Source organism: Desmodus rotundus, chromosome 6, assembly GCF_022682495.2.
Source record: "Desmodus rotundus isolate HL8 chromosome 6, HLdesRot8A.1, whole genome shotgun sequence".
NCBI classification, from domain to species: domain Eukaryota; kingdom Metazoa; phylum Chordata; class Mammalia; order Chiroptera; family Phyllostomidae; genus Desmodus; species Desmodus rotundus.
The window spans coordinates 19,614,040-19,686,128 of record NC_071392.1 but is presented as its reverse complement, the minus strand read 5'-3'; the positions used below and the strand labels follow the sequence as shown (position 1 = coordinate 19,686,128).

Here is a 72,089-nt window from a genome sequence, read left to right as displayed (position 1 = left end):
ATCATAATTTTGAATCATAATTCTGAGAAATGCTACAACATGATTGAAAACATTATGCTGATGAAAGAAGTTAATCCAAAAGGCCATGTATCGTATGAGTTCAGAATATGAAACATCCAGAAAAAGATAGTGGTTTTGTAAGAGCTGGTAGGAATGGGAATGGAGAGTGACTGCTAGTGAGCATGGGATTTCCGCTGGGGTGGTGAAAATGTTCTGGACTTGGATAGCATTGATGGTTTTGTAACCCTGCGAGTACACTGAACGCCGCTCAACTGTAGACTTGAAAGTGGTTAACTTTATTTCAAGTCTTTTTAAAGGGCACCTGTTTCATAGGGCTGTTGTGGGACTAAATGAAGATACGTAAAATGCACAGGGCTGTATTCACAAATGCTAATTCTTATTTTGTATAAAAGGATTGACTGGGAAAAAGAGATTTTATTCATTTTTGAAAATTAAAAATAATTGCAGTTTACATAAGCTATGTTGGAAGTATATGCAAATATGTTAAAATGTTTTTTTAATCCATAAACATCTACAGAGGTAATGAATCAAAAGGAAGACAAAGGCCCACTTTATCCACATTTTCCTGATTATTGTGCTTTGTGTTAATAGAAGTGCACCAAGCTATTTGTGCTCAAAAAAAAAAAAAATGACCACAATAACAAACACAGGTCATTGGCCTAGGGACGGACACCACACCCAATCCAAGAAGTGAGTAAGCCGGTTACTGAATTACCACTCTGAATAATATTTCGATTGCTACATCACACGAAATTTGATATATATTTTGGTATATAATATATCAAATTATATATTTTTAAATATAATACAATTGCAATATTATGTCAGAGCTTCATATCATCCATGGAGTCAGTGTCTGTACCAAAAATGTTAAAAATTATTAACTAAATTATGCCAGCCTATACTTTTCATGGGGGCACTATGCAGTGTTGAGCATTTAACTTTAAAGAGCAGCGCAGCACCTGGTAAAATTCACCTGGTGTCATAGAGGCGTATGCAACTAGTTGTTTATGGGTCTGCATTCCTGAAAGATGTGCCTGCTGAGTGAAATGTTTCATGTGTCCTTGCCCCGAGGAGAGTGCTATACTAATTTTGTTTTGATGACAATTGACTCCATATGAAAATTGGGAAGTAACTTAGCTAAGTACAGTAGTTTTAGGAAATCCTGATCCCTAGTTTGTGGGACCTCTAAGGAACTTATCTTTCTCAAGAATGTCATTTCAAAGAACATTTTTGAATTCATCAAAGTTTAATGATGGAGAAATATAGTAAATGTTATTCAATATATTGGAGAGACGAGGGTACTTTGGAAGTGAATGCCAAAGATTAAAATCCAGAGCAGGCCACAGTCATGAAATGGCTTACAAACTTTTAGGTGAATGGAAAAAAATAAAAGCGTATCCAATTTCCGGCAACAACTCATTTCTTCTGAGTTTCAGGTTTAGCTTCAGTTACTCTATGACAGGAAGATCACAAATTTGGGAGAAGAAAGAAAACAAGAAAAGAAAGATTGAAGGGAGAGAGGCGGAGAAGAGAGGGAGAAATGAAAGTAAACAGGAAAGAAATAAAAGAAATAGAAAAAGGAAAGAAAAACCATAGGAAGAAAAACTGAAGGAAATAAACTGATACTTTGTGTAAAAAAGAAAGAAAGAAAGAAAAAACAAAAAACTGTAGAACAGTTCATCACAGTGTGACTTTCTAACCTAATAGCTAATGTCTGCTTTGGCAAGTTTCTTATAAATGATAAAAATGAGAAGAGATGACTCTAATCTCACCCAAACAGAACGGTGTCATGTACACGTGCTTTAGGCTACCGATAAAGTAATTCCTCAATTAATGTTGTCAATAGGTGCTGGAACTTTAATTGAAATGATGTATAACAAAACCAATTTTATTACAGGTTCATTGATATAAACATGAGTCAAGTTCCTGTATCATTTCATCAATGTTATAACGAAATGACATTAAATGAAACAATGTCATTCAAGGACCTGACATATAGTATATAACTTCTTTATTCTCTAAATTACTTTTCTAAAATCAACAAGATCAATTAAGTCTCATGATACATAAAAGCATAGTAGACATTTGTACAAGTATTTTTTGTTCAAACTCAAAATCCCTAAAATGTGAGAAATAAGGTTTACAGGGTCCTGTTGGGTTTCCATCCAGAGCCTCTTTGCCAGCTGCTACACCCAGCTGCACCAACCCCTGGATGCTCTGAGTGTTGGCTGACAGGCTCGCTGCTTCCCCTTCTCCTTCTCCCTATAATGTTCCTGTGCTCTATGGAAGCCGCAGCATCCTGCATCCAGGATAACCTCTCTGTTGTCCTCCCTAATAAGCAGCCAGACTTCTTGCCTGTAGGTGGGACCAACTCTGTGATGCAATTTGTGCTCCACGGTCACACTTAGGACCATGCTGAAGGTGGACTCCAGCTGCAGCCACACTCCTGCTTAGCTCCCTCTCCTGTCCTATCTTGCTTCCCACATCCCCTTCTCCTGAGAGCACTCCCTCTGTAAAATCTCTTAGCAGTGTGACCTAACACAGAAGGAAAATAGATTTTCCCATTGCAAATATTTTAGGAATAATAACAACTTATGAAATATTATTATTGTTCAGTTACATTTGTCCCAATTTTCCCCCATTGCTCTCCCCTGCCCCATCTACCCCTCCCCTGGCTCCCACAGTCAATCCCCACCCCATTGTCCATGCCCATGTCCTTTCTACATGTTCCTTGACTCAGCCCTTTTCCTTCTTTTGCCCATTATCCCCTTCCCCACTCCTCTCTGGTTACTGTCATTTTGTTCTTTATCTCCATGTCTCTGATTCTATTACTTTTAAAATATATTATTCCTAGCATATTCGTTCGGTTTGAGTTAATTTTGTTAGATTTTAAAATATAAACTGGAGTCCTAGAAAATCTGAGTCAGAACTAAACATGCCAGCAGGCAATTTTAAGCAATTAAATTAACTTTCCCTATATCTCTAAACCTTTTGCACGTCAAACAAGACTTTCTTGCACTGCCTTCAGGTCTTGCCCGGGTTTCCTCTGACCTTCTCAAGCCTCATTTACTGGGGTGATGCCTGCTCTTCAGGGGTCACTTCAGCTTGTCGCTTCAGAATCTCTGGGGTTAGATTAGGTGTTCTTTTTATGTGCTTTCAGGGTACCTCGCACTTACCATAATCCTCAAACTCCACACATCGGTGATGATTTCCTACCCACTCTCCTTACTCTGCACGCCCTGTGGGTTTTCTGAACGTGAGACAAGGACCACGTCTCATTCTTTCTGCTGTCGCCATGGCTCGGTGTTTCTTTGTTGCATGAATGCTTCCTGTATGCCTAATCAGATGAGTACTATACTCTGCCATTAGTGAAGTGATCTGGCTTCAGCATATAAACCAAATTACATTGTTCATCTTGAATTACAAATAATATACCAAACTTATTATTATGGACATCTGAACAAAGAGACACTGTAGCTGAGAAAACTTATGAGTAACCGAACCAACAATTAAACATAACATGAGTGTAATTTTTAGGATGTTTAACTCCAACAATAAAATGTTTGGGTTATGTTGAATTAAATATAATATAAATAAATATATATATATATTCAACTCAATTAAACATATATTGATTAAGCACTTAATATTGCACCAGCATCTTCTTCAATTATATTGGAACTATGGCTTATTAATGAAAAAATCATAAATAACACATGACAAAATGTAAGTTAATGTGAAGACACGTGGCATAAGTACCATATGGGATCGATGGGTTCAATTTAATGTAAGTGGAAAGCAGGGTTTTCAACTAAACATGATGAAGAGGAGGGTATGAATTTGACATAGTCAGGAAATCATAAGAAAATTGTTCTCACTGAAGTGGAAGGCATGTGTTAGGGAACAGGGAAGATACACTTAGAAAAGTAAAGTTAGATGAGTTGATGGAGTATCTTAGGTTGGCTATTTAAAACTGATTTAATGGACAGAGCAATTACAGATTTTTGAGAAGGGAAGTGATATGTGTATTCAGAACAAAACTTGTGTTAGCATTTCAGATGGGATGGGGAAATTCAAGGTCAACCTGAAAATTAGGAACTATTATATTAAGGTTTGAATTGCCCTATAAAGAAATGATGGATGAAATTATGAAAGTGGAGTTATATAATAGAATTTTATATATATGCAAGTAAATAAATAAGCTTTTATCCACAGAGCACTAGAAAAGTTAATATATTGAATAGTTTGTTGTTTAATATTTAAATTTAGATAAGAAAATAATGGGAACTCAGTGTAAGTCTCTTGTTTTCTGAATTCTCTTCCTGAGGAGATCTGGAAGGTGTTTATCATAATTGTGGTCGAAATGAATTTACATCCTAAGTCCCAAAACCAGGGGGGGAAAGTCTCCAGGAAAAAAAGCCAGTGGAATGAGTTCTTTTAGGAGAAGTGGAACAGGGCTCATACAAGTCCAAAGTGCATGGAAGAAGACACAAAGAGAGATGGGGACAGTCAGCAGCCTGGCTGAGGCCAGAGGGCAAGGAACCCCGCCAGGAAATCACTGATCTGGTGTTTTAATCAGCGTTGGGTGTGTGGACTGGTTTAGAGGCAAAAAGTCTCTTGGTTCCACAGATTGAAAAACAAATGTTTCTGAAAAAAAAAGATAATTTAAAGAGGATTATTTTATTCCTTTAAAAAGTATGAGGTCACAGAACACAGAGCAACATTCTTCCAAAGCTGCTCCAAATCTTGACAGACATGGAGTCATGTTCATCTGTCCATTTCCACTGATAGAATTAGCCTCAGTGCTTCTAATTATCACCATCCTGAAACTGTGACAAAAATGAGAAAATAGACTGCAACGTAATACAGGGAATTAACAGCTTACAAAAATAATTGGAAAGGCTAGATATTGAGGTCCCAGGGTGGGCATCCAGGAATGTTTCCAGAACCCTGCAGAAATGACCTATTAGGGAACTACTACTTCTGCTTCAGTCAGAAGGTGAGGAATCCGGAAGTCACTTCTACAGAATTTACTGAGTTCAAGACACACCTCTGTCACTGCGGGGGATCAGAAAACCAATAGCCTCTCGAAACCCTTGAATTTGGATGCTGGAACCTATCACACAAAAATCCTATCTTCACAATCGCACTTATGAACAGAAAACAATGTAAACAGCAGGAAGATGACCTCCACTTGACTTCGGCTTTCCAGATCTCAACAAGTTGGCTGAACCTAATTTGCATCTGCAACTTTAATAGCACAGGAATCTGAGAAATGCAGCTTTTAGCTTTCCAGCCTCTACAGTGCAGAAAAACACACTCTATGGAGGAGAATATCTGCTGATTGACCACATCCACCATACCTCCATTCAGAGACTAGACATCCCTTACCCGAGGTCGTAGAACTAGTGAGTGCTGGAGCAACAAACTTGAATTCAAAGATTCTGGCCCCTTGCCCAGTGCTCTTTCCACTACATCAGTCTACAGCACTGATTACTCTCTGAAGACATTTGCCAAAGGAGACATATTTTCAAATCTCGTGCTAATTATATTTTTCACTGAACCATTAATTCAAACATCTGTGAATATCGTTACCTTTTAGTCTTATGTCAATTCTAGTTCTTCTTCCAAACTCAGACTTAATCTCATTTTACAGTACTTACAGTTAAACCAACACTGCAAGGGTTTAATACCTTTCAGTGTTTTTCTCAGCAGGCTTGCTGCTTAATCCATTTAATGTCAGAACAGCACAAACCTTCTTATTCAAATGGGGGAAAGGACGTTATTAGAGACTGCATTAGTGGCTTGCTTTCTGCCAGATAAAAGCTGCCAATGTGGCAATATTTGTACCTTAGCTTCATTTTAATTTGTGTTTTCTGCTAAACACAGAAAAACATTAAAAGGGAAAGAAGTGGGATCTTAAATCCTGCTGAATTTTAGTCATGCATAAAAGAAAAAAGAAGAATGAAAATTCTCTTAGGAAAATCTTCCTAAATTTGTATATTAAATACAAATATTTAATATTAATATTAAAATATATTAATATTAAAAATATGGGATAAGCAAATAAAATATCTGGGTAAATTGAAAATTTTTAATGCATCAGTAATTTCATTAATATCAAGTAAATCAGAACTTTAATTACAAATACTTTTTAAAAGTTTTTTGTGAACACATTGTTATATGCACATTCAATGATGTACATATAAGTACAGAAATTTCTTATCTGTACATTAAAAGAGAGATATAAATTACTGGATACATTTCTGTTTAGACTTACCAACTATACTATGTTACAATTAAAGAAGAAGTTAAATTCATGTTACTACATAAAAAGTTCAGTTCTTACTGAAGTTAACATTTGACTCTGAGCTGAGTTCAAGAATCACTAAATAGAGTTACAGTTTGCCTTTAAATCTTTCATACACTTTCTGTATACAATCTGAAGCACTCTAGCAGGATTCAGAGTGCTGTTTTTCTTAATATAGGTGAATGTTGACTCTTTTTGCTTTGGTGTTGGTGGTGCTGGTGGTAGTGACTTGCTTCAAAGGATCACATGAGAAAGTTGGCATGAATCTCTACAGTGTTCATAAAACCTTAGTTCACGTGAGTGTGAAAAAAATAAAGTAACATATGTTTGAAAACCCAATGTATTCCAAAATAATTACTTGACCTTCATGCTTTTTTTTTTTTTTTCTTCCAGAAACACACTTACTTTATCTGATTCTTTATGTACAGGCTCAGGTAACCAGAATGGATTCAACCCAAAGCAGGGATTGAAAGAATGTGGGAATGGGAATCTTTCTAACCCATTTCCATCAGGACTTCTCCGTAAAGGCAGATGGGAAGTCAATCTATGTTCAGGCAGGAAAGCAGCTCAACTAAAGTTTAAAGTTTTACAGGGGAAATTCTTTCACCCTGCCTAAGGAGGGAAGGGTGGAGACAGGACACCCCACCCTCAGCTACATCCCTTTGATTAATTATGTAACCAGATCTCCCTTATCATTATCAACTTACCGGTCAGGTAATGGCAGGTTTTCCCAAGGCTTAGGAGAGAGGTTAATTACGGAGGATCCCGAGACCCTATACTTGTTTTGCACAGCAGTAATGTGAACAGATTTAACTCGGGGCACAAGTTAACATTTCCCCCCCAAAGATTCTTTAAAAAAGAAAAACTACTATTTTAGCATGTATGCCTTACAGATAAAAATCCTGGTTACTGATGCATTACAAGGTCTTACACAAGTCAAGGAGTCTATACGGGAAGTGGATAAAGAAGAAATTTCAAATTTATAGTGTAAGAATAAGTGAAAACTATTTGTAAGGTTTAGAAACTATTAGCATTTAAGAATATACAACTGACTGGAGAAACAACAAAATGAGTAATTTGTGGTTAGCATAAACCAGCTAAATTCTTGAAATGGACAACTAACTACACATATATTCCTTAGCACACAGTTGCTGCAAAATGGGAGTTTGGGCTTCTAAGTTTGTTTTCAGCCTAGAGGAGTGCAGAAATTTCACTGGAGTCTTTTCACTTATCTTGCATCTGTTTCCTGGAATCTCAAGAGTTAGAGCAAGTTCTAAAGCTTTATCTTATGTAAGAGCTGGCTGATTAATATATCAGTCCTGGCCTCACCTCTCATTGAAACAGTTATTCGGCTTGAGATAATTATTTTGCCTCTGAATTTTAAACTTGAAGGTAAATGGCTATTTGTTTTCAATCTCATATTTTTCTCTTCTTATTGGGAAAATTTTAAGCATATGAGAAATTGAAAGAATAATACAAATACTTGTAAACCCTCACAGCTATATGTCTTTGAAGTCTGTACAGAAAGTATCTAGTCATGTAACATGAAAAATAGAGACATTTATTGAAGAGGATACAAGATACAAGAAACATTGTACTAGGACAATGACACTTCAGTCCCCTTCAAAATAGGCACCTTGGGACCTCACACAGTTCTCCCAGCATCATTAGCAACTGCAGCACGATGGTCCTTCTGCTCTGGTAGCAGAAGCCACGGAACAAATTTTGCCATGACACATTTCATGCCAAGATCCTGCATCAGAATCTCGGACACAGTAGATCTTGGAATCCCCAAGTCAGTTTCTAGTTCTCACACTGTCAGTCGACGATCTTCGTGGATTGCAGCCAGTACCTGCTCAATGTTCTCAGGTGTTCTGCTTGTTGCAGGCCTTCCAGAACGTGTATCGCCTTCCACAGATTCTCAACCATCTTTGAAGCATTTGTGCCACACTTTTATTTGTGCTGCACTCATTCCATCATCCTGAAAGCCTCCTGAATCATCCGAATAGTTTCTGCAGCAATGTTCAAGCTTAATGCAAAATTTAATGCAGATTTGTTGCATCACTCTCTCATTTTGTTGTTGTTTTGATTTAGATTTTATTGTATTTTTTGCATTACCATTTATTTAGTCCCCTTATACCCCCTTCCCCAGCAATCGCCACACTATTGTCCCTGTCCATGAGTCCTCTTTCCTTTTTGCTCAATTCCTCCACCCCTCACCCATGTAAGTCGGTCCGCATTTTTCTTGTTAGTTCAGTTTGTTCATTAGGTTCCACATTTGAGTGAAATCATGGTAGTTGTCTTTTTCTGACTGACTTATTTCGTTTAGCATAATAAGGCATTTTGAATGCAATGGCTACACAGTATAGTACACATGCTCAGTCAACAGTGTCTGCCACCCCCACTGACCAGTACAGTGAAGTCGTCACTGTTCACACATGCACATTCCAGTCCACTCTCCTTGGCTGCCAGGTTACATCAATGTCGTGCAAACAGTTCTTGTTAGATTAATAATGGCTGGATTTTTTCTGGACAGTCCTGGTATGTATAAATATATGTATCTGTATATATATATATTTTTTCTAGATCATTTTTAAATTAAATGTATTGGGGTGACACTGGCCAATAGGGTCATATAGGTTTTATGTGTACATTCTATGATACATCATTTGTTTATTGCATTGTGTGCCGACCACCCAAAGTCAAATCATCTTCCATCGCCATATACTTGGCTCCCTTTACCCTTCATTCTCTCCCTACCCCCTTCCCTCTGGTAACCAGCATACTGTTTATGCCTGTGAGTTTCAGTTTTATATCCCACGTAAGTGATGGTATTTCAATGTTGGCAGCATGCATTTCCTGAAAATAAGGACTTTCCTTTTATATGACCACAATATAATTATTACACCTAAAAATCTTGATACACAGGCCACAACCTTTATCAACTAAATCAAAATTTCTGGAAGGCATCAGTATTTTTTACAGCACCCAGGTGATTACAATGTACAATAAAAGTTGAGAACCACTGTTTACAGATGGATTAAATTTAAGTTAAACATTTTTAAGAAGAATACATTTTTATTTTTTAGTAAGTGTAAGAATGTGCTAGTCTTTTAAAGTTTAACAAATCTAAATCATAGATTTTAAGGTGGTGTCATAATAATTTACATTTCCTTAAGTTTTTCTTATTATGTTAATATAATTTTCTTTTTAAATATTTCTTTAATAAAATGTATTTGATCTTTATTTCAGTTTCTTCTATATCATGATTGAAAATGCATAAAATATGTATTGTTATGTAGATCCCAAATATATATATCTCTCTAAAGCTAAATGAATTTTAACAAAAATTTTATTCATGTATATGTTATTTGATAAAATATTTAACAAATCACTTAATCTTAGCATGTGAAACATAAAGTTTCTTCATAACATTTTCTATAATTACATTTCACATTTATAAGAATAAAAGGTCCAGCAAGCAAAAGTCAAAATCTAAGCCTGATACATGTTGATATTTTGATAGATTAGGTTCTCTCGTGTGTTAAAAAATCTTTGTTTCTTCTAACAAAGCAAAAATAAAAATAATTTTGTCTAATAACAAATTATTCCTACATTTTTATTGTAGTTTCCTTCTTGATGTTAAAATTAGCATTAGCCTAAAATCTTTCCAAAATTCTTCAACACCTATTAATTGCTTTTTTTTTTTGGCTTTTTTTTCTGACTGTAACATTGTTATAGAATATCCAAGAGAGAAGGTATTGATCATTTAGAAATAGCACTTAGATATGTATGTTCTTTAGGATTAGAGTCAAAGCAAGCAATGTGTAAACTGATTAAAGAAATGAATCACACCAGTCAGTGTGAGATAAATTATATATTTTTGACTGGACTGGAAGGCACAAGACCTGAATTCGAGGCTGTGATGAGCAAGCCACCTTATTGCTCTGGGCCCGAGGTGTCCTCTGTTAAATGAAGGGTGTAGCTGCACTTAAGATCCCCAAACTTTTCTAGTTCATGGCACTCTCAGGGTCGCAGTAATTTTTCATGGTGTCACATGCTGAAAGAAAACACCTAACAATTGCACTTATTAACTAGCATGTACAGACTTATTACGTTATGTCTGTATTAACGACTTAGTAGCTATTAAAGAAATAGTACACATACATTTTCTTTAAAAAATTTACTTCCTTCTTAATAGGTTGTGCATGTCTGGTGGGCATTTCATAACTTCTTAGACTCTGGAATTGGATTGGAAAACAATACCCTCATTTCCTGCCGTTGTGTTTTATAGCAGCAACTTACAAAAACCCAGCTTCACAAAGGTATGACGACATCAGAAGGAAGGAGTATGACTTAATGCTGAGGTTCTGACCTACCCAGAGCTAATGGCTGCCACGGAGTCCAACTGAAGTCCTTGGGTTGGCCTTGAAAATTTTAAATATCCCATGATAATGCCCCTATGAGCTTGCTGTGGTGTCCTTGGGGAACCTCAGTACACCGTTTGTAAGCGCTCTACAATATTTACTATGCCCTGGCCTGCTGGCTCATTTGGTTGGAGCATCATTCCGTACCCCAGAAGGTTGCAGGTGCACTCCCTGGTCAGTGCACATGCCTTGGTTGTGAGTTAGATTTCCAGTTGGGGCATGAACAGGAGGCAACCAATCTATGTTTCCCTCTCATATCAATGTCTGTCTGTCTGTCTCTCTCAAATCAATAAAAACATATCCTTATTTGAGGTTTAAAAAAATTACAAAAATAATAAAATATTTGCTGTAACTATAATGTGTGTTCTAAGATGTAAAAGCAGAATATGAGTGAAATAGATCATTCTAAGGGCCTGGGATAAGCAATTGCAAGGTTGAAGAGTAGTTAAAAATTGTGATAAATGTTCTATCTGTATGGAATGACCTTTCCTCCGCGCTTCATCTACAAAATGCCTACCCATGCCTTAGAATTCAACCCAGGCTTATTCAGGACAACCTCCCCTAACCAAGTCAAATTCACCTGTTACGTATGCTCAGAATACTCATTTTCTAGCACTTAGCACAGTTGCAATTATACATTTATTTATATAACTACTTGATTAAGTCTTGTGTCTCCCATTATAATATAAGCTTGAAGAGAGTAGGAGTATGTCTGATACCACCACTGTTCCCACGGTGCCTGGTATATTACAGGAACTAAAACATATTGCTGAGTGGAATGAATGAATGAATGCATGTACTGTGACAGAATAAGTTTAGCATTCATTCTGATTACTTTTCTTTATTCTAGAACAGCCGCTATTTATAATAGCATTCCTAAAACATTTCTTTTTCTCATATATTTAGCAGGGGAAAGGACCCCATAAACAGACATACAGCTGCATCTGAAGCCTCAGAAAGTAATCTTACCTTAACTAAATAAAAGGATGACATTGCTTTCGATAAGGTGGCCAAATATTCATAAATTCTGATAGGAAAATTAATTGTTACAAGAGAAGAACATGTTACCACATAAAAATTGCTAATAGAAAATTTAAATCCTTAGCAGTGACCACAAATCACACTTTGAGAGCCATGCTCTATAATGATGATATTAGGAGTAGAAAGAGATAGTTTCCAGAAAGTGGCAACTCATTCTTTTTTTTCTTCTTCTTGTTAAATGACATTATACTAGAAAGACTGATTTTATTGATGTAGTAAGCAAAAATGTTATGGGAACTTTATGGTGTTACTATTAAAATAAAATGAATTCTAAAAATCTTATTGATATCTATTTTTATCTTGGCTATACAAAGATCCATTACATAACTAAGTCTAGACTATAACTAAGCAGGATATGGCTCCTGAGTAATGAAAATAAACCAAAAGTCAAACAGAAAATAAGGGTATGGAAATAGGACAAAATAAGATAGAAAGTGATTGTACCAAATTACTGATTTAAGGTCGATTCCTGGGATTCAGTACATTTAGTATATCCTTTTCTGAAATGGAAGTTTAAACCACAGAATCAATAAGTTATGTTTTGACATTCATTTTTCACTCCTAAAGTTTCCATGCTAGATGGAAATTATTTGTTCACACTTTATACCTTTTAGGTAGAATGGCTATGGATGTGAATACAGAGTTGAAGAAATGAAAGAGAAGGTAAAATAGAGATGGTTGACTCTATGGCCCTGGAATTGCTAATCCATAAACAGCAAACTCCTCTGCATGCACTGTCTTCGTTGGGAAGTTGCTCTATTCTTTTGCCCTTAACTGAGATCTGGCTGTTTCTGAGGCTCTCATTTTCCTAACATTTGGGAAATTTTCCAAAATGATGCCTAATTATTTTCCCTCATCACACATCGAGGATATAGGGTTATGTCCACCTAGTTCCCTGTTGCCACTTCCCAGATGACTTTTACTTTGTAGTCTTGTAAAGTTGAAATATAAAACAAAACCATCAACCACAAAACACATCTGTTGCTTTGTAGCTCATGCTGTAATAACCTTATCACATTTCTTCATCTTTCTGACCTTGCAGTACCAGCCTGCTCCATTTCACCCACCACCCTCCTTTTCTCCAGCTTTGAAGGGCAGTGCTGCTCCAGCTTCATGTACATTTGAATCTGGGAGAGCTTATTAAAGTTTGACTCAGTGAGTAAGGGCACTGAGAGATCCTTATAATGCCCATGAGAAACTGTGGAGCATTTTGAAGAGCAAGGCAGTAGATGAGCTATTTCTGCTATTCTGTAACCTACTATAATCCTAATCCCCTGTTTGTGCTTTGGCACCTACTGCTTCCTGTTTTTTACTATCGATGGTTCCTTTACTGCTCCTTTTCTTTCTTACACGCAGCCAATCTCAATCTCTCTCAACTGCTAAACTATCATCCATTAAAAAACAAAACAAACAAATTAACTCTTTACGCCCCCTAGCTACCATCCTAGGTCTCTCCCTTTCACAGCCAAACTTCAAAACAAAATGTGTTTGCCAATGTCACTTCTTCTCCCATCTGAATTTCAGGTCCATTAGTCCACTAACATAGTGTTCACAAAAGTCACCAATGACCCCATGCTGAGAAGTCAAAAAAGACATTTTCAGTTCTCGTTTTATTTGAACAGTATTTGTTAACCACGCCTAACATTTCTCTACCTTGTCCTCTGTGACAGATAGTCCCTTTATTCTCCTCTTAGCATTCTAGCAACTCTTTTTTCAGTCGGTTTTGCAGGACCATCATCTCCTATCCAGCTATTGGATGTTACATATTAAAGTTCTTTAGGACCCAGTCCTTTTATTCTAGTCTATATTCACACCCTATAACCTCCACTCCAGTCACCTAAATGCAAATGACTTCTGAATTTGTCTCCAGGTTATACATCTTCTTTGAGATACACACCCAAATATCTTGTGGCTCACTTGACATCTATGAGATGTCTCAAATATACCTTGAACAGAAGAAATCCAAAACTAAGTTAAGAATTTCCCACCAGTACCTGCCAATACCACATAGCCAGATACATAGTCCATGCAACTCTTATGGATTGGCCACATCTTCTTTCCTCACTCTCCTGTGTCCACTCCATCTTCCATTACCTACCAAATATCTTTGAGTCCATTCCATTTTCTTCCTCTCCACAATCCCCTCCACAGTAGTAGCAATAACTGCCATCTCTTGGCTGGACTACTGTGGATGACTTCCTAAGGAGTACTTCCATCCATCCCACTCTGCTCCTGCCTCTTTAATTTGTCCTACACCCAGATATGGTGTTATTTCTAAAACACAGATTTGACCCTTTCTGCCTTTCTCCCCTGATCATACTGAACTAACTGGTTGTAGTCCCTCATACCTGCTAGGATCCTTCCCCTTACAGGGATGTTGCTTGTATTGGCTCATTGGAGTTACCACCCAAAACATCTCTTGATTTAATTAATGTGTAGAGGAGAAAATATCAGTTGAGGAATCCCTAATGGTATGGCATTTAGCTGGACAGGCTGTCTCTGATATTATTAAAGAATAAGGTGGAGGGAGATGAATTGTGAACATTGCAAAGAACAAAATAGTATTTGCTAGAATATTTAGATATAAGTGGTTAGGAGAGTTGAAGAGGGTTCACAGGTTGATCTGGAGAATGGCAGAGCCAATGAAAAAGTTTCAGTTAAGGAAAATGATGTTTAATTTATTGATAAACTGAATTTGAGGTAACAAATTTACTCGGTGGAAATGGCTTCAAGGCATTTTAAAATTTAGAAATGGGCCCTGGCTGGTGTGGCTCTGTTGGAGCATCCTCCATAACCAAAAGGTTGCAGGTTCCATCCCGGTGGGGACACACGCCTTGGTTGCAGGTTTGATCCATGGTCCAGGTGCATTTGGGGGGCGACCAATCATGCTTCTCTTGTATCAATGTTTCTCTCTCTCCCTTCCCCTCTCCCTAAGAGCAATGAAATAAAATAAAAAATTTAAAAAAAGGAATGGATATGGTGGGAGCTGTCACCCAGATATCTTACCCTGCATGCCCTTCTGCTCCTGACAAACATACTCCTCTGTGTTCACTCTCTTGTTTAACTGCACTGAGTCGGGAATTTTGGTGGCATTTAAGATTTCTCTCTTCCTCTATTTCCTCATTCTTTTATATCGTCTATATTTTGCCTTTTGTCCATCCTACTGCCACTTCCCTGGACTTACACCTGAGTTGTTTCAACCCTAACTACTCTCTCTTCAACCAGTCTTGATATCCTGTTATCTATTTTGCACTTTCTTCCATGTAACTTTTCCAAGACACCAGGGTGTCACTTTCTTGCTAAATATCTTTAAAAGGCTTTTGTTGCCTACAAAATTAAATCTAGACCCTTTATCAAGGCTTTATGATTTGATCCTAAAATTCCTGAACGTCACTTCCAGTTCCTCCCGTCGGGCCATATCAGACTATTTATTGGCCCCAAACATCTCCCGCTTCCTTCCTTTCAATCGAATTGAAATCTGACTATAGAATAGCAATAGTTATTCTGCCTGGGGAAAAGATATTATCTAGTATAAAGACAAAAAAAAAAAGCCGAGGAAACTCCTAGCTTTTAAATTCCTACTCACATATGGCTGTCTGAAGCCTTCCCCTCTACGAAAATGTGGGGTCGCTCTGTTAATCAGCCCACTCACTGTATTTTTAGCCAAAACGTGAGTCACTGTCTCATATAGGCGAAGTTAGGCTCCCTGTTTAGCATGTCTAGCCTTTAGATAGTCTAGCTACAAAGAGTTTGGGTACATATAATTTGTTGTCACAACTCCTTCGGGGCTGGAACTGTGGCCACAGAATCCAACCCTTGACCTCAAGAACATGGTTACTGCGGGGCGTTGTTACGTGTTTCGTCATTATGTTCCGGGAAGGTGGGGCCCTCAAGGGAGCCGGTGGGGGCGGGGCCGAGTAGAACGGGGAGGAGCTATAGGGACAGGGCGGGGCCGGAGACGGGGCCGGGCGCTCCGGCAATTCAGCCGGTGCGCGCGGCGGCAAGGGGCATTGCTGTGAGGGTCCAGTTGACGTTTGGTCCGGGAGCGTCCCCTGGACCATCAGCTCAGACCAAGGACAGCTACGTTGTCAAGGGGAAGCCGGTGGCACCGGTAGTGGCAGCCAGAGCCCGAGCTGCGCGGGCGGGAAGCACCCAGGATTGGAGAAACACCGGGAGTCTTGCGGCGGCGCCTCCCTTTCCCAAGGGGACGCGGCGGCGGTCACGGGGCGCGGCACCACCGCGAGCGACCCAGGCCGGGCTTCCAAACGGGCAGCTCAGGCTCCTCCTCCGTCCTGGCCGCCTCACCTGCGGACAGCGCCGCGCCGTCTCCACCGGCGTAGACCGCACCTGCAACGCCTCGCTCCGGGTCTCCGCCCTTCGCCGCCCACCTCCCACCCCGTTCGGCGCCAGGCCCGGGCGGCGCACCTGGAACCGCGGGGCTGTGGGAGCCGAGGGTCAGAGGACCCGGTGTCTTCCCACCTCCCGGGAGGACGCAGGTGGAGCGAGCGCGGCAGCTCCGTGAAATCCGGCGCCCGCCGCCGCCACTGCCGTCCCAGCAGCAGACGAGTCCCGGAGATCGGGCGGACGGTGCCTGCGCTAGGGGAGGAGGCGCCGGCGGCTGGGCACCATGAACGGCGGCAGCGCCAACATCACCTACGCAAGTCGCAAGCGGCGGAAACCCGTGCAGAAAACGTGAGTGTCCGGAGCGAGTCTTCGCGCGGGGGCTGGGCGCTCAGGCTTGCGGGTGCTGAAGGCGACCCCACCGCGTCCCCAGTTCCCCGCGGTCTGGTGATTAGGTCCATTCCCGACACAATGGAATCGAAATTCGGGACTGGGTCGAGACAACCAAGCCTTGGACTTTTCCATTTTTAATCATTGCATTTAAAAAATTGTCACCCCGTGCCCAGCCCACACGCACCGTCTCACACCCCCACCCACTTGCAGATGTTTTCTGTTGTCCCTATTTGTTGACAACTCCGGTGTGCCTGTGGGTCTGGTGGCTTAGATAACATAAGCCCGTCTTGAAATCCCCTTCCACTCTTAATATCCTCTTAGGTTAGGTTGGAGGACGGTCAAAAATTCTCTTTCCTGGCAGGGCCAGGTGCTTCAGAGAGCTAAACTTGCGCCACCTGTGGAAAAGGGGCTGCGTGCTCCGAAGGTGTTTTTTGGTCTGGTGCAATTGGCTTTCTGTTGTGCTCTTATTTACTTATTTGGAAGTAATTTTGTAGTGTTCTCCGTGACCATATCGGTATAATATATAGAGATGGCAGCAGGTATGAGTGTATGTAGTGCGCAAGGTATGGTGGGGAATTTGTTTTTTGAGCTGCCTTATTGGGGATCTTTGCACTTTTGCGGTGGTTTTAGGGTCTGTAAAGTAACAGATTTGAAACTGGGAATAAGTGAAACAGACATTTTCATTCTCGGTACCTTTCTCTAGTTCCCTTTTCCCCCTACTCCAAAGTTTTGACAATTCTAATAGAGTGATTACAAACAGATTTTTCTTGTTTTGGTGGGATATTTGCATGAAATGGCAAATAACTTTAAAATAATTTTTTTCAGAAAAACAAATTCGTGCTTGAGACAGATTTACTTTTGTGAGTCAGCTGTATTCATGTGTTTATTTCCAACTATCATCTCTGAGTTAATTTACTTCACATTTTTCAAATTTTCATAAAGAAGTTTAAGAGCACATTAAAGGTTTATTCAAAGCCCATCAGAAGTATGCATTCTGCTTAAAACTTAATTTAGGTCACAAATTCAAATCAGCATTTATATTTAAAACCACAAACTGGTTCAAAAACTTCATTATTCTGGAGTTTTAATTTCCTTTTAGCATTTCAATTGAAATCAGTTCTTCAGACCTAGACTTAGCATTAACAGAAGCTATTTATCTCTATATAAATAGGCTGATTAAAATTTGGAAATATTATCCTGCAGGGTGGCCGGCATTAGGAATACAGCCAAGACCGCATTTTCTGTCATGGCGGTTCTGTGACATTGATTTACATACTTGAATTTTGTAGAGTGAATTTTTGATATAAAAGTGTATTTGTCTAGTTTGATATTGCTCTTGATGGGTAAAATTGAGAGGCATCCCAAATGCCTGCTTTATGTATTTATTGTGCATTTAGGGTAATTTATAGTACCGGTATCAGGGGTTTTATGTCTATCGTCATAAAATTTGAAGATCTCCCTAATGGATTTTTTAAGTTACTGAGTTTCTGTCAGTGTGTTACATAAGGACCTAGATGACTTTAAAAAAAGAAAGTCTAGTGCTTTCCTTTTGTATTTATTAGAAAGTTTAAAATTTTGGGCTTTTAGTTAGCATTTTATTAAAGATCTCCTTTTTAAATGTATTACATTTTCCTTTTATTTATGTGAAGATGCACCTTTTATTATCTTAATATTTTAACATACTTCTTAAGAGCTATTATATTTGCATTTATTAATCTTTGGTAACACAGTGTTGCTAAAGCATTTCCACATTGCCCTTATTTTATTTAGTTAGCATAGATTTTTTCAGCTCTTTTTTGAGCACCTTGCATTGCTTCTAGTCCCATGAACGCCTTAAAATATCAGTACACTGCTCCGCAAGAAAAGCCTAGTGCTGGCTGGCATTTACAGAATCACATGAGATTATTTGTAAATTATTTTTACTGGAATGAAAAATGATTAGCTTTATAATGCAGTTAATCAAAGTTCATTTTAGGAATGCAGCCGTTAAACCTAATATTAAGGTTAATATGGATTTTTTTTAAGTTAAAGTAGTCCTTTGTAGCTGAGGTCTGAAATATGCCAACAATTCAGGAAAATACATCTTGTTTGAGCTGAAAATGCTGTTGAGATTTAACTTTGATCCTTTGAGCGAAAGCCATTTTATTTTTCTTAAAGAGAAAATACGGTAGAGTATGAGTATAAGACTGTTTATAAGAGGCCCGTTTACATATGCAGTTCTGTAAAATTTTGGAATCGAGCACATGACAGAATTTCAACCTGAACCTCTTCCCAACCTTCAATTGAGTTAATTAAACAAGATAAACTCCCCCTAGTGGCAAGTCTAACATTGAAAATTATCTTTATTTTTAAGAAATACATTATAAATGTGTTCATTTCACGCCCACTGAAGTTATGTTGTAGATAGTAGATGCTCAGTAAATGTTTCCTCCCTTTTCTGAGTAACGGAAAGTCAGGAAATTGAAGGATCCGGAGCAGCCTCGATTGGGATCCAGGTCCCTTCCTACCTTCAGGATGACATTTTCATGAGAATGGTAGGCATAGATTCTACTATAACTTTCCTTAAAATGTTGTTCCATACTTAACAACCCTGCTCAAACAAACAAACAAAAATTTTTAATTTAAATCTTATTCTTGTTTTATTTTCTTTGGAGATGATGGCATTTTTGTCAGTTTGTTGAATTATGTCGTCCCGTGAAGATAGGTGAAAAGTGTACCATTGAATAAGTAGACTATTTTTATCTCTACTGATAATAATTTTGGATATATTTTTGAAGTTTTATGAACAGAGAGAGTTTTAGTGGTATTTCATTGACTGTATTTCTATACTGACTGTTGGCAATAACAGGTGCTGAGTAAATGACTCCTACCTTTAAAAGTGTTATAAGCAGCCGTGAGGGAGCCAGCCATCAGGTGTCAGGACAGGACCGGAAATAACTTGTGAGCCTTAGCTGGTCCTTTTCTCTTTGTTAAAATACTCACAATGTTCATATAATATAAAAGTATTGTTCTCACTACTTTTGCTAAGGTGCTGTCCATTCTATTTAAATCTCAGGAACCTCATTATATAATACCTACTTAGTAGAATAAAATTCTGCAGTGTTTTCCTGAAAGTGTTTCATGCAAATGTAGTATGATACCATTTTCCTAATAGCCTGTAAAATAAAAGGATAATTTTTTTTTAGTTACATAATTATTTCTCCACCATCATTTTTCTTCAAATAACTTTATTTAGATAACTTATGCATAGTGACTATGGAGGCTCTTACATATTGAAACTACGAAATGAGTAAGTGAAAATGTTTAGTGATTGGTAACATTAAAAATGGCACACACAAAAAAGAGGAAACAGATATAAGTGGAAAGAGTACTGTGTCTAAACTAAAAGATAAGGTCTAGGTTCTTGTTGTTGTAGATCTGGGCAAATTCTTGGACCCACGTAGCAGCATAGTCAACACCTGCGACTAAAATGCCACTCGCACAACTAAAATGAGCAAACAAAAGCATTTTATAAACGGTAAAGACTGCTGAAGATGTACGTGGAACAGAAACATAAACTCTGTTCTTTAAGTAGTTTTAGCTTGGACTATCCCAGAACAGTCAGTTCTTTTGTGAGACAGTAAGAGGCAGTATGTGATTGTGTTCTCGATTCTGGGTACGGCAGAAACGTGCTGCTTCACTGGTGAGTAAACCTAAACAGTACATGCTTATTTGAATAATTAAGACAAATAAGTATCATGCAGACCTTTAAAAACAGTACTTAACCTGCACACTTCTGTTAAATTGTTTCTTTTTCTATATAGTGGTTTAATGTAACAAAAAAACTTCTCCTCATTAGTACTTACTGTGCTATAAACATGTACTGGGCTTTGTATACATCATTTTTTTCCAGCTTAAAATAGTACTATGAAAAGGTAATTTTTCAGTTTTAAAGACAGGGACCTGAGGTTCAGATTTAAAATTGTCAGGTAGGAAATGAAAAAGCTGACTTTGAATATTGGATCCCAAAATGTATGTTTTTACCAACTTCACAATACTGCCCAGGTGATTAAGTTCAGTGCTACATAGGGTACATCCATATCCTAGGTATTTCCTTATTGTTCACTGAGCTGAAATAGTTAACTGTATGAAATAAGTTATTTACTATTTCCCATACACAGTTTCCATACTTAAACCCATATTTGCATTCATACCCTTTCCTCAAGTCTTTTATTCCTCCTGTTTCACTGATTTGCTCCCTCCCTCCCCTCCTTTAAAACATGGCTTTCAATGGCTGCATCGTGCTCTATTCGTTCAGTGTTCCATAATTTAACTATTTTTCTTTTTTTGGGGGGGGGGAGGAGTTCTGTTTTTTCCTAACCTTTAAATATTTTAACTAGTTTTTCAGAGAATACCTTTGAGATATGTGAATTTCTATGCAAATTCTTATTTTATTAGGAAAAAATTATACTTTTAAGGTTGAGCCAAACATTATGCTCTGAGATATAGTGTCAAATTGCTCTTCAGAAAGTTTATATTCCCATTGGTAGCCTGTCCTTGTATTTTTGCTTAAAAACATTAATTTTGACAATTGACTTTCATAGACGAAAATGGTCGGGTAGGAATTGGGATTGTGTGTTGGGGCGAGTAGTAGTGAGGTGTTTGAAGATTTTTCTACTTGAGATGTCCTTTACATATAGATTTGCCTTGTCATATATCTTTTAGTCATTTTCACTTTGCTCCTTTGTTGTTTTTTGATGGGGTTAAAAATTCAATAATATGTATATGCTGTCTTCAGTTTAGCATGTTAGGTGTGAGCTGTTGACATTTATTCTGATAATTAAGGTTATTAGTGCTGTTTCATCTCTCCTTCACCTTTCTTAATCCTTCCAATATAATGTTACCACAATTTTAAATTAAATCCACTTTGCACTGTTTCATAATTTTTTAAATGATAAGCATTGTTTACTGTTCTGAGTAATACACTGTGATTACACTTGCCTTCCTTTTTTGTGTTTTCATTGATTTCTTTTCTACCTATTTTTCATCTTCATAGTTGGTTGCATCTGGGTTTGGCTGTCTCTTAGGTTTAATAGAGACAGACTTTGTGTTTCTGTCTCTTGTTTTTCCTTGTTTGGCGTGATTTTCTAAAAGAGCAGGGTAGTTGCAGAAAGCTATGTACTCTGACATCATGAAATCAGAAGTGACTTAGCTGTATTTAAGTTAGACGCCATCTCTCCATGAAACCGTCCCTCGTTACTGTACCCGAGCTCTTTCCTGAACTCTTGAGCATCAGTTTATAGCAGTGTTGAGCATACATTATGCCTGAGTTTGCCTTGTTACAGAATACATCTCCTCCTAGGACAAAAGATAAGCTACTTAAAGATAGGCCTCTCTTTTGTGTTTGCCTCTACCAGAGCTTTCTAGTACCATAGTAGGTGTTGGGGGCACATACTGGGTATTGGAGAGCTATTCACTCATTTAATAATTGACCACTAGTCTTTTCTGCTCATATTTTAGTGATTTTTGATGTAGTAGGTACTTTTTATGTGGGTTTAAACGGAAATACTAAAAAAAATGTATTAATACAAGAGGAACATTCTTAATGACTTTTTTCAGAACTGTGGCAGTAACAGTGATTTCTAGGGCATATTTCATGTTCCAGGTTTTCACTGTTAAAGCTGGTGCTAGAGGCTATGTGCTGTTTGTACCTCATCGCCTCTCCTTAGGTTAAAAAAATAGGGAAAGGGACTAATCCATCATAACTCTAGAGCCAGCAGCAGGAGAGTGGCCACAGAATTCTGACTCATTACGAGTGACATCCAGCCAGGATTCTCAGAAGTATTTGTAAATGTTTTTCTGCTTCATATGGGGAAGTAAAATACCCAGCTGTATTAAACCTACCAATGAAATGTAATGTATTTGAGCCAGAGAGCACCTTTGCAGTATTGTATTAAGCATGACATTTATGACTATAAGTATTCACCATTTATATTCCGAGATTAGTACGTATGCACTGAAACCGTGGGGAGGGAGGAACTGAAGAATGTGTAGGTTTAAAAGTTGGGCTCCGTTAGGTGTTGTTGGTATGGGAGGGAGGCTTCCTGGCCTTTGGATGCAGAGTAGTATCACCGTACATACAGAGCAGGAGGGAGCCTAAGTTCTGGGAAACAGAATGAGAGGACATTCAGGTATAGGGCCTGGAAATAAAGATAAACGAGTTATTGGTAAGTAGCCTGAAGCAGTGAGAGTGGATTAAATCACCCAGATGTAAAAGCTGATGAAACAAGCTCTGTGCTGTGATAGGTAATCTCTTGTTAGAAAATGTCACTTTACTCTTTTTTCTTTTTTTTTTAAATGAAACTATAGACTTTATTTGGATTTCATCGGTGTTAGTGTTAATGTCCTTTTTATTTTCTTTTTCTTCTTTGGGGGCTGTCATTTTATTTTTTACTTAATTTTATTTAACTTTTTAATTTTTGTTCAAGTACAGTTCCCAGTCAGGGCACATCATGGGTTGCAGGCCAGGTCCCCAGTGGGGGTGCGTGGGAGGCAGCCACACGTTGACATTTCTCTCCCTCTCTTTCTCCTTCCCTTCCCCTCTCTCTAAAAATAAGTGAATAAAATCTTTTAAAAAAGACGAAGACAATCTCACTTTATTCTAATAGGATAACTGAAACTATATGTTTGCATGTCATTTGAGATTTTATGGTAAATGCCTTATAAAAATATAAATACAGTTGCAGTAACTTACACTGGGTGGCTGGATTTTTCAGCTTTGTCGCAAACACTGAGCCCAGGTGTGAGCCTAACAGACACTTCAGACTGGGGCGAAGAGAGAAGGCTGTGCGGGTGGCGTTCAGACGGGCCCTGGGCATGCGCTGGGCCTGTCCCCACCAGCACGCAGAGGGAGCGCGAGGGGCCCCTGAAGCAGAAGCATGGCAGCCAGTCAGCTGGAGTCTCGATTTCACAACAGTCTGGTTGCAGGTTAGGACAAGATTTTTGAGGTTAAGGTTTAAGAAATAATAAATTTTTTCTTTGCCTGATCAACATCTCTCAGTCTATTTCGGCAGACTTCTGAACGCCAGATGTCCCAAATCCAATCTTACTGGGACATTTATTTATATTTCAAATACAGCCTTTTATTTAAATAAATGCTCGTGAGTATGTTTTGGCGTAGATTTAAAGACAAATCAAAAGTAAAAGTACCGGCATAACCCAAGTCAGGTGTACTTGATGTAAGATTACTATGTTTAATTATTCCGTACATCTTCAGTGTGTAGAATTATGGAATATTCTCACAAAATAGTGCTGAATATTTCTCACTAAATCAAGGAAAAAGTGTGCCAAAGCTATTACTTTAGTTTTAGCACCATTGGATTTGGAATGCCAAGTCCAATGGGTACTTCTCAATCCTGAATTTATTTAATTCCTCTGTGCATTTAACTTCCAAAATAGTCTACCCTGTTTCTTTTCCTTTCCATCATATTCCCCCTCTGTCATCTTTGCCTGTGCCTCTTCCTCAGCTGCTCAAGTCTGTGCTCAAGTGTCTGTCGTTTCTGTTTGATATACCTTGTATTGGGAAATAGAGTTGTTATCCTAAGCTACAAACTCTGGTCATTTGCAACCTCTCCCTACTCAACGTTTTCCTCTCCCTTCCTTCCTAAACCTAGTTGGTGACCAAGTGAGTTTAATTCAGTGAACCCCTGAGTCTGGCTGTGTACTCAGCTTTGTGATAGGCACAGAGTGCTGTGTTTAGTTATTTCAAGGTAGTCTATGCTTACTGTCCCTACCACTACTGCCTTTGGTCAGGCTCTTATCATTTCTTCTCTGGACATTTCTGATCAGCAAACATTAATTGAGAGTCCACTCTGTGTCAAGTACTATGCAGAGCAGTGGGGATGCAAAAATGATTAAGGTTCTATAGTAATAAGAGCAATAAATAAGTTATAAGCAATATAGGTTACATAATGCTTGACTTGGACATTTAAACTGATGGTAAATGTTCTGTCGTGGGCATAATAACGTGTTGGAGCCGTGCACGGGTTTGCGTCGTGTGAGGAGGCAGTCTCGTCTCGTGCAGGGTTGACTGCTGCAAAGAGCCAGCTCAAGATAGGCAGCGGTACTACTTGGAAGAATAACCAAGCCTCATTCTTGTACTGTTGCTGTTTCTCCCTGTGTCTTATCAGCTTGTCTTCAATTTTGTTTTACTGTTTTCTCCCCAGTGTTTTATAACCTTACTGGAAAGCTACCAAGACTGCAGGGCTGGATTTCATTTTTAATTTATGGGAAATGTTATCTGCACAGAATATTCCTTAATGGAATGGTTGTGTAAGGCATTTGCATAAGAGTAGAAGGTACAGAAAGTAGTACAGGAGGAATCCATTGTGAGTAGGTCAGGGAAGACTGTACAAAAGTGATCTATTTGAGTAGGGCTTTGAAGCTGGCAACACAGAGCAGGCGAGGAGCATGTATGAAAGCACCAAAGTACATGTTGGTAACAGTCAGTGATTTCTTAGCTCTGGAATATAATGGGAAGGAAGGCTTTGGCTGGAAACAACGAGGGCAAAAGAATAGTTAGGGGCCTTAGAAAGACCAAAATGCGTTTTTGCACTCTAGGCCAAGGAATGCGGGCCATGCAGAGCTGCTGAACGTTTGAATCAGAGGATGGAGCTGGGCTGGTATTTTAGAAAGAAGTGCTAGCCTCCGTGAGCTCTGCCCTGCATTCTGTCCTCTCCATCACCAGAGTCAGCTTAGTACAAACACCACCCGGCCATGTAAATCACAGCTGAAAGCTTAAGATGACCCCCCAGATCCCGAAGTCCAATTTCGTATCATTTCTGTGAGGAAAGTGGCTGCGGCCTCTGCCTTGAACGTGTCTGTCATCAGACACCCACGCGGCTGGCTGACTCCTTGGTGGTGTTCATGTCTGTGCTGAAACATTGCATCAGAGGCCTTCCCTGGCGGTCAGAACCAGCACCCTGTCACTCCTTACCTCCTCACCTGGCTTTGTTTTGTTTTTTCCCAGCCCGAAAATTACATGTTTGAGGACATACATATCCTCCCACTGGAAAGTAGCTTTGTGAGAACAATAGTTTTAGTGTGTTTTGTTCACTGCTCAATGTTCTGTGCTGGGCATATGGTGGGTGGTCAATATTGGTTGAAAGAATGTGGTCCCAACCAGCTTCCCCTCCTCCTCTCCTTGAACCCAGTGCTTCCCACTTTAGACAGGGGACTTCTAACACAGTTGGCCATTCCTCAGTCATGCTTCCTCCTGAAGTCCTGTTCCTATTTCAAGACTCATTTCATATACCACCTGTAAAAATCTCTTTTCAAGTAATTGTTCCCAGTAATTAGCTTCTGTAACACTTTTCAAATGTGGAGGAGAAGCGTGTTTTCATGGACTGCGCAGGGCATGATAGGTGCAAATAAATATTTATGTTAACAAGTGATTGATACGTAGAGTTAGTAGACATGCATTACAGGTAAAAGTTGAAATTCAGTTGATTGATTGGAGAAACGTAGTAACCAGGTGTGACTTGAACTTGATGATAAATGCAGTATGATTAACGGAAAGTAGCTAGAGAAACAATCACCAATTTCTGTTAATTATACAATTACACAAACAGCCTGGAGATAGTTTTACTTACTTATTTGTATGTATGTCATTTTACCAATTTAGTAATCTTTTTTGTAGAAACAGCACACAATATAATAGAAAAAATAGAAATAGGCAAGTTCTGAAGATATTACTTGGTAGGGACAGTGTAAAAAATGTTAAAATTTCATATTTACTTTTTGCACAAAGTATTATTTCTGCACGTACAACAGTGAAAACAAATTATCTAGGAATATTTTGATTGCATCAAATTAATACCACTATACTCAAGACAATTTCTGCTTTTTAAAAATACTATCATTTGAATTGTCAAAATGCCTTTGTTTTCTCATTGAAACTGGAAAATAGTCTTTGTTATAAGAACACTCCAGATAATTCTTTATTTTTCTGTCAGAAAGGTACAGAGGCATGATAAAAAAAATTACTTAGTTTCTTTTTTTTACCAGTTTCTCTATTTCCGTCTCCACATGGGTGTCAGATGGTCTGTCAGTTCACCTTACATAGTGAATTTCTGCTGTGACTTCCTGGCTGAGGCCTGTGTGTGGAGTAGCCCAACTTCTCATTGCTCAATCCAGGCTCTGCCCCTCACCATTAGTGTCTCTTTCCTCCATTGAAAATCATACCAAATGCTGGGGTTTCATTGGATTTTCTAATTGAGGGACAAACTATGGATGCTGCTAATAAAGTAGCAGTCATAAAAGCCAAATTTTCCAATAATCACAGTTCACCTCTAATACTTGTCATTCAACAACTATAAGCATCTGCAGTCAAATGTTTTCTCCTCTTGTAGTGGAGGGTCCCGTTAGATGGTGCTGTAACCATCTGCAGGGTCCAAAGGGCCTCGTGTTGTCCTGAACAGGATGGAATGGTTCAGTGCAGGAAGCTGGGGTGGGGAATATAAGTGTTTTATTAAGGTTGCCCTTATTTATCTGCAACATAAACGATGCCAAGATGCTTCTTGTGGAAGATTGAAAGGAAGCATGATTTTCAGATTTCTTTTTTTCCTTTCCCTAACAGTGGATGTGTTTAAAGGGAAAAAAGTCCTAGTAGATTTGTTAATTGGGAATCACTATGGCACAAATGTTGAAGTATATGAGATACACTCGGCGTTTTCCTATGATAGGTTCATGATCCTTTAATACAGCGTTATAAAGAATTTTACCCATTCCTGTTTTGCTTAATTAAGATATAAAAGGAGTATTTGAAAGGATTTATGTAAACTTAAAGTAGATTTCAGATGTTCGCTTTTATGAGAGAAATATTGGAGAGGTGCTGTATAAGGCAGTGGAAATGTTTGCTTTATATATTGTAGAGTATTTATGGCATTTTGTTTGTTTTTTAGCATCAAGCCAATCCCGCCTGAAGGAATCAAGTCGAATCCTTCCAAGCGACACAGAGACCGACTCAATACTGAGCTGGACCGTTTGGCGAGCCTGCTGCCTTTTCCACAAGATGTTATTAATAAGCTGGACAAACTTTCCGTTCTTAGGCTCAGTGTCAGTTACCTAAGAGCCAAGAGCTTCTTTGATGGTAAGACAGAAGGGTTTAATTTTTCTGTAATCACTTATAAAATACTTGTGTTGAATTTGGCTGTTTCTGCTTCACTGTTGAAAACTGCAAAAATTAGCCATATGTGAAAAAGTTTTATTTATTGCTGTATAGTAAAACTCTTAAAGTAGCAAAGCCAAATATCTAGTATTTCCAAAAGTCAGTTTGCCAGATTTATTCACCAAACAGATGCTGCCATTAAATGATAATGTGGTCTCATTCTTTGAAAAATTATATATTTGGAACTTAGGCTCATATTAAGTATGTCAGTTCCCAGTTCCACTTCCTTTTCTAATTTACTTTTTAAAAGTCTCTCTCTCTCTCAGATGGAAAGAGTAAAACACATATTGATGACTGGATTCCCTTCAGTATATTTATATAGACATGTCATTTCATTTATTAATTCATAATTAGGTATAATTCTGCTTTGTATTAACTCTGTGTTTATCTAGGAAAGTGTAATTAAAAGTTTTCTTTTCCCCTGAAAAGGGCATTTGATTATAGGAGTCAGTGGGATTTAATTCTGCTCTGGGCTACTGAGAAACTGTTTGACAAACCAAACCAGACAGCATCCTCGAACCTCAGTTTACTCAGCTGTAAAGTTAGGGATTTGGGCTAGGCGATATTTGTTACCTTTTAGTCCTACAGTGTTTCCTAGTCATGAAGAATAGTTCTGATCTGGGCAATAAACACTGATTTGAAGATAACGATTTCAGGGTTTCATAGTAGACACAAATTTTCTCTGATTTGCATAAAAGGTCTTTAAATTTTCAGTTTTCATCTGTAGCAGACCCTTCATCTTCTAGATGAGTTATGTGATATCTGTGTGTGTGTGTGTGTGTGTGTGTGTGTGTGTGCGAGCTATATAGTTATTTTATGATAGAGCTGAAACTAGAACTCAGGTTTCCGGATGCCCTATATTGTTTTCCTGACTATGTCTCAATTACTTCTCTTTTCTGGGAACCCTCTATGTAGCAAAATCCAGAGAAATTTTCCCTACGTCCACAGTCCTCAAAGTATAGTCTGCAGACAAGCAGCCCTAGCATCCCCTGGGAACTGGGAGAAATGCCAGACCCGGCCCCCTCCCAGACCTAGGGCATCGTAAACTGTGGTGGTGGGGCTGGATCTGCATGTGAAGCCCAGGAGCCCCTGTGGTTGACTGTAACCCAAGGCCACTTCCAGCTCCGTGGTGGGTGGTCCTGATCTCCAGTGTGCATTCCCTCGCTGTGCTTACTGCCTGACCTGTGGCCGGGGTTCCGTGACATGTAAGATGCGCTCTCTGCTTAAAGTTCACGATCTAGAAGCCAGAGAGGCATTATTCCTGGATTCTGGTAAAGATGTGTTGATGTGAGTCATTTTGCGTTTTCATTTCCTGCTGCTGAATAATGAGAAATCAATCTGTATGTTAAAAAGAGAAAAAATACAGGTTGTTCCCTGTTGAGAAGTAGTGGAGTAGAACCAAAGCTGCTTAGTGAGTTTGTAGCCAGCATGCCATTTAATGCTAACATAATTACTGCCTTTCGAGGCTGTGTGTATGCACACATGCATGCATGCATGCATGTACACACACATTAATGTGTATGTATATTTAGTGTATAAACTTACATACTTTTCCCCCATGATTAGACATGTATGTCCTGTTCAGTATCTCAAGTAAAGGAGTTTCCAAAGAATGTCATAGTGTAGCTGGAGTTCTTGTTACAAAGTATTTTCTTAGCTCTTCATTAGTGAGTTTGTGTGTTTTTTTAATTCTGGTTTGGTGCATTTGATAGGAGACTCTTAATCCCTTATTTGCACTATCAATTATATTATCTTGAATTTTAGGTCCTTTGCATTACTGGTGTTTGAACTTCAGTGTGCATCAGAATAACTTGAAGAGCTTGTTAAAAATGGACATTCTGAGGCATGCCCCTTTTAGGCTGATTCTACATAGTCCTATGTAGAACCCAGGAATCTATAAGCAGCCTAGATGAGTCTGAGACAGTGATATAAGTTGTTCTTGATTATACCCTGAAGTACTTTTTAAAATCTTGTTTACATGTGCCTTCTGAAACACAAATCCAAATGTACAAAATTTTAGGAAGACTGTAAGTGTGTTTGCTTGGGTTTCAGTGGGATGCACATCTTAAACAGTTTCTTAAGTTGTTCAGATACAAGAGTTAGATGGGAAGTGAGGGAAATAATCGGTAAAAAAGATACTAAAGTCTTGTTCAGACCACTGGTGGTCTAGGACGGAAATGCAACCTTTGAGAGAACAGAGGGGTAAAAATCTTAATGTAATCCTTGTGACCTGAAGAAATACTGAGTGTAAACGAGGAGACTTGGAGGAGGCCGACGGTGAGGAGGATTTTTGTGTGCTGAAACCACTATGAGGGAAGCAGTATAGCGAGGTGAGGGGAAGCTCTAAGTGAATAACAGGATGCAAACAGGGGGTGTGTGAATTCCTGCGGAAAGAACAATATAAACGAGTAATCATACAATCTCGTTAGAAAGGAAACTCAAGTTTTACTGTAACAATAGATATTTTTCCAAGAAAATACATCTATTTATTGCAAGTTTAAATAATCCAACTTGGATGGATCTTCTTAAACTTTGGAGCCAGGACTATCCTGCTTAAGCAAAACTTAAAAAAGTTTTTAAGTACACATGAATATTTAGCTGTATGTAATTAATTAAAACATTCTAAAATATAGCTTTGAAGTGTTTGAACAAGACTTAGCTATTTTTCAATTATGTTAAGGTTCAAAGCAGTTTCTTTACAATGTTAAATTAAAAGTATTTTATAATAAATTTAGTAACTCAAGATTGTGCTTTATTCTAAACACTGCAGATTCTGAATTGACAAAGGAGAAATGGGAGAAGCATTTCTGCCATTTAATAGCTCAGGGTCTGGTATTTCAGGAACTGACAGTGCGTGGAAACCTTTGAAAATGTACATGTTAAACATTTGTAATGCAACATTTAAGGAGTATTTTCAAGGGAAATAAAATGCTATCAAATACTACTTAATAAATGCTGGTTGATTAGTTTGGATTTCAACTAAAATAACTGAAGGAAACTTCGAGTGTTTGGTCCTTGAAAACTCTTGAACTGCACATATTCAGACAGTAAAGCTCAGAGAGTTGTTTTTCAGTTTGTACTCTATGTTCATGCTACAGATGAAGTAATCTGTAAAATGTATTATAAAATGTTTTATAATACAGTGCTTTATTTTGGGGGTGCACTTAAACACGCCATAGATTGCCTCTTTCTCTCACTAGAATGGAAGTTCCTTGAGAATATTGTGTTTACTGCTATATCTTAAACTCTTCAAACAATGCTTGCCACATAGTAGGCATTTAATAAATATTTATCAACTTAACTTCACTAACCTATGTCTGAAAAAATGTAACATTCACACTGAATATTTTAGATGATGTGTTTAGAAATATATTTCTGGGTCTTGGTTTAAGATATTTTTTACGATTTCCAGATAATCTGTTAATAGCCAATTTGCCGTTATTGGTTACATCAGTTATTTTATCCTCGCTCTATAAATATCCAGATGCAAGAGCTCTTTTTTTTTTATTGAGTTGTTGCAGTTAGACATTTTTTACAGGGCCTCTGATGGGCTGGATCAGAGAGTGAATCGTGTACGAGTATGTAAGGACTCAAATGTCAAAGCCCTGGACGTCTTTTTGAACCGACTAGTGTCGTCTGTACCCTTTCTTGGTGCTTTCAGCACTGCCCTTTGCGTTCCCTAGCCGTACTCTTTGCCCCTTTGCCATCGTTTTATATCCATCATCTTGTTCCTGGGCCACTGCACCTTTTCTTCTTTGCTGGACGTTCCTTTTGTACTTCCCAGCAGTCTGGCAATCTTGTTACATTGTTTATTTTTGTCAGCATCGATGGGATGTACAAATAGGACTCTGGGTTTAATAAATCACCCCCTTTGGAAATTTGGGATATGAAAAATTCCAGAATAAAATGGTACTGTATTGTTTATTCTGCACAATGGACACATTTAGACATGCTTTAGGATGAATAATACGTTAATAACAGAAATAACAGATTAGTTAAAATAGTAGAATCTGCTTACGTTCTGTGTATTCGGTTTCCTCAGCAGCCCTGCTCTTCTGTGTTGCCTTCTCTTCTCCCCTGCTGCTGCTTATTTTTTAAAGACTCCTCTTAATTATTGTCTTCTCTAAATTATTATGTCTGAAGTATTTCTGGAGAACCTTTTTTGTTTTTGGCAAGGAACAGAAATTCAAAATTGCTATTTTCTGATGCTGGCAATTAAACATGGTCAAGTGCAATTTTTCACCTCTCAAGATAGATTAAATCAAACCGGTGGGGAGCCTGGGGACAGCTAAGTGATCAAGTGTTCTGTGTCCTGACGTGTGCACGTCCTGGAAACGCAGTCTGGAAGAGGTCCTCCAGTCCTTGCCTCTGTGTTCAGACCTGTTCGCCAGATCTCAGAATGTTAAGATGTCATTTTTTTTTTTACTTAAAAAAATGGAACATAAAAGGAAGAAACAAATCACAAAATGAGTATCCAACTCAAATACCATGTTACCTCTGAGACGGAAAACACTAAGTTTAAATAACTTAGAGATTGTGATGAATAAAAGTTTATTAAGGAGGACTAGGATTTGTGTGGCTACAACCCAATCTTTGAAATTGGTTGATCTTAAGAGAAAGGATGGTTTCCTCCTGTCTCCTGTCTCTTCATGACGGAGTCAAGCAGTGGGCTTGTTGACCAATCTCAGTGGGCTTGGTAATGTTTTATTCTTAGTTAGAGTAATGTCAGCACATAAAAAATTTGAATTAGATTTCATTACCACCATTTAAAATACTCATCATCATATAAGTATTGTGTTTAAATGATTTCCCTTTTTACAGCAACTCCAGAGTTAAAAAATTGGGAATGACTAATCCATGTTCTCTGTTGAGACACAAGTATCTAATGAGGTAAAAAGGCAGAAAAATATTCTTTCTGTGAGAGAGTAGTGGAGGTCAGTGGCATGTAGTATGTGATAATTCAGTAAAATATTCAGAGTAAGTATTGCATCATTTAAAATACAGTTATAAACTGAAATCTTTTACATTCTCCCTGCTGAGTCATGGTTTTTCTGTATGACTCTTGAAAATATTGAGATGCATACATTTACTTTGTGGAAAGGAAAGTTTTCCTTCCCATAAGAAACAAAAAGATGTTTTTGTGTTGTGCAGGTTACATTAAGCCTGACAAAAGTGAGTTTGGGGGTCTTTCTGCTTATTTTAAAAACTAGGTAACGTGGGGGAAAATCTCTGTCTTTAATCCTTCTACATGCCCACAATGACCACCATTTTACAGAGTGTGGTGTTGATTGCATGCAGGAATATTCGAAGTCTCACGAAGTCTGAAACTGCTGTGTGAGTGATGATCTAGCATTCGTCCTGTCTCACTGCTTCTGGTGGATCTCTGTCCACTTTTATTTTCTTATAATTTTTTTGCAGATGCAAAGGTTTAGTGATAAAGGAAAGGAGTCTTTATTCAAAAGCTTCACAATTTTAGAATAACAGCTTCCACTTGCATTAGTCACCGAGGCCTATCAATTAAGGCTAAACTCATTAACTCTTTAGTTACAGGTTTAATCACTTAAGCCTATCGTTAAGGCTATACAGTCTTTAACACCTGAGTTCTGTCATTCCTTGTTTTAATTATCTTCTTTATGTATTTAATTGTTCAAGTACTGTTAGCTTGTATTTTAAATTAAAAATTATATGTGCTCTCTTCTTAGTCTTCCTTTGGAAGGTACTTTAACAGTTCGAGTTCATTGGGTTTTGTAAAGAGAGCTATTGTGTTTATTCATTTTTAGCTTGTGTGTTTCTCTGGATTTCAGTCCTGTTCTGGTATCTGGTATCTGCTCTGTGTAACAAGAGCATTATCTTGAAAAAACAAATATATATATGTATAAACACCAAGAATGTGCTTGAACAAGCAGTAAAAATGAATGAAGTACAAATCCTTTTTAAGGGTTTTTATAAAGTTTAATGGGTTTGTATCTGTCATTGTATAGTTATTACCAAATTATTGACTGTATTCCCTGTGCTGTACATTACATCCCCATAACATTTGTTTTATAACCGCAAGTTTGTGTTTCTTACTCCCCTGATTCTAGAAGTGTTCCAGGTGGGCGTGTTTGACTAAGAGATCAGCACGTTCGAAACGGTCAAGTCGTGGTTAGTCTTATTTACCCATGGTATTATCCGGCTTACATGGTAGTTCAGCTACGTATTTTCCCCCCAGAAGTCACATTCTAAAACATGAAAAACTGTAACATTTGTGACACCTTCCATAACTAAAATTGTAAAATTTAGAGTCTTTTGAAGTTTAGTTTATGAACTTTATGTAATTCAATCCATGCAAATTGAAACATGGATGAATAAAAAGGATAGTATTCTTACTGAGTCAGGTTGAAGTGGTATTCAAATCTTGGCTCTTACATTTAATAACGTGACCTCTATGGATTAGGAATTCAAATAGTTTTTTATCACATTCTAATTTACAGTGTGAGATTCATTAGATTCTATGAATAAATTTAATATTTTATGATTTTTATAGGACAGTTTCATCTCTGAGTGTTTTTGTTTGCTTCGACAAGTTTTCTTTTAAAAAAAAACAACAGTGACAAATGACAAATACATATCAAAGATTCAAACAGTAATTCAGACTCATGACATCCTTTATTGTATGTTTTGCTTCTTTCCTGTCTTTTAAATTTACTGCTTTAATGGGTTTTCTCTTTGATCGTGACCAAGTGTTACATGACTCTAGGATCCTTCATTCCCTAATGGCTTGGCCATGAACAGGTCCAGTAGGTCATAAATTTGCCCTTTAGCTTTTTTTGAGAGGCAGGGTAATATTAAAGCTGGCCAACTTTCAGCAATTTTTTCCTTTTTATTTTTTTTCCAAATACAGGTTTTAAATGTCTAATTATTTGATTTTTTAAAGTACTTTCTCTTAAATTTGTGTGTGTGAGGAATATGAAACCATGGTAAGGTGATAAATGAGTACACTTAAAGATGCCTTCACTTGGTGTTTCAGTTCTTAGAGGGCCAAAGAGAAAATGCCACATGAAAGTGTGAACAAAAATGAAATTGAAGTCCGTAGAGAAAAATAACTCTAGAGGTTCTTGGTTGTCTATGGTAGCCATAAAACCATTCAGGTATCAGCAGTGGGTGGTTAAGAGGGAGATAAGCAGTCAAATTGGATGACTTAACCTGAAATTATCTGTATTGAATTCATTCAGTGTCTTGTAGCTTTAAATTTGCCCACCTGACGTGGGGGTGCCTTTTATGGTCAGTTTTACAGAATACTTCAGTGTCAGCTGGGTTCTCGACATTGTTGACTTTCAGCTGTCTGGTCTGTGTGCTACGGAGACAGCATTCCCTGTCGTTATCTCAGCACGGTGGGGTGGGGTTGGGGGCGGAGAGTGTGTCCTGTAACCAGATCACTGGGGCATGGAGGCAAGTCCAACCTTGTAGCCTTAGATAAGACCTTCAGCCTCACTGTTCCACACTGTCCTCGTGGTCATCTCAGCATGGACAGTAGGGATGCTTGCTAGCCTGATGTTTGAAGTTCGTAGTGGATTTGTCCTACAAAGAAGAGATTTGTGAGGGAAATTTTACAGTTAAAGTTGTTATATAAACGGTAATGATTGCTTGCAGGATACTGATATTTTACCTTATTTAATGGTTACTGTGTTGTTGAATATGCATAGAGGCCTCTGCGGACCTGGTGCTAATCCCATCTGAGAATCCCTTTGTTGAATTAATTTTGTATTTTGATTTAATGGTAGTAATTTGCTAATAAACTCGTTTCAGCCTTTTGATGTAATATGTACTGATTTATTTCCCCATATCCTTTTTAGAAGTGGCACACTCTCAACTCGAGACACTCAGGGAGAAGTGACGTAGTTTGCTTTGGTGAGGATATAGACTGTAGGTACAGAGGGCCTGCTGCTGGCTGGCTGTGTGCGCTTATGGAGGTTTCTGTTACTGCCCAGCGTTCGAGGGTTACTTCCTGAAGCCATTCTTATGAATAAGTGCACTCTCTCAGGAAGGACTGGTCCTTTTAAAAAGTACGAGGGAATGAGATCCAGAACATTTGTAAGTTACTTCTAAATCCTGTCACTACTTCTCAAAATGTGTCACCTGGTCGTCAGGATCACGTGGGAACTTTCAGCAATGGAAACTGTGGGCCCTGTCCTAGACCCACTGAATTGGGAAGTTCTGGAGGGCGGGGTCCAGTGTTGCGTTTCCACAGCCTTCCAGGTGGTTCCCACATCCATAAAAGCTGGAGACTCACTGCTCCAGCTGATTAAATTCTACCCAGAATGCAGTTTGAATTCCACTCTTGTATGTACGGAAAGCTAAATGCAACTCATTCCCCGATGAAAAGATAAGTTAACTTGCTCTTGGTGATTTCATTAATCCAGAAACCTAACATATAGTTACAGTAGAATCACATATAACTAAATGTAAAACTGGAAAAATGTTACATAACATTTCTGGAAGTCAGTTTCCATTTAAGAGTAGGAGGAGGTCTAAATTTAAGGATTTTTTAGCTTCAGGATGATTTTTTCGTTGTAGACACATTGTGGGCATCCCAGCAGTCCTGCGAGGTGCTCATGAATGCGCTCCTTTAGCGATGAGAGAAGACTCAGTTATTCCTGTGGTGCCCTCTGTGTCAGCCGCCCTTCATGGGTTGAACCTGAGTTTATCTCCTTGACTGTCAGTAATAGATTCCAGGTATTACTACTCAGGTACTCTGCACATCATTTTTGCCCTCACAGGAATTTGCCTCCAGAGGTATCACTGTCCTCATGTAAAGCGAAAGAACCTAAAGGTCAAAGGTAGTTAGCGTGGGGGGAGCAAGCAGTCTGGTAGGTGGTTAATAAGAGCACACACGCTTAGGGCCAGGCTCCCCGGGTTTTTAATCTAGGCTCTGCCACTTACAGCTCCGTGCAACCTTGGGAAAGTCTCTTAACCTCCCTAAGTCTCAGTCTCCTAAGATGTTGAAAGGTCAAGAATGTCCAGTCTCACAGGACTGTCGTGAAGATTAAATAAGATAATAATACATGGAAACTGCTTGGCATACAATACGTGCTCAGTAGGTGTCATACTACTACTAAGGGAATTACTGAAGGCCACGCAGACGCCAGGAAGGAGCCCTGGTGCCAGCACCCTGGGTCACTTTCTCACTCTTCTGTCGCTTTTTGATAATCAGTGAAGACACGTATGTGTGAAAGTGAGTAGAAGTAACAGCTCCTAATAATTTTAAGAAGGGAGAGGTAGTCAGTATATCAAGAAAGAGATCAAACTTCATAGAAGGCATAAAGTACATAGTTTGGGTTGAGAGGCCAGGACATAAAATTAGTTTCCTAAAAAGTCACACTAGTATTTTTTTAGATGAGAATGGGAAGGGAGTTCACCCTTCCTGGACCATCTTTGCACAATATTTATATAAGTCCTTTACTGATTATTAACCTGAAACATGAGAACAACAAATACTGGAAGAATCCTCCAGTGATCCTTCCTCACTTGCCACTTTTCCTACTTAAGCAGTAGTTGTACATATTAAATATTATCCTTCCAATATTTAGAAATTGTAGGCATTGTTGTTTAGAAAGAGTTTGTTCTTTTTATTTTTTCTTTCTTTCAAGTTCCTCTAATACTTCAATTAAATCTAATTCTGGTACTTAATATTTTTGACATTCTTTTCTAGTTCTTTATTTCCCTAGCTTAGATTCCCTACTTAAAGACAGTCTGTCTGATGTCTAATTACATTGGCTAATATCCCCAATATAAGGCCAGAAACAACTTGTAAATTACTCTGAGATGAATGGTCTCTTTTATTTCTTATTTATCTCCTCAGTGGCCCAATAACTGACACCAGTTCCATTGATTAAAAATTAACTTTAAAAGATTCCTAATAAGATAATTTAGACAGTTTCAGTTGACACTGTTAATGTCCATTTTTTCAGGTTACTTTGCTGGTTTTATAGTGTAAGGGTTTTGATTTTGTTAATTTAATGGCAAATCTTCTGATATTTGGCCTAACTCTTAAATTGTGCTGCAGTGCATACTGGAGATTTGGGAAAAGTGGTGGAGTGTTGTTGACCTGACACTGAGAGATTTTAGTGCATTCAAGCAAATTTGGCCATTAGAAAGCAAGCAGCAACAATGAACTTACGGGACAGAAAGGGAGAAAAGAGAAAAGGCCTTTCTCTGTCCTGGTTTTCAATGAGAAAAGATTAAGCATTTCCTTTGGTCTTAACTGTTAGATCAATTAATTTACCTCAAGCTATTTTTTTTGGGGCCCAAGGAAATCTGTTCTCTGGCCTTTTGAAATTGTTATATTTAGAGGCCAAACTTTTGGCCTCTTCTTCTAAAGAGACATGTTTCAAGTTCTGCAAAGGTGATAACTTGGCATACGATTCCAATGTGACACGTGCACTTGGTGATTTACCAGAATGTACATTTCAGACAAGAAAAGGTTGTGTATGTGATGCTTTGCTCAGACCGAGAGGAAGTCTGGTTATTAGTAAGTCTCCAGTTTTTCACCAGGCCTCATTATCTTGCTCAAATAAAAATCTAATGAAATAAGAAGTCTTAAAAGTAATGTCAAAGTTAGTTTTATTTAATGCTTTCTCTTATTTAAATATCACAGCTTTTAGAGAACAGAAAAATGCGAAGATATTATGGCTGTATTTAAAAGGTTATACTTTATAATTAGCCCATAAGCTCTGGGAAATACAGCTAATCATCGAAGCTTCCATTTATTGACTGGTTAAGCTGCTATATTCCAGGAACTTCACATATTTCCATTATTCTTCACAATCCTTCAGGATGGGTACTTTTTAAAAAATCCTCACCCAAGGATATGTTTTATTGGTTTTAGAGAAAGAGGAAGGGGGAGAGGGAGAGAGAGACAAACATTGATCGGTTACCTCCTGTATGGGCCCTGATGGGGGGGGTTGAACCTGCAACCCAGGTATGTGCCCTGACCAGGAATCAAACCTGCAACCTTTTGGTCTATAGGAAACACTCCAACTGATTGAGCCATCTGGCTAGGGTGCAGGATGGTTTTTGTTTGTTTTTTCAACTACTTCTTCACTTATTAGGAGACAGGCTGAAAGAGTTCACACATTAGGTGGCCAAGCTAAGATTTGAACTTAATTCTGTGAGATACCAACACTCACATGCTTTAAAATAAGATAATATTTGAGACTGCTTGGAAAAATTCTAAGTAAGTAAATGGTAGTTATTATTTCTGTTCTGCTCATGTTGCCCCTCAGACTGCAAATACACACACACAAACACAGAAAGAGAGATGGGAAGAGAGAAGAGGAGAGAGAGCATCACAATATGCCACTTCTAAAAGTAAAGCATTCCACCATGCCATCAGCATTTTTCATACATACCATCCACAAGCAGTTAGAAGGTAGTAATGAAGGAGAAGTCACTTCATAAGATGCCTGATACTTAGGGTTAAACATAAAAAATTAATGTGCAAATCCTTTTTATGGAAAACCTCAACACATTCTAGGGGGACACAAAATGTAGACTTGAGCAAATGAAAAACACAGATGTTCTTGGATAGAATGGTACATCATCGTAAACATGATAATTCATAATGAGTTAATTTATAGATTTAACTTGCACCTAATAATAATACTATTTTTTACCCTAAAACTAGACAAGATGATTCTAAACATAATGGAAATATATTTCTTGATAAGGCGTATGGTTGGTCTTTCCTGTCACCCCCACTTGTTCATTGATGTTTAGATAAATACATAGAGGTATTAAAATCATTTCTTATTGATAATGTTCTGATGCACCTTACCTCATAAGTAGACAGGAATGGGGGGAGTGTTCATAGCAGCACCATGCAGTTCCTTGAAACTTCTAAGTTATATGCCAAAAATAATATAGTGAACTCACCAAAAATGATCTTTAGGAATCTGTCATCTTGAGTTCAACATGACCCACTGGCAAAGGATTATTTACTGTCATTACAGTATTTCTAATGGTTTCTCTGTCTGGTGGATAGAGGTTTTCCATCATAGCCTTTGGAAACCACGTATTTTCAAAACTACTTACGATGTCATTGTTTTTCCCTTTTTCCGTAGTTGCATTGAAATCCTCCCCAGCCGACAGGAGTGGAGTCCAGGATAACTGTGGAGCGAAATTTGGGGATGGTCTGAACTTTCATGAAGGAGAATTCTTATTACAGGTAAATTTTAGTAAATATAGTTCCTTACAATTAGGAAAACACTTGTAAATGGAGAACTCATCAATCGGTCGTTGCATTCTTTCCAGTTTATCTAGAGTTAGAAGTCACCCAGTGTTGCACACCACCATCATCGGAGTGCACTGGTGTGTAAGGCTGCACTCCACGGTTGTGCGGTGTGCCTGTGTTTGCACACTGTGTCATTTCAGCCATTTAAGAGAAGATTGTTTTTGCAATAAAAGTGACAGCCTTAATTGAAATATTTGTGAGTGACAGTATTGTTAGTCACATGACTAATTTTAGGACTTCTTTTCTTGTAGGCCCTGAACGGCTTTGTGCTGGTCGTCACGACGGATGCCGTGGTCTTCTATGCTTCTTCTACTATACAAGATTATCTGGGGTTTCAGCAGGTGAATATGGCATTCTTGGGTCATTCAATTTTTTTAAATAATTAACTTTCTACTTTTTAAGTATCTTATACTTTAGGGGTATAATTTCTACATATAAAATATCAATGAAAATATATGCTATAGAATAAAAATTATGTATTTTCAGCTAACATGTTTTTATACCATTAATTTACATTAAAATTTCCCTAAGTGTTTATGAGACTTATGGATACTGTGTTTCCTCTTTCACTTATTGAGGAATGCGTATGTAAAAGAAACATTCAGGGAGGGACCAGACAGGGTTGTGAATGAGGGCAGGCAAGAGGGTATTTGCCGCCTGATTAGTATGGACACTGGCGGACACATGACAACTGTGAAATGAATAAGGTAATGTATAAAGGTACAAGCAAAATGCCATGGTCGATGCCTTTACTTCTGATGTATGGGGGTTCGGGAAGCTTTCCTGAAGGAGACAGTGTTTCAGCTAACGTAAAGAAAGGGTAGGGTTCAGATGGGAGGCCAGTTGTGCAGGAACACAGGGAGGAAAAGGCAGAAGGACTGTACACAGCAGACTGGAAGTTCTTAAAGGGGGTGAGCGTGCCTGGTTCAGTGTTACTGAGTGAATCGTGAAGAGGTGGAGTGGTAGGTAAGGTGTTTGGTGTATCGGAGGGAAACGAATATAAGACATGATTGGAGCACAGTTAGCAAGTACACCTGAATGGTAGCTATACTTATGTATCAATAGTTCCTAAATTTTAACCTGCATAAGACTCACCTGAATAACTTGATAAAATTGGGTATCTTTAGGCCCCAAAGCCCGGTGTTGTGATTCAGTAGATCACAGGAGGGCCCGTGGATGTTCGTTTCTAACAGGCTCACAGGTGATGCCAAGGCCGGTGGTGGGGAGCACTGTTTACACTGCTGTATGAACTGAAGATATATACACAGTGCAAACCCCTGAGGGTGTTTGTTACGGGAAGGTGTGTGTTCCAACCTGTGTTCCAGGCGATAACTCTGGCAATTGTGTGAAAGACAGTTTAATGCTAGAACACCAAGTTTGTAGGGAGGTTTTCTCTAGGCAGCTAAAGTAGTGGAGTCTGGCTGCCACCACACTTTATGAAGGGATTCTTGAAGATAATTTTCCTGACCCAGAGGTAGAATTGTTTTCAGACTTTTTAAATTGCAAAGAAAATGCACTAATGTCCATGGAAAGGCCTATTGGAAACTTAACTGCCTAGTTTTCTTAATTATTATTTGGTAATGTGATTCCTAACAGTTAAGAAATCAGAGATCAGCTGTTTCCCAATCTGTGTTTTCCTCAGAGGCCCACATTAGCGCAGATGTTATTTAAGAAGACATTTGTGTCTGACGTGGGCTGTGGTCAGGCAGCATTTAACCGCAAGCTGTCACTCCTTAATGGGTAGTGATGATGATATGGTGTACCAGCCATTCTTTTTAGTTGCTTAGAATGGAATAAAATAGAATACATAATGTTACCACACAAAGTGTTTTGTGAAATATTTTTCCATGTGTGTATATGCACACATGTTAATGGATGAAAAATGTATTCAGTTCCATGAGTTGCAGTAAAAAAAAAATGTTAGAAAAATGCTGGTTTAAGGGGCAAGGGCTCAGCACTGTAACAAATGCTGAGAAGCAAGAGGTGGAGGAAGGATTCTGACTTGGTGAAGGCATAACCCTGACCCTTAAGGAGTCTACTTGGAGGAATTCAGTCTAAAGAAAACTGTTAGAGAACAGTGAGGAAAATCCATAATGAATACTATTAAGTTTACAGAACTCAGCAGGGTGTTCAGATAAGGTTTTGTGAATAAAGAAATACTTAAAAGATGAAAATGGGATAAAAATAATCATAACTTAATATGTTGCGATTAAAGAATGGAGAGGTGGCTTATTTGGCTGGCAAACATTCATGTAGTTTACTTTTGGCTTACCAAGGACAGTGCTAGTCCCTTGCTAGTTTTTCCTCTCTGGGATGACTGGACAGCATTGCAATCCATTTGATTTATTCATCACCACTAACAAGCACTCACTAATCTAGCTGGGTTCTGAAATTACTTTAATAAGTAATATTTAACGTTAAGTCACTATTTTTGATTCATTCCCTTGTATTTGTTTTTCCTTAGTCCGATGTCATACATCAGAGTGTGTATGAACTGATCCACACTGAAGACCGAGCTGAATTTCAGCGTCAGCTGCACTGGGCATTAAACCCTTCACAGTGCACAGACTCTGGACAAAGAGTCGATGGTAAGAATGTTTATCAAAATATAGTTACGGGCCCTGGCCGGGTTGCTCAGCTGGTTAGAGCATACACCAGGGTTGTGGGTTCAAATCCCCCATCAGGGCACATACAAGAATCAACCAATGAACGCATAAATAAGTGGAACAACATAGCAGTGTTTCTCTCTCTCTCTCTCTCTCTCTCTCTCTCTGTCTCAAGTCAATAAATAATTTTTTTAAAGATAGCTTTGGTATTTTTAATATAATTTTGCGAAAGGAGGCAGCGAACCTATACGGGCGTAGAACTCCTTGGTAAAGATGGGAAAGTAGTAGAAACCCGTGTGTTTGTAGCTGTCGGTCACAAAGATGCTGATGAACTAAGAAATAGTGTTTCCTTCAAAAATGAATGATTTTATTATTTTCAATTTTTAAATTAATTTTTATAACGATTTTATTTGACATTAATCAAAAATGAATAAGGAATATTATAGCAACCATTGATAACTGTCAAGCAGGAAAGTGTTGCCGTTTTCAGTAATAAAATGACTCATACTGTACTATTTATTGTGAAAGATAGGAAGGAATGTGTACAAGGCTGACACTGGAGGTGTGTAAATTGTTCTGTGTTTAAAAGGCATAAAATAAAAAAGCAAAATAGCATATATAAGTATTAAAAAAATGTTTTTCTCAGTGCAGAAAGTGTTTTCAGAAGTTCATGGAGGTGTTAAAAAGAAAAAAAATGGTATTCAAAATGTGGAAATTGTTGGCAGGTACAGGTCTATAAAAATAAAAACAAAACTGAACAGGTAAAGTCTATGAGGTAGAAGTGATATTCAGCGAGTCTTAGTTTCTTTTCATAGCTCCTCTTCTGCAAATGATTATCTTTCTGTATCTTGAATTACAGATTCCAATTTAGAAATTAACACAAATTTCAACTATCCAAGCACTTAATTTTACAGCAAAATGGAAAGTAAATTTGTGTTGCTGTTATTTCTACAGAAGCTAATGGCCTCCCACAGCCGGCAGTCTACCCTAACCCAGACCAGCTCCCCCCAGAAAACTCCATGCTCATGGAGAGGTGCTTCGTATGCCGCCTGCGGTGCCTGCTGGACAACTCCTCCGGCTTTCTGGTGAGGCGCATGCTCCTAGGGCCCTGGCCCTTCCCATCGATTTAGAGAACTAAAATAGATGACATGAATGCACTATTCTTTGGTTTTGAGTTCGGTTTTAAAAATCTCCTTCATCAAGTACCTTGATAAAGGAAAGTATCTTTTAAAATATTATTCTGATTTTTGTATCTTTTCTTTAACTATCCTTTCCAAAACCCTGTCGTTTAGGATGCAGTCCCAAAGATTGAGGGAAGTAACATAGAACCTTGTATGTTGCCTATTGTTAGGACTTTTTAGGTGTATGACAGAGAACTGTGTGACCCGTCTTAATAACAGAATGCTCACCCTCTTCGGATGTAATGCCTGCTAGACAGAGTCTTATCCTGGCCTTTCCCACATGGCTGGAATAACCGCCATGAAGGAACATGGCTGTGCATTCATGATTGTAGGGCCAGTGTGTGGCGGGAGATGCTGTTGTGTGGTTGGAACACCTGGGTGGGATAACCATGGAGCAGTTCAGGCAGGACACTGAGGGTGCAGATGGTCCATCCTCTTCGTCATCCCCTTAAGGTAGCTCTCCCGCACCCCCCCAAATAAAAAAAAGTGCTCAAATAAGTTTGGGAGACAATTAGATCTCACATTTAAATGGGTTTTCTTTTCTTTTCTTTTTTTAATTTTTATTGTTATTCAATTACAGTTGTCTGCATTTTCTCCCCATCTCTCCACCCCACCCCACCCCATCCAAACCCACCTCCCTCCCCCGCCTCCACCCTCCCCCTTGATTTTGTCCATGTGTCCGTTATAGCAGTTCCTGTAAATGGGTTTTCTTACTGCAGGACTTCTCAGAGCCTTTCTGAAAGGGGCATGTTATGCTGTGACCCCCAGGGGAGAGGATCATTGAACTCTTTGTTCTTAAAAGCCATTCTCCTTAAATTGCTGTTCATTAAAATGCAATATTCAGAGTCTTAGGCTGCCCTCACACGTGGAAGAGGCATGGAAATCTTTGTCAAACCTTGCCCTGTTTTTTTATTTAGAAAATAAAGGGTAGCTATCCCAGAGTGTACCCCCCCCCCAAAGATAGCACATTTCACCAGCACAGGAGAAAGAGATCACAAGGCATGTTGTATATTACGTTTGTGAATTATCAGGAATTTGAAACAGATAATCAAATCTTAAACATTAGCAAATGTGGTTTTTGTTTGTGTGTTCATTTGTGGAGATGATTTTGCTGACCCAGAGTTAGAATTGCTTTGAGATTGATCATTAATACTGAAGAAAACTGTTGGGGTGTATTTTCTGAGGTGGAATCTGAGTGTAATTGGGTCTTTTCTTTCCCGTGCTGTTATCATCCTGATGGCATGACCCCCTCCTGGTTATTACTGTTTGCAACAACTAAGCTAATCGTGCTCATGCTCAAATTGTGTTTGTTTCCTCTGTCTTCGAAAATTACTCTGTCTTTACTCTAATAGAGCTCTGCATTCTTTGTGATTTCATGATGAGCCAGTTTAATGTTTCAATAAAATTGTATTTTATCTTTATATGAAAGATTGCCGTGAGCTATGAAATACACTGTGAGCTGTGGAGTGTAGCTCGTGTATGTTTGAAAATTCACGTGTACACCGTGACCATCACTCTTCATTCAGTCGGGAAGTACATATTGCACGCACAGCTTGCGAGGAGCTGTGCCAGGTGTCAGTGATGGGGCACTGGCACACTGAGAAGATGACACAGGTCCTCTGGTTGTGACCACTACAAAGCCAGGAGCGGCTGCTTATCCCTCTAGTAGTCTTCATACTGTTTCGGGATCTTTTTAATGGGCTTCCTGTGGAGAAAGGAATGAAAGAAAGCAGTTTCACACTCAAGAAACCTTGGATGGGGCCATGAGTGAGCCTTTTAAAAGGGAGCAATTTTTAAACTTAATTTTAATGAACTGTTCTTGATGTTTTAAGGCAATGAATTTCCAAGGGAGGTTAAAGTATCTTCACGGCCAGAACAAGAAAGCGAAAGATGGATCAATCCTTCCGCCTCAGTTAGCTCTGTTTGCCATAGCTACTCCACTTCAGCCACCGTCTATACTTGAAATCCGAACCAAAAACTTCATCTTTAGAACAAAGCACAAATTAGACTTTACGCCTACGGGTGTTGATGCCAAGTAAGTAAAACTTTTTTAGTTTTATTTCATCAAATGCATATATTGTACCATGTAGTAAGTTTCTCTTAGCATGTAAAATATATAGTGTAGATTATAATATTGTATGTTATTATTTTATACTATTCAGTATAGTCTTCCTTTTCAAATAATTTATCAGGCTTACAAATCACATAATTTTTTACAATACTTGCCCCAATTTCCATATTAAAAATGATGTGCTTAATTAGTAAGATTATTGGTTTTTTAAGTATTTTTAAAGTGTACAAATTTTGATTTTTAGCCCTAGAAGTTTAGTAACTTGCAGAGAATCATGGAGAATTATATTAAGTATTCATATTATAACAAAACATATCATTGCTTTTCTCTTTTCTGTTATGGAATTGCAGAGAGGTTTGAAAAACCGTGCCCCTCATAAATGGAGTACAGGCATTCTAGATTTTTATTAAAGATTTTGTTGTTCTTACATAATCTGCTCTGTTAGGGTTACCTTTAGCCATACTAACTTCATGGTCTTTGTTCAGGAGAAGAAAATGGTCTAAAACTGAAATTTGCAGCCATAAGCAGAAGGGAGCAGTTACATAGATTTGGTTGATTTTTTCTACCTGCTAATGTAAAATTCTGAACATAAGTAAAACCCACTGCAGAAAATACCATGTAGCCGATGAATTTACGTTGGTTGCTTCATTCGTTAAATTTTAATTTCATTTTTTTCTTTAAAACAGAGGGAAACTTATTTTAGGCTATACTGAAGCAGAGCTGTGCATGAGAGGGTCCGGGTATCAGTTTATCCATGCTGCCGACATGCTTTACTGTGCCGAGTACCACATCCGGAGTAAGTTCTTGGGGGCTGCGCCCGTGACAAAGGGCCCGTGCTCCGGGCTTGTTTCAGAGTATTACGTCATGTAATGTGTTAAGGGGATGTTTCAATAACCCACCCAGTGCCACACCATCATGGTGAACCCGGGTTACTCTCTGCAACCGTGCTACAGCAGCCACACACAGTAGTTTAATTACGGTGGAAATGATCGTCTCGTAACATGCTTTGCTCAGGAATTTTTTGATGGTGTCATTATTCCTTCATAAATTTATGTCGGTATAGATTGTATTTTAAAATTGTATAGAAAATATTAAGCTGTGGGAAACATTCCCTATTTAAAATTAAAACAATTTTTATCTTTTCACCCCAATCTATGCTCTCTATAATTTCATGTATTACTGGAAATTGTCTGTTCCTTAGTCTTCCCCTTAACTTTTTAAATAAATTTAGTGTGAGATAACAGCTCTGAAGAACTATTTCCATGCATTTTGATAGAGTTTTAAAAAGTTGCCAAGATATTTGTTATCTTTGGTGATAAATGAAGTATGTCTGGAGATAGGGGAGGTTTTGTTTTAGAGATTTTCTTTAGTATGTTGATTTTGAGTTTGATTTATTATTTTTTTATGTTATTTTAGTGATTAAGACCGGAGAGAGTGGCATGGTGGTGTTCAGGCTGCTCACCAAAGACAATCAGTGGACCTGGGTCCAGTCTAACGCACGCCTGGTGTACAAAAATGGGAGGCCCGACTACATCATTGCGACCCAGAGGCCGCTGACGTAAGCACGGACTTAGAATGTTTGTTGGCGTTGTTTTTTGTGGTAACATTCCGGCTTATACATGCTTTTACTTGAAAACTTAAATTCTAAGAGTGTTTACTCTGCAAATAAAAATCAAAGGGTGCACATACAAAGGTACATGTGACCCATGGACAAAGACAACAGGGGGAGAGGGGGCGTGGGGAAATGGGGACAACTGTAATTGAACAATAATTAAGAAATGGATACACAGAATTGAAAAGTTAAAGTAAGATGTATAGAAAGAAGACATCAGCAAAGGACATTGAGAAGTTAGAACTGATGAACTGTATTGAACAACTTAATGTGTAGCATTGTGGGAGAACAATTGAGGGAATTGAAGGAATAATTCAGGGTTTATCCTGGCTACATATGCAGGATAGATGGAAAGCTAGTGCCATCTCTAAAATAAGAATATAACAATGCTTTGCTTGTTAGCATTTGTTTTCTAAGCAAGCAGTGACTTTTAAGTTTCTTACATATTCTGGAAATGAGTATTTTGTTAGACACTTGCATTGTAAATTTTCTCCAGAGAATTGATTTTTGTATGTGGCTTGAGCAAAGTTCAAGATCAGTTTTTCCCTCTTGTACTTACTAAAGCCCTTCAGTATTCAGGAAGCAGTGCCTCTAGCCCTAACTTCTAGTGACAAAGTTTTAGTTTTATGTTTATATTTTAGGTTTGCAGGGGTAATCACAAACATCCCAAATCATGAATGGTGAGTGCATTAATGAATTAGGGTGCATTTTTAGATTAAAGTGAAGTTTGCCTTCTATTTTACCAACTTAAAAGAAGTTGGATACGTATATCATTTGACCAGTAACATGTATTGAAGGGTAACTCACTGAAAAGGCCGCCTTTTCTCTGTTGCACTGCCTTTTGGTTAGATGACGAGTCTGTGGTTTCGTCTCAAGGCTCAGTTATGCTCCATTGGTCTGGTCGGGGTTTTTTTTTTTGCACTAATAGCACATTGATTTAATTATTTTATAACAAATCTTGATATCTGAGTGTATGTCCTCCATTTGGTTGTTTAGGACTTTTTGTTGTTCTCTATCAAGATTGCCTTGGTTCTTCTTGACTCCTTTATACTTTCATATACATTTTAGAAATCAGTTGTCAATTCCCACAAGAAAATCTGGGTATTCAACCTTTTGGCATCTCTGGGCCACACTGGAAGAGGAAGAAGAGTTGTCTTGGGCCATTGTGATTTTGAGACATTGTGACACATAATCACACACACAAAAAATCTCATAATGTTTTAAGTAAATTTTTTGTGTTAGGCTGCATTCATAACCATCGTGGGTCACATGTGGTCCACAGGTTGGACACCCCTAAAGAGATCACACTGTAATCCCAACATCCCAGATCTGTACAGGGGATTACAATGAAACCGCAGCGCATTTCGGGAGAATTAACATCTTTTTAATACTTAACATTCCAACCTGTGAACGTGCGAAATGAGTGTATGCGTCTCTGCACATGTACTTAGGGGTGCACGGTTATGTGCTTTGTCTTATTCTCAGCAATGATTGTGTTTTCCTCACATGAGTCTTGTACATCTTTCGTTTGATTCCTAGATATTTGGTGTTTTGTAACGCTGTGTTAAACGTGTGTATATGCACACATGCAATTTTCAGACTGTGAATTATGCCAATCTTGATAGCTTCTGGGTTTTGCATTTTATTTAGAGGTGCCTATTCCTCTCAGATGCCTACATTCTTATGTGGAATTTTTTTTTTTTTTTTTTCAGAATGTCAGGTAGGGACATAACCTGAGTGTGGAATTAGTGATTGTACTGCATTTGGACAAATTCTAAATCATTTGTCTAAAAAACAATTTTATGGCACCAGTCATCAGAAATATTTATGTCAAAATAATGTTTTTCTGATTTTAGAGATGAAGAAGGAACAGAGCATCTAAGAAAACGAAATATGAAGTTGCCTTTTATGTTTGCCACTGGAGAAGCTGTGTTGTATGAGATAAGTAACCCCTTTCCTCCCATGATGGATACCTTACCAGTAAGGCCTCAAAATATTGCTAGTGGGCAGGATTCTGTTACCGAATCAACTCCACATAAGGATTCTCTCTGGGCTGCCCTTATGCAGCAAGATAAGTCTATTTATCTCTCTCATGCGGCAAGTAGCACACCTTTGGACAGAGATATTTTTAATGAATATATGAATGAATGTGGTAATTGGCAAGACAGTATTGCACCGATGGGAAATGGTATCCTGAAACACGAGCAAATCGGTCAGCCTCAGGCAGTGAACATGGCATTCTCTGAAGGTCCAGCAGGGCTCTTCCCAGACAATAAAAATAGTGACTTGTACAGCATTATGAAACGCCTAGGTGTTGATTTTGAAGATATTAAACACATGCAGCAGCATGAGGAATTTTTCAGAACTGACTTTTCCGGTGAGGATGACTTCCGAGACATTGACATAACGGATGAGATCCTGACGTTTGTCCAAGATTCTTTAGATAAGTCTACCTTCGTGTGTCCAGGCTACCAGCAGCAACCACCCACAGTGCTGAGCTCGAGCTGCATGGTCCAGGAGCATCTGCAGTTAGAGCAGCAGCAGCAGCAGCAGCAGCAGCAGCAGCAGCAGCAGCAGCAGCAGCAGCAGCTGTGCCAGAAAATGAAGCACATGCAAGTCAACGGCATGTTTGCGAATTGGAGCTCTAACCAGTCCGTGCCTTTTAGTTGTCCTCAGCAAGACCAACAACAGTATGCTGTCTTTTCAGACTTACCTGGCCCCAGTCAAGAGTTCCCCTACAAATCCGAGGTTGAGACGATGCCTTACACACAGAACTTTATTCCCTGTAACCAGTCTGTGTTACAGCAGCAGTCGCAGGGGACCCAGTTGGACTTTCCCATAGGGAATTTTGAACCATCCCCATACCCTACTACTACTTCTAATTTAGAAGATTTTGTCACATGTTTACAAGTTTCTGAAAACCAAAAGCACAGACTACATCCACAGTCAAGCCTAATGACTCCACAGACGTGCTATTCCGGGGCCGTGTCAATGTACCCGTGTCAGCCGGAGCCTCAGCAACGCCATGTGGCCCAGATGGAGTGCAACCCAACCGTGCCAGGCCCACAGGCATTTCTAACCAAGGTAAGGGTTTTATCTAAATAAGCCCTTTTCAGCGATTCTTCTTCATTAGAAATACATGAGTTATATATCTCTGATATCAGGAGTGATTTAATCTCTTACCTATATAGCATTCATATCAGAGAACATTTCTAGTTATGTCGGTGACTACTTTTTTTTTAATAAGCCCGTACTTTTCCAGTATGTTACCAACGCAAGTATATCGTGCTTACCTGAATTGTAAAGGAGAAAGAAATCAAGGGCCAAGGTGAATGAATATGGCCTTAAGTTACCAGGTGCAATTAGTTAACAGTACAGTGTTTACCGATTTGGGGTTATCTTTCTTGATTCTTTAAAATTGCATGCCTTTTAAAAACTCAAACTTGAAAAATATATTTGAGTTTTTAAAAATAATTTTCTCAGTGTTTTAATATATTGTTGAAATTGGGTTAAAAGCAATGAAGGAAGGTGTGCTTTTTCTGCCTTTGCCCCAGATGATCCCTGGAATTTAGTCCTGGGCTCCTTAGTTTCTCCAGCATCCCCTCCATCTTATCCGCCACACCCTCCTTTTATCCTTTAAGGTGAAATATTTTTTTATGACTTTAAAAAAGGGGTAACTCCACTGGCTTTCCATCACAGGACTTGAGCTTGACATTGTTATCTTTGTTGCTTAAATGTGTCATCGGAACCCTTCTAGCAGCAAGCACACTTTAAATGGAAAAGTTAACATGATTGTATCTGCTCTCTTTGGCCGCCCAGGGATATGGCATCTTCACATTGGTGCTTTCCATCAGAAAGCGGTTTATTTTTAAATGTTTTATAAGTTTAGTTTTGAAGAAAATCCTGACTTAAAATTAAGCTCGTTGGTCTGTACATACTGTGTATTGGAGTATAGTAATGCAACAGTGTTTTTTGAGTCTTTATTCCTAATTGTTTTCTGTTTTGTTCTTTCACTTGATTTGATCTGATTATATATGAGCTTTCTAATAGAAAATGGCAGAAAAGAAAAGGGCATTGAATGTTTTTCTTATTCTCATTCCTGACATATTTTATTTATCTTAAAATGTAATACTCAGTTATAGTCTGTTTCATAACACTGTCGTAAAGTTAAGCATGGGTTAGGTACCCTAACTCTTGCATACTCCTGAGTATATTATAGAGAACTTACTTATATAACACTACATTTTGAACAGGACTTTCATTAACTCATGAGTTCTTTACAGTGATCCCCCTTCCCTCTTTTGTACTACTTCCGTATGAATAATCAGGACTCTGTAGGCCTGTAACTCCCCTGCCTCTGTCAGGTAGCCACTCTGCCTGTGGCTAGTCCCAGGTGAGATGTGCTGTAACATACCCACCAATTTTGGAGATTTAATTTGAAACGACAAAGTAAAATATCTCTTCTATTGATTTTGTGTTGAAATGATAAATTTCAGCTATGTTAAGTAAAATATATAAAAATTACGTGTGTGGCTCACACATTGCTATTGAGCAGCACTGCTCCAGACAATGTAAAGGGAATTGCTGGCCTGTGTTAGGACTGGTGAGAGTAATTTGTTTAAGACCAAACAGTCGCTGGGCAAATAATACTACCTTCCATGTGAAGACATGACAAAGTTGCCATTCATTGAAGATCTAGATTATGTGGCTTTTATTTTATTTGAAGGAATCAAGGGTATGATTTGAAACCGTGTGAGAATTCTACAACTCTCACTAGCCATACTGATTATACCATCCATAAAGCCTCTACCATCTCTAAGACCCTGCAGCACTTTCTGTGGCCTGCCTTTTCCCCCTCAGTAGCAGTTAGAAAAACCAGGCTGGTTTCATTCTAAGAAAGCTTTTACTAAACTTGATTCTGTAATTAGGACAGTAATTATAGTGGTACTTAGTAATTAAAAAATATAGTACAAAAAATGGTTTAGGAAATCATACTCGTGGTATAACTTTAGGAATAGTAGGAAACCTCTAACAAATCAGAACTAGCCTGTTTTGGAAAAGTCTTGGGTCATCTGTAGTTCCAGTGTGGTAATCTCAAATGCAGTAAATTTCCTGGTCCCCAGAATTAGACTGTGATGAAATCTGGTCAGAGCAAACTTACTACAGAGGAGATACACGGGGACGGGGTGGGAGGAGCAAAAGTAGATTTACAGCTGTTTGTATGGACGTTAATACAGGAACACCCTCTGTGTGCTGCACACTCACAGCGGCAAACCTCCTTTTGCCCCGCCTGTATCACTATAATTTACAACTGCTACTCTTTGATTCCTCAGTTCCTATCCCAAACTGAAGGTGTGGCGATCACATACTCTCCTGATATCTGGAATGCCAAATGCAAAGTAAAACAGTTTATTACCCATCTGTGTCATCTACTGGAGAAATCAGAAGGTTACTAACGTGCTAATATATATATGTGCTCAGTATGTTTTCATTGAATGATTTAAAATTCAGCAGCAATAAAGTAATTTCAAGTTTAATAACATCATGTAGGGTGAAGATTTTAAAAATACATTTTAATATGTTATTTAATGGGTTAAGATACTTATAGATCCATTCTAATAATCGCATTGCTATTTTTGTTTTCAGTTTCAGAATGGAGTTTTAAATGACATCTATCCAGCTGAATTAAGTGCTACAGATAACACTCAGACGGCCGCACATCTCCAGTCCCTCCATCATCTGTCAGAAGCCGGACCTTTCGCTGACTTGACATCTAGTAGATTCCTATAATTCCAAGGTCACTTTTTACCTTGGGTTTGGTTTAAAGTGGTTTGTGGAAGTTTGCAGTTACTAAAACTGCCAGTGTTGGACGTCAGCAAGTCCACCTGGAGGCACTGATGTGTGTTGTTCCCACTGTTAATACCAGGCCACATTTAGTGTTTTTCAGCGAGGAGTTAAAAACATACAAGGATTACATATATGCTACAGTCATTCAAACAGAAAGGGTCCTGCCACAGACTGGGGAGAGATGCCATCTACATTTCACATTCTGAGCGCCACAAACCAAACAAAATTTATTCAGGGGCACGTTAAGACAATTTTCTCTATTGAAATTATTTCTGTCAGAATATAAAAGAAATGCTTTGAGTTTTGAACTTCTGACTCCTTAGTTCTTCAAGTACATAGTTACCAAACTAAACTATTGCCCATGTTTTTAGGTTCTATTTTTTTTTCTGACATTAAGGTAAGTGGTTTGGTGGTGTTATTTTTTTTAATCCTCACCCGAGGACATGTTTATTGATCTTCGAGAGAGAGTGAAATGTCAGTTGGCTGCCTCCCATACACGCCCTGGGGATGGAACCCCCCATCGAGGTGTGTGCCCTGACTGGGAATCGAACCTGCAACCTTTTGATGTATGGAACAACGCTCTAATCGAGTGACCCAGCCAGGGTGGGTTGGTGCTTTTGCAGAAATTTAATCCCAGTGATCTCCTTCTTCACTGTTAATGTCAAGTGCCTCACAGTTTTTCCTTCCTGTAACACTGTAAGGTATACACTTTACATAAAACATGCTTTTAAAAAAATTAACATTCTATACACAAATATTATTTGCATTTCTTAAAATCAGTCATTTTTATTAATCCAGGCATGTTTTAACTGCACTACTCACCCACTTTCTTCAGGTAGAAAAACAGTGATTGAAAAGATTATTTATTATATAATCTAGTTGTTTCTAGACTTTAAATGTTGCTATGTGCCTTACATTGAAAAAATTTAAAAGTAGAATGTCTTTTCAAATTATTTCTTTATCATGATATAAACATTAAGACGGGAGCACTAAAGTTTCAACAGTGTGTTCAGAGGAAAGAGATACACCACCATTTGCCTCTACAAAGACCTCCGCCATGGTGGTGGGATGTTGCAGTATGAAGTCTGCCGTTACAAAGGCAGCCACGTTTATTAATCTGCAGTGAAGAGGAGTTTTGTTTCTGGGTCGTTCATTCAATTAAAGCAAAGCGCCCATTTCACTGTGTAAACATTTTTTACACACTGTTTTAGATCTGTAATCTTTTAAGGTGTGTTGACTTTATAAATTTCACTTCTTAGCCCAGTGGAAGCTATTGTCTTTCTCATGTTTCAGAAGTGGCGAGCGAGACTGAGTATAGCCGTGTCGGGTGCAGATGGTGTTGTGAGTGAACAAACGGTGCATTGTATGCTTAATGAACAACATTATTTGTAAAATATTTTGAATTTTTCATTTTAAAAGTAGTCCGTATTTTCTATGCACATAAATTGTCTGGGATTCATGTATTTTATCAGTCTTAAGAAATCAAATAGTGAACGCAACTGCTTTTAAGTTGATATTAAGAAAAAAGACAGTGGTGCAATTAATTTCAAACATTAGGTTGTTTCTATGGTAGAATGACTTTAATTATCAGTAAGACGAATTAATCACCCTGCTAACTGCTGTCCTGAGGTGATTTAAAAGAAGTGCCACCGTCTGCTAGTCTCTGATTCAACGGTGATGTCAGAAGAGCGCCAGGCATGTTTTGCATGTGTCATACAAAGACGTGTCGGAACCCCAAACTGAGAGGTAGTACTGAAATACATTTTTTAAAATAAGTTACCGTACATAAACGTGGTTTCAGAAAACATGTATGTCAGTTCTGTGCATTTTCAGTTAAAACTCTGAATCTGTAAAATCGGTGTCAGTATTGAAAACAATACATTTGTCTAAAACATTTCATAATTTGTTTCCAGCATCAGGTATCACTGAAGATTTAGACCCATGGTCTAGATTAATTCCATTTTTACATTTAAACTTTACTTAAAAGTCTTCCTATAAACCATTTTTGTTAGTCTTCCCCCATGTCACTGGATGACTTGCTTAGTGGAAAATAGGCTTTTTAAATTGTGACTATGATGACAATTATAGACTTGTAAAATTTAAAAAATTAAAGCAATATTGTATATTTTTATCTCTATAAAATAACTAAAGCTTATCTAAGAATAGGAAGTGAGGTTAAACCAAATATACCTTTGTCTGCATTGCCGAGTGTACCAAAACAAAGAGAGAAAGCTTTGTGCGCTTCTGTGCGGAGGGATTTATTTTTAGATGGCATGCACCTCTAAGGGTCTGGGTGTGTCTGATTCAAAGTTTTCCTACCCCAGGCTGCCCTCACAGCACCCGAAACAGACTGGTGTATTCTGAAGCTTTCAACCACTACTATGCACAAGCCTAGTGTTTTTCAGTATTACTGAACTTTAGGTAAATGTTTTCAAAGCTTTCCTCTTTCCTTCGAAATGTTACTGCTTTACATATGCCATGCATACATTTTTGTTTAAAATACAATTTATAATATCCTTACTACTATCAAGCAGTTGTATACATAATATATATGGTAATAAAATAATCACCAAATATTAATATGTTTTAATGTAAATTCTTTCTGGTTCATTTAAAGGACGTTAGTATTTATGGTATAGTGTTACAATTATGTTCAATAAAGGCAATCTATAATATTTAAGGATCGTTCAGTCAGTAGTTCATAAATTTCTTACAAAGTTGTACCCATGGATATACTGGCTTTTATCTGAGTATAAAAAAAACATACGTCCAGTAACTTCATAGATTTAAAATGCTTCTGAAGTAGACGACTCTCCCGCTGACCCACGTCAGTTACATTTCCTGCTTGGATCAGAAACTACTACCCACCACCTACACTCTCTAACATACAGATGGGACATTCAGCCTTGTGGTGTCAAGTTCACAACTGCCAAACACTCACCAAGAGTTCGGTAATTAAAATTGTCTGAAGAGAAATTCCTAAGAAAAACTTTTATTCCAGTAGCAATTATTTTTATGTTTTATGTTTATCCTTTATAATCATTATTTTTTCAACAACTTAATATAAACCTAGCAAGTTAGTTTTTTCTTAAATGTTCAGAATTAAGTATGACACAGTTTAGTTTTTTGTCAAGCAAAACTACAAATAATCATTTTTTACCTCTGCTCTCACTCAAATGGCTTCTATCGGCATCACGGCCTCAGCTTGCCCCCGTTCCACCACACCCGCCCAGCACTGACGCAGGGGTGTTAGGGACGTGCATGACGAGGTAACACTCAGTTTTCTCCCAGTGTGTGCAGGTGAACTTGCAGTTTCACTAGTAGCACTGAGACCATCACATAAAAATCCATAGCATCCTAGGTGTGTCTGTACCTTCACCTCCACATTCCCTCTGTCCTTGGTCTCTCAGGCTCGCCTCCAATGATACACAAGGCGAGGCTCCCTCACTGCAGGACCAACGCGCTCCATCCAGTTCTCATACACTTAGCATCAACATTTCCCTTGTCCAGAGTCTGTCGCTCTCCTTTTCTGTAGCCCTGGAAAAAAAATTACTCCCTTCTGCATCCCTTTTTTTATTAAATACTTCTTTACCTCCTGTCTCTAAAACAATTTTTGATCTCCTGAAATCTGGTTTTATTTTCTACCCTTCTGTATATTGTTTTGCTGATGTCAAGTAGAGTCCCTTCTTACCAGATGGATTCTTTGTGGCCCCGCAACCAAATTGATGGAACTCTCAGTAAACTTTTTTTTTGCCCCTTAACTTCCATGATATCTGGTCCTGCAACCTGTCACTTTTGTTAGCTCCTTCCCTCCCCGCACCACCTCCTCCCACCTAGTAACACGCCTAGTTATGGCCATTTGTGGTTCTTTATCTACATACTGTCCCTTTGGAAGCTCATCCCTTCTGTAACTACCACCTTTATGATGCATCCCCTCAAAATCTTGTCTCTCTTGTCTCTCGCCTCTTTAAAATCGTGAGATAAAAAGATAACCGCATCTCTGATGTTCATGGAACAGAGTGTTCCATGAACATCAGAGATGCTTAGTTCAACAGGAATAGCTAATGAATTTCCTAGTTTTGACCTGTATACCACGCTTATGTAAGACGTTAACTTACAGGCACTTGGATGAAGGGAATAAAGTCTCTATATCTTGACAATTTCTATGTAAATCTAAAATTATTTTACAGTAGTTTATTTAAAAATCATTTTACATACTTTGCCCATGGGTCAGAAAGATTAATATTGTTAAAAATGTCCTTAATACCTAAAGTATTAAGGGCATTGTCAGAATTAGAACAATTAATGCTAAAATTTATATGGAACCACAAAGACCCCAGGTAGTCAAAGCAATCTCGAGAAAGAACAAAGTCAGAGGCATCGTGCTCCCTGCTGGGAAACTATATTACAAAGCTGTACTGGCCTAAAAACAGATATATAGATCAATGGAATAGAATAGAGGCCAGAAGTAAATGCCTGCTTTTATGGTCAAATAATCTATGACAAAGGAGGCTGGGATATACATTGGAGTAAGAAGTTTTTTTTTTTCAGTAAGTGGTGTTGGCAAAACTGGACAGATAAATGGAAAAAAAATTGGACTACCTTTATATGCTATATACAAAAATAACCACAATGGATCAAAGACTTAAGTGTTAGGCCTGAAACTATAAAACTCCTAGAAGAAAGTATAGGCAGTAAACTCTTTGACATTGCTCTTAGCAATATTGTTTTGGATACATTTCTTTTTATAAAGGAAACAATAAATGAAACAAGTTTTTTTCACAGAGAAGGAAACCGTCAACACAATGAGAAGACAACCTACTGAATGGGAGAAGATACTTGCAAATGCTACATCTGTTAAGGGGTTAACTTCCAAAATATATAAAGAACTCATACAACATAACACCAAAAAAACCCCAACGCAATTGAAAAATGGGCAAAGGACCTGAATAGACACTTCTCCCAAGAGGACAGAGGGCCAAGAGACATATAAAAAGATGCTCCATCTCACTCATCCTCAGGAAATGCAAGCTTAAAACACAATGACACATAACCCCACACCTGACAGAATGGCTGTCATCATCAGTCAGCAAACAACAAGGGCTGGTGACGATGTGGAGAAAAGGGAGCCCTTCCTTGTACACTCCTAGTGGGATTGTAAATTAGTGCAGCCACTAAGGAAAACTGTGGAGATTCCTCAAAAAATTAAAAATAGAGCTTCCATATGAACCAACAATTCTACTTCTGAGTATTTATCCAAAGAAAACAAAAACACTAATTTGAAAAGGTAAGTGCACCCCTATGTTCATTGCAACGTTACTAGGAATAATAGACAAGACGTGGAAACAACCTAGATGTCCACCAATAGATGACTGGATGAAGATGTGCATACATGCAATGGAATGTTACTCAGCAATAAAAAGGAGTGAAATCTTGCTATTTGCAACATGGATGGACCCAGAGGCCATTATGCTAAGAGAAATAAATCTGAGAAAGACAAAGACTGTATGATAACACTTACATGTGGAATCCTAGAAAACGAGTAAACAAAAACAGACCCATAAAGAATAAGCTGATGGTTACCAAAGGGGAAGGGTGAGTGGACAGGGATAAAAAAATAACAAAAATAAAAATAAAAATCATTTTTACATTAAAAAATAGTTTGTTGATTGTCATCATCCTTTTCAATGACCTTGTTTCCGACGCTCCTATACATCAACAGTAATAACCCGTTTTCCATGCCAGCGAAGTACAGCCACCCCTCACGCGGAGCACTGGTAGCTGCCTTCTGTCAGCTTGAAATTTGCTCTTCTAATCACAGCCTCCTCTTCTGCTTTCCCAATCCTTTCTTCTCTGTTCAGCTATGAGCTCTTCACCCTCACTGTCATCTCCACGCCCTGAGTACACATTGTCCTTATTCAGTCCATTAGCCTAGACCTTAGTATCAGGATTTCAGCAATATTGTTGCTTATGTTCTGGAATTGCTTACTTCCTTATTGGTAACAGCCACTCTAACCCATACCCCTGGCCCAACACTCTGATAATCATTCTTGCTAGAAAAAGTGACAAAGGTGGAATGATAAGGCTCACCACAAACTGTTACCATGTGTGTGGCAGAGACTTAACCTACATCAATATCATCTCTTCCTTCTTGGCAAGAGAACCCTAACTTTTCTCTGGTCAGTCTGAGGATTAAAAAGACTACATTTTCCAGCCCCTTTTGTGGAATAGGTGTAACTAATGTAGTTTTGGACAAATATATATGAAAGCCAACTTTGTGTGAAAATGTTTTGAACATTTTCACGGAAGCTGCCACAATTCTATTAAGGCTGTAATTCTACTAAGGATATAAATTATTCTTTAATAAAGATACGTTCAGAAATACAGTGATGTAGAGAAAATATTGAAGGGAAATATGCAACCCATGAGTGCTTTTAGATAAAATGTGGGCCAATGAAACTTGAGGGACATCGACAGGAGAGATTGGCTCAGGAAAGTAGCACCTTAGGATAAAGGAAGAATGGCTGTGAATGATGGTTTCACTCCTGCCTGCCTTTCCAGAAACTATCACATGTTTTCCATAATCATTCTGTTTGACAAGGATCGCTTAAAGTTATTTGTAATGTCCATGAAGTTATTTGCTTTTTTGGCCCCATTCCCAATCATAGTTGTCTTGCATCTTCTATATCCCATCCTTCACACTGTGTTTTCTTTTCTGGGCCAGAGTAAACCAAAAGGGCCCAGAGTTAAAAGACTTGAGAGAGTTGATGTGTGGATCCCTCTGGAACCCCCCTCCCCCTTAATCCTTCTGTAAAGAAGTGGGTGAGACTGTGGAGAGGTTGTAATGTGGGGTAGCTAAGGAATGTAAATGACCTAAGTGTTCCTTGATGGATGAATGGATCAAGAAAATGTAGCATATATTCGACCTTAAAAAAGAAGGAAATATTATCATTTGCAACAACATGGATGACCCTGGAAGGCATGATGCTAAGTGAAACGAGGCAAGCAGAGAAAGTCAAATACTGCATGGTTTCACTTATATATTGACTCAAAAAAAAAAAAAAGTCATAGAAACAAGAGAGTAGAAAAGTGGTTGCAGTGGCCCGGGGGAGGGGGAAATAGGATGGTGAAATGGTACAAGCTTTCACTTACAAAGTGAGTAGAGCCCGAGGACCTAATATGTAATGCACTGAAAATACTACATTGTACAGTGGAAATTCGCTAAGAGTAGAAATGAAATGTTCTCACCAAGGGGGAAAACGGAGGTGGAGGGGAGGGGGAGGTAATGCGTGAGCTGATGGACGTGTTCATTAACCTGTTGGTGGGAATCCGTTCACAATGTACATGTTTATCAAATCCTAACGTTGTATACTTAGAAATCTTATAATTTTATGTGTGAAGTTTAACTCAGTAAAGCTGGAAAATAAAGATAGTTATGAATGGTAGAAGCTGACTTTATGAGGCAGTCAAGCAAGCAAACATCGAGTTTCCCCATCAGCTTAAAAGGAGTGCTTTTTTTGTCATTGGAGCAGACTAACCCACTGGGAGGACAGTGCTGTGCCTTGTGGGACACTTAGCAGCATCACTGGCCTCTACTCAAAAGATGTCAGTAACGGCCCTACCTACAGGTGTGACAATCCCAAATTTCTCCAGATATTGCCTAATGCCCCTTGGCACGGGGGTGTGGCCTTGGTTGAAAACCTCTAAGAGAAGAAGGTGCATTTCCAAAGGAACACAGTTTCATGGGTTGGAGACAATCTGGGAAATGGAATTAAATGTGCGAGAGGTCCTGCCTACCTCCTGTATCTTTCTCTTTATCAACTGCCCCCATGAAATTACTGGGTTGGCCAAAAGGTCCATTTAGTTTTTTTCCGTAAAATGAAAGACACATTTTTCATTTTCACCAGTAACTTTATTGATTTGGATGTATTGAGTAGGTGGGCTATCTGCCACTATTGCAGTGCGTAGAGGCCAGGGGTGCTGCTGAATATCTTCCAATGCATGAGACAGCCCCACAGCAAAGATTTATTTTGCCAAAATGTCAATAGTCCCAAGAGACTTTGCAAACCACTTTTGACATGTTCAATTAGTCATAGCCTAATTGAACCTTCCCCATATACTGCACAAGTCTTTTTTTGTGGTTCAGTTGCATTTTTACCTTTCTTGAAATAATAAAGCATCATATGCTAAAAATGTGTATTTTCTTCCATCTTCACCATTAAAATGGCTGCACAAAAATTCACCAATTTTGATAAGTTTTTTAAAATCATGCTGATATGACAGCTATCACAATACAACCTAACAAAATGTTTTCAAATGAAGTGAAAGACACCTAAGTGCCACTACAGCCATCACCCAGAAAACCTAAGTGAACTTTTTGGCCAACCCACTAGTCAATAGCCCTTTGCTCTCTGGAGCCTACTGAGATCACCTGGCAGAGAGTCAATTAGAAGGGAGCAAGTTACTCATACACAGACCAAGAGGAGAGGCCTTTGATGTAATAAACTATGCACGATGACTAAGGCTTGATAATATGTTGATTACAAAACAGTAGTTGGATTGGTAATATCATGTAATTAAAAATTGTCCACCTTCATTGTTCATTCCAGCTTACAGGAGTAATATGCATCCCATGTAAAAAGCCAAACACCGATCATGTTTGCAAAAGTAGTTACCTGCTATTGCCAAAAAATTCATAGTGAAGGCAAGCATAAAACGAAAGTGAACATGTCCTCTCCCCAAACGTTCTCCGTTGCCAGCCATCTTCAATGGCTGCTGTATTGATGGGTATGCTTTCATATTCTACTCATATGCAGTCATTTCCATGTGCTGTGTGTGCTTGTGTGTGTGCAAAGCTTTTTCACTTAACGTATTGTCTACTGTGTTGGGGCTCCGGGCAGGGTGCCGCAAGATATCCCACAAGGGCGGACTGATGGTTTTGAACGGAAATCACCCGAGAAGCAGCAAGAGCAGGAAGAGCTCCTGACTCTCCTCTGTCCCCCTTAAAGGCAGAAAATAAATCTCCATGACAGTCGCCCTCCCCACTCCCGAAGGATTGAGAGACAATTGTATCAGTAGAACTATAAAATCCAGAGTCGGAAAAAAATGTGTATAAACAAGCCTTGTGACGCCTTCACTAATGTACTACCTGATGCAAACTCTGTTTCGATTCCTTACTCAGTAATACCCAAATCTGCTTAAGGTTCCTTCCTCACGAGCACTAACTTCCTTGGTCCTGTCAATTCCTCACAAATTTATTGTTTCCTTGTCTAAAAGGATAAAAAGACGCCCAGTTCGATCACTTCTTTGAGCCTTGCTTTACGATCTGAGAATCATACTGTGATTCTTTTGTGCACACGTATGACACTGTTTTTCTCTCCTGTTAATCCTGATTTGTGTCTATTTTATTATTTTATAGCCACTCAAGCCAGAGGAAATAAGGAAGGGTAGGGTGGCGAAATTCTCTCCCGCTCCTCGACAACTGCATGATTATACATGTAATTCAAGTGTTCCTTCTAGGATTTGGGTATGATTTACTGTGTTGCCACACACGACCCGATCTACCCCCTAGTAATGGAAATTTGGCATTTATAATTTTGTTACTATTTTACAAACAATGCAAAAATAATCAGCCTTATACATTTTGTGCACTTCTGAAATGATTTGTGTTTGATAAATTCTTAGTATTGGAATTTCAGCAGCAAAGAATTTGTACATTTAAAATATTGACAGATAACTGCCAGGTTGCCCTTCAGAAAGACTGTAGCGATGCAAATCCTTCTGTGCAGTGTTTTAAAATGCACAAAGTGTTAATCATCATTTTATAATTTCTACCACTACGATAGGAGACAGACTGTCCTCCCCTGCAACAGGTACTTCTTTAAAAAAAGAAACAGTCTCAGAGAAATAAAGTTATTTGCCAGAGTTCATAGGGATAGTCAGTGGCTAGTAAGTGGCAGAGGTGAATAGCAACCCTGGACTATTTGGTTCCCAAGGTCATGCTTTTCTCCTCCAGTGACTCCAAAGCCAGGCGGAGCATCTGGGACATCCATGGAGCTCTGAAAACAACACTGGTTAGCTCCCCCATCAGCGCAGCTGTATTTTTTACATTCTCGGGTTGACTCAGATGGTCAGCTGTGGAGAATATTCTAAAGTCAGCACTCCAAGTGGAGCAGACTGACCCCCTGGGAGCAACCCTCCATTTATTTGTCTTTTCTGGGTGTGCCCATCCCTGCGCCTTTCCCACGGAGGGGCGTGAGGAGGCAGGCGGCCTGGTGCCTCATTAACAAGGGCTGGAAAAAGATAAACTTTCTCCTTCTTGTGGAGGTGCAAGGGGCAGGTCTTTTCTATTTCTACGGTCCAACCTCTTCCTAATGGGACAGGGGGAGTGAACTAAGACGTCAGCGAGGGCTCCACTGGCTGGCGGGAGCTGACTGTGCGTGGGCTGCAAGCCAGGCCGCCAGCACTAGTGAGAGCGGAGTGGACATGAAGAACAGGGCCAGGTCCCCAGGAGCCAGCGGCCTGGATGCCACCTGACCCTCCCACCTCACCACCTGCCGCAGAAACAAGTCCTCTGAGTTCTCGAACCACCTGGGGCGAGGAAGTAATACCAGACGTTCTGCTTCTCTGGTGGTTGGCAGCTGAGCTTGGTTCTAATCTGATGTGGGAAGTGAAGAAAGGTGACATTGTTTCACTTCTGGAACACAGAGCCGTTTACACTGGCTACCTACACGATAATAAACTATTATTTTTGTATGCCCTGGTTTATAGTAAAAATAAATTTCACTCCTGATTTACTGATTCCGTCTCTTCCAGAGGGAAAGTCCCTTGAGGGCCGGCCCCTCCTGTACTTCATGGGCAGAGAGGGGTGGCAGTGCTGCGACCTGGCTTCCAGTTGTGCTCTTGCAGTCCCCCGAATTACGCAAATGAAAAAGCAGAAGTGCCGTCTCCCCACTCACTCTCCAGAGGTAGCTCTTGGAAGAAATCAAACGGCAGACACTCTTCATCTTTGTGCTGCAAGATCTTCCCACACCCAGCCTTTCTTTTTTTTTTATTTTTTTAAAAATATATTTTATTGATTATGCTATTACATTTGTCCCATTTCCCCCCTTCACTCCATCCTGCACACCCCCTCCCTCCCACATTCCCCCCTATAGTTCATGTCCATGGGTCATACATATAAGTTCTTTGGCTTCAACATTTCCTATACTATTCTTACCCTCCCCCTGTCTATTTTCTACCTACCATTTATGCTGCTTATTCTCTGTACCTTTCCCCCCCTCTCCCCCTCCCACTCCCCTATTGACAACACTCCATGTGATCTCCATCTCTATGGTTCTGTTCCTGTTCTAGTTGTTTGCCTAGTTTGCTCTTGTTTTTGTTTTAGGTGTGGTCGTTAATAACTGTGAGTTTGCTGTCATTTTACTTTTCATATTTTTTATCTTCTTTTTCTTAGATAAATCCCTTTAACATTTCATATAATAAGGGTTTGGCGATGATAAACTCCTTTAACTTGACCTTATCTGAGAAGCACTTTATCTGCCCTTCCATTTTAAATGATAGATACAGTAATCTTGGATGTAGGCCCTTGCCTTTCATGACTTTGAATACTTCTTTGCCTGTAACGTCTCTTTTGAGAAATCAGTTGACAGTCTTATGGGAACTCCTTTGTAGGTAACTGTCTCCTTTCCTCTTGCTGCTTTTAAGATTCTCTCTTTATCTTTAATCTTGGGCAATGCAGTTATGATGTGCCTTGGTGTGTTCCTCCTTGGGTCCAGCTTCTTTGGGACTCTCTGAGCTTCCTGGACTTCCTGGAAGTCTATTTCCTTTGCCACATTAGGGAAGTTCTCCTTCATTATTTGTTCAAATAAGTTTTTAATTTTTTGTTCTTCCTCTTCTCCTTCTGGTACCCTTCTAATTCGGATGTTGGAATGTTTAAAGATGCCCTGGAGGTTCCTAAGTCTCTCCTCATTTTTTTGAATTCTTGTTTCTTCACTCTTTTCTGGTTGGATGTTTCTTTCTTCCTTCTGGGCCACACAGTTGATTTGAGTTCCAGTTTCTTTCACATCACTATTGGTTCCCTGTTCATTTTTCTTTGTTTCTCTTAGCATAGCCTTCATTTTTTCATCTAATTTGTGACCAAATTCAACCAATTCTGTGAGCTTCCTGATTACCAGTGTTTTGAACTGTGCATCTGATAGGTTGGCTATCTGTTCGCTGCTTAGTTGTATTTTTTCTGGAGCTTTGATCTGTTCTTTCAATTGGGCCATTTTTTTTGTCTTGGTGTGCCTGTTACATAAAGGGGTGGAGCCTTATGTATCACCAGGGCGGGGTAACGTTCCTTGCTGCACTGTGACGCTGTATGTGGGGGAGGGTCTGATAGGGAGCAATGGCAGTTGCTCCACTCTCTGCTGGTTTTCAGTCACTTACCCCGCTACCCACAGTCAAATTGGGCCCCTCTGGTGCTGATTCCTGAGTGGGCGGGTTTGTGTGTGTTCTAGGACCCTGCGGGTCTCTCCAACGAACTCTTCTGTGAGGCTGGGAGTTTCTCCTGCTGCTGCCTCAACCCCCACAGGTGTTTTCAATCAGTGGTTTGAGGCTTTATTTCCCTGCGCTAGAGCCCCAGGTTGTGCGGTCTGTCGCAGGGGCCACCAGCTGCTGCCTCGCTGGCCAGCTGCTGCACTGCCTGCCCCGCTCCATAATCTGCCACCTCGCTGGGTCCACCAGCTGCCGCCTTGCTGTGATCCTCTCCACCCGGCTGCCCTCTCCTCCCCTCCTACCGGTCTGGGTGAGTGTTAATTCTTTATCTCCTTGGTTGTCGGACTTCCATACAGTTTGATTTTCTCTGGTTGTTTTTCATTTTTAAATTGTTGTTGTCCTTCTTTTGGTTGTGCGATGAGGCACAGTGTGTCTACCTATGCCTCCATCTTGGCTGGAAGTTCAGAATCTACACCCAGCCTTTCTGTCTTCAAATTGTACTGGCTAGATGATGTAGCTGGCATCTTCTCCTTTGGGACTCAAGTGGGGTGACCAGGAGGAAGTAAGCATGGCATAGCACCCACCCCCTGCACACCTGGGCAGAGCCAGCTTGAACAGGGAAGGCTGGCCCTTGATAGTAGGTTAAGAATCCACAATGTTCAGGCCACGGGGCAGGCAAAGAACAGCACTGCAGAGAGTAGGCCCAAGTGCCAACCAACAGACACGCCCCTGACTTCAGTAGGCTCGGATTCAGGTCTGGAGGTGAAATATTTTGCATAAGAAATCAGTGATAGTTATCGTGGGTCTGTGTATCTGTGGTATGTACTGGCCAGAGACCTTTTTCTCTGAAGTTTACACTCACCAAGACAGCTCGGTTATAAATGATGTTTTCACTGGAGGGAAAAAATTATATCTCTTACAATGTCAAAAGTAGAAAAGAAGTTAGTGAGCCTCTCCTGTTTGCTGCCTTTTAACAAAGAGAATACTGGAGCCCAAAAGGTGAGCCAAGTTCCTCAATCCAACCTAACTAGCCACAAACAAAACAGTCTCAAAAATTAGGGTGATATTACCATAGAATGAAGATCATCAGGCAGTGCTTCTTAATCTCTCAAGTGCATAGCAATTCCCCCGCCCACCCCATCTTGTTACAATGCAGGTTCTCTTAGAAGGTCCAGGCTGGGCCTGAGATTCCGCATTTCTAACAAGGTTCAGGTGGTGCCCAATCTGCTGCCCTATACTTTTGAATATCAAGCATTTATAGGCAACGCCCTGGCCTGAGGTATGTGGATCTGAGCCCCCAGCAGAAAGGTATGCAGGACTTTGCAGGGAGAATTCTTCCCTGGTAGGGTAAGGAGTTCCCATCAGAGAATTCTTTGGCTATGCCTAAGGAAAAAGGAATTTCTTGTGAGTGCTTCTTTGAGGTGGGGGGGGCGGGGCGGAAAGGAAAACTGAGGAGATGGGTAATTTAAATGTCTTCAGTTTGTGCAAATGCACAAATTGTAGTCCTGAGTGTCCTTGGCAGAGAAACTTTCTCATAATTAAGAAGGTTCACATCTGTGTCTCCCACTCAGTCTGAGAATGTTTTGCTTCCTCTTAAGTAATAATCAACATTGCAACATTGCAACTAGGCAACTAGCAAAAACGTTCCCAGAAAATACAAGTGCTGGCTTTTGCTCATAACAAGTTCCCTTCCCTAACCCACATGGTTCTCTCTCCGGCATGTACTCATTCACGGGTTTCTCAACCTCAGCACTTCTGACGTTGTGGGCCCAGTCATTCTTCATTGTGAGGAGCTGTCCCGTGCAGTGTGGGATGTTCAGCAGCGTCTCTGGGCCCCAGCCATGTCTTTGTTCGGGTGCTGTAACAGAGGAGGTGGCTTACACACCACACGTTTATTTCTCACAGTTCTGGAGGCTGGAGAATCCTGACCAGGGGGCTAGTGGTAGCACTGTTGAGTTTCTTGGTAAAGGCCCTTTTCCTGGCTTAGACATTCCTGTCTTCTTATTGCAGCCTCACGTGGTGGAGAGAGCGAGTAAGAGCTAGCTCTTCTCATAAGGACATTAACCCCATCACAGGGAGTGAATTATCTCCCAAGGGCCCCACCTCCAAACACCATCACATTAGGTATGCGAATGAATGAGGTGTACGAACTTATGGATTGGGGGGGCGGACATGATCTGTCCATAGCAATCCACTAGATGCCAATAATACCCCACCACCAGTTGCGACAACAAAAAATGTCTCCAGATGTTGCCCAATATCCCCTAGGAGGGAAAATCACCCCCAGTTAGAAACCACTGCTTTAAAAACAAGTAACACTGTGTTGGAAAAGACAACTAGTTTAAAATATACAATTACACAATTTTAGATCTGAGAGGAAACAGAGCTCATTTGCACTTTGGGGTCACACATCGAATTTAGGTTAGAAAAACCATTATTACTATTGGACACTGTGCTTTCTGTACAAATGGTGAATTCAAGGTTTTATCAATGTCCCACTTTCAAAGGCACAAACCTCAGATAAGGAAAATCTCAGATCCCATGTCTCTGCTGGTGTGCTGAGGAGTGGGAAGGAACTGGTACTTTTTCTCCATTGTTATCAGCACAAGCTTGGAAAAGGCGGAGACACAGCTCCATAGAGGCTCCTACACGCCTCCCATCAGGGACCGTCCAGCCGGGGTGTAAAGTACAATGTACACACGTCACTTCAAGATAAATTCCCTACACCCTACTCACCAGGGCTTAGCTGAACTCTGGAGCAGCTTGTGCTGACATTCAGCGACAGTGGGTCAGGTGAACCGACTCCTGTGTTCACATTGGGCCCCTCCAGATAACCCAGGCTGATTTCCCCATCTGAAGATCCTTAACTTGATCACATCTGCAAAGTCTCTTTTATCAGGTTCTGGAGATTAGGACTTGGGCATCCGTGGGAGACTATTATGCATCTTATCAAAATTCTGAAACCAACCTCCAGCCAAACTTAGGAAAGAATAGGTATATGCTCTCCAGCTGCCTCACAGCCTGTCGGTGAAAAACATTGACTAAAACCACTTTGACAACAGAGAGAGTGGGGAGAGCAATTAATCAGCTGTTCGCCTTTTGGCAAATGCTGAGCAATGACCTACTACAGCAGCCACTTAGGTTTGTTGTCTCATTGATAAGAGACCTTGGAAGTAAAACACATTATGTACTTAAGAACTCATTGCGTATTCATAGATTCTCTGACATTATTAAAATGTGATGGTCTGGAGTATGTCGGTATCAACACAAGTATTGTGGTAGCTAATAGTAACAGTTTGAGGGGACCCCTTTCCCCCTCTCCTGTACTGAAAAAAGGAAAAGTCTATCTCTCTTAACTAAGCTGACAGTGACACCCATCGACTTCCAATACACAGTTGCTTCCACCACCACTATTCACACTCAACTAATCTCTCTTGTACACCTACTGCACGCCAGATATGAATCCAGGCACTTTGGCACAACTTATCTTACATAACTTATACAACTCAGTACATTTGGGCACTAGTGAGGACTATAAGGAAAAGCATTAAGGCTAATAACACCAAGTCTATTTTAGAGTTCTCTGTGCTCAAATAAATCACTTTCACTTTTAAAAGTTGTATTTTATTTATCTTTTATTTATTAATCCCTTATTTCCTTGCTTGATTTCTTTATGCAGTAGAGGCGCTCCCAAAGTTTGGAAGCAATTCGCAATTTTCTGAGTTGACTCACTTTGGAAATGTTTCAGTGTGGGTCAGTATTGAAGCTCATTTGCCTCTGAGAAACAAAACGTCTTTTGGTAAAATGACTAGCCACCTTTTTATCTTTTAATTCTGAATTTTTACTTAGGAGTTTTCTCAAAGAGAGACATATAGCATTTTCTCAAGTCATCAATGAAATTTAAACCAAAAACATATTATATTTTTACAGTGATGCAGTAAATTTAGATACTCGGTGTAGCAATCAAATATTAACACCAATATACAGACCAACCTAATGAAAGGTACAGCTATGTATCTTGAATATTTTCCTTAGTCTCCTATTGCTGCTGTAACAATTTGCCAGAAACTTAGTAACTTAAAAAAATTATTATCTAACAGTTCTGAAGGCCAGAGGTCCAGCATCAGTCTCACTGGGCTACAGACAAGGGTTGGCAGGGCTGTTTCCTACTGGAATAGGGGAAGAATCTGTTCCTTGCTTTTGTCAGTTTCTAGGGGCCACCTGCACTTTTTGGCTGATGACTTCCGCATGTCTCTCCAGCCTCTTGCTTCTGTTTACCCCCTGATCTCCTGCCTGCCACTTACACGGACTCTTGTGTTCACGTTGGGCCCCTCCAGATAACCCAGGCTGATTTCCCCATCTCAATATCCTTAACTTGAGCACATCTGCAAAGTCTCTTTTATCAGGTTCTGGAAATTAGGACTTGGGCATCTGTGGGAGACTATTATGCATCTTATCAAAATTCTGAAACAAACCTCCAGCCAGACTTAGGAAAGAATTGGTAGAAGGCCAACTGATTACTTCAACAGTTTAAGCAAATAAGAAATAGATCTGGAAAAATTTCACTGAGTGATGAATTGTAATCCAATGTGCTGATATAAATCTGGGGCTTCCCATCATTACACAGTCACACGCCGCATAACCGCACTCCAGTCAAGGACAGACCGTGCATACGGCAGTGGCCCCGTAACATTCCAATGGAGCTGTAAGCACTGGAAGGATATGTGGTTCGGGAGGATTAACTTTTCTCTGATGGAGCAGTATCTGTGGGGCGTGGCAACAGATGCCCTCTCACTCACAGCGCTTCGATTTCGAGAGCACGGATTACATCCCACGGAGCTGTTTTGGTGCAGACAGGCTGTCCCTTAACACTACACATTCAGAGAGTGCTACCATCCTCCCCGATCTAGCCTGAGGGTCTTCAGGGTGCACTGATGTGAACTCTTGTTGATTCTGTAGGAGGACACGGGGCCACAGGAGCTACCTTAACAAGGATTAAATGCCACTGCCACCATAGTAAAAGCTTTCTGTGGTTAGTGTGGTGCCAGGCTGTCTTGAACTTCGGGACTATTTTCAGAGTGGAATGATGTAAAGTATAGATATGTTTTATTTCATCCATCAGTTCAATGCCCGAGAGAGAGCCCTTTGTGCCAGATAGGGTCAATGAAACCAAAAACAAATTTTCAAAGTCAAATATTGAGTCTTCAGTTTTATATCCTCTCTCTGTTATTGTTATGTCTTTTTTATGAATACCACAATGCTTCTGTTTTTAAAGATTTTATTTATTTACTTATTGAGAAAGGGGAAGGGAGGGAGAAAGAGAGGGAGAGAAACATCATTGTGTGGTTACCTCTCATGTGTCCCCAACCGGGGACCTGGCCTGCAACTCAGGCATGTGCCCTGACTGGGAATTGAACCAGCAGCCCTTGGATTCACAGACTGGTGTTCAATCCGCTGAGCCACACCAGCCAGGGACACAATGTTTCTTAATCCAACCACTGCTCCAACATGCAATAGCCAAAACCACATTGCCACAACAGTCCCCCATGTTCCCTTGTCTATCTTGATTTCTTATTTGTACCGACCCTCAGGCCACCTTTCACTCCCCCCCGACAGTCACCGTTATGGTGTCAATGCCTTACCCAGCCAGTTTCTCCTCGATATTCCCAATCAGTCCAGCCACATCCCTGTTCGTGGAGCAGCACCGGCCGCGTCGGTGTTCTGTTTCCGACCCTGTTGGAAGGAAGCGGGAGAGGCCGTGTGGGGCTGGATCTGTGGAGTCTACTGTGCTCCGCACGGGAACGCCCTTTACGTTCACTGACTGAGTTGGTCTCCCAGACAACTTCCAGGGCCGCTGCCTCCGCCACCGTAACAGCGCTGCACAGGTGGACCACTTTTAATCTCTTCTGCCATATTTTTGCTGTATCTTTTTTATGTTGAAATATACAAATACGTAACTCTTGGGCTACAGCTGCCTACAGTATTTGTGCAGCAACACGCTGCACAGGCTCATAGCCTAGGAGCGCTGGGCTATATCGTATGACCTACGTGTGGAGTGGGCCATGCCGTCTAGGTTTGTGTGAGTGCGCTCCAAGATGCTTGCAGAACTACAACATTGCACAACCGTGTATTTCTCAGAACCTATCCCTATCGTTAAGTGACGCACGATGATGTTACACCCAAGAGCGAGACTTCCTGAAAGATTATTGAGATGTCGTGTAATTTTCACTTGTTCCGTGGAAATAAAATGAAAGCTAAAACAGTACCCAGAAAGCCCAGAAC

At 39.3% G+C, this 72,089-nt stretch overlaps 1 protein-coding gene across 1 annotated transcript; it reads left to right on the top strand.

The window, feature by feature from the left end:
• Positions 1–16,277: 16,277 nt before the first annotated feature.
• AHR (aryl hydrocarbon receptor) lies at positions 16,278–55,599 on the top strand. The gene is made up of 11 exons (XM_024577259.4): positions 16,278–16,494; positions 27,477–27,664; positions 39,844–39,947; positions 40,265–40,354; positions 42,478–42,601; positions 43,574–43,704; positions 45,633–45,835; positions 46,558–46,667; positions 47,288–47,429; positions 49,340–50,567; positions 53,130–55,599. Exons 1-11 carry the CDS (start codon positions 16,430–16,432, stop codon positions 53,271–53,273), a joined length of 2,529 nt encoding a protein of 842 aa, XP_024433027.2. The 5' UTR covers positions 16,278–16,429; the 3' UTR covers positions 53,274–55,599.
• The last annotated feature ends 16,490 nt before the right edge of the window (positions 55,600–72,089 follow it).

Excerpts from the sequence above, each read along its gene's own strand:
- AHR (XM_024577259.4), top strand. The coding sequence starts at position 16,430 with ATGAACGGCGGCAGCGCCAACATCACCTACGCAAGTCGCAAGCGGCGG. Across the intron at positions 46,668-47,287 it reads TGCCGAGTACCACATCCGGA|TGATTAAGACCGGAGAGAGT; the intron begins GTAAGTTCTTGG and ends ATGTTATTTTAG. Across the intron at positions 50,568-53,129 it reads CACAGGCATTTCTAACCAAG|TTTCAGAATGGAGTTTTAAA; the intron begins GTAAGGGTTTTA and ends TTTTGTTTTCAG.